The 72,089-nt window shown below is 45.3% G+C and overlaps 4 protein-coding genes across 4 annotated transcripts; 3 read left to right on the top strand and 1 right to left on the bottom strand.

Annotated features, from left to right (window-relative positions):
* Positions 1-46,604: 46,604 nt before the first annotated feature.
* Positions 46,605-48,769, top strand: LOC147867907 (uncharacterized). Its single transcript, XM_087315817.1, has 2 exons — positions 46,605-46,664; positions 47,067-48,769. Exon 2 carries the CDS (start codon positions 47,133-47,135, stop codon positions 48,363-48,365), a length of 1,233 nt encoding a protein of 410 aa, XP_087171943.1. The 5' UTR covers positions 46,605-46,664; positions 47,067-47,132; the 3' UTR covers positions 48,366-48,769.
* Positions 48,770-51,969: 3,200 nt separating this feature from the next.
* On the top strand, positions 51,970-57,583 carry LOC147867906 (anamorsin homolog 2-like). The gene is made up of 9 exons (XM_087315816.1): positions 51,970-52,040; positions 52,405-52,575; positions 52,983-53,137; positions 53,236-53,328; positions 55,465-55,540; positions 55,830-55,949; positions 56,713-56,849; positions 57,004-57,078; positions 57,270-57,583. Exons 2-9 carry the CDS (start codon positions 52,428-52,430, stop codon positions 57,306-57,308), a joined length of 843 nt encoding a protein of 280 aa, XP_087171942.1. The 5' UTR covers positions 51,970-52,040; positions 52,405-52,427; the 3' UTR covers positions 57,309-57,583.
* A 2,431-nt stretch (positions 57,584-60,014) lies between these two features.
* LOC147867905 (uncharacterized) lies at positions 60,015-64,394 on the top strand. The gene is made up of 4 exons (XM_087315815.1): positions 60,015-60,264; positions 60,968-61,189; positions 61,279-61,391; positions 63,828-64,394. Exons 1-4 carry the CDS (start codon positions 60,064-60,066, stop codon positions 64,159-64,161), a joined length of 870 nt encoding a protein of 289 aa, XP_087171941.1. The 5' UTR covers positions 60,015-60,063; the 3' UTR covers positions 64,162-64,394.
* A 762-nt stretch (positions 64,395-65,156) lies between these two features.
* LOC147867904 (uncharacterized) lies at positions 65,157-68,148 on the bottom strand. Its single transcript, XM_087315814.1, has 3 exons — positions 66,941-68,148; positions 66,076-66,420; positions 65,157-65,779 (listed from the first exon to the last, which is right to left on the bottom strand). Exons 1-3 carry the CDS (start codon positions 67,667-67,669, stop codon positions 65,321-65,323), a joined length of 1,533 nt encoding a protein of 510 aa, XP_087171940.1. The 5' UTR covers positions 67,670-68,148; the 3' UTR covers positions 65,157-65,320.
* Positions 68,149-72,089: the final 3,941 nt, after the last annotated feature.

Here is a 72,089-nt window from a genome sequence, read left to right as displayed (position 1 = left end):
CGGTCTGCATAGGACACACCTTCACCGACGGGACGCTCCGAGAGCTCAAAATCGGTGGGGGCGGGTTCTTACTACCGGCGGAGGAAGACCGGTTTCGGAGAATGCTCGGAAGACACAGGAAAGCCTTCGCATTCTCACCGGAAGAGATCGGGTGCGTAGACCCGACAATCGTGGAGCCGATGGTGATATTCACGGTACCGCATGTGCCGTGGAATCTCAAGCCGATTCCGGTACCGAGAGCTCACATCCCGAAGTTGATGGAGCTATTGAGGCAAAAAGTCGATATGGGCATTCTCGAACCGTCAAGTGCCCCATACTCGAACCGATGGTTTACCGTACCAAAGAAAAACGGAACATTGCGCTTCATTCAAGACCTGCAGCCGGTCAACAGAGTGACCATTCGGAACGCCGGAATCGGACCGACCATAGACGAGTTCGCGGAGGCCTTCGCCGGAAGGTCGATTTACTCGGTCGGTGATCTGTACTCGGGGTACGACCAGTTCCAGCTAGCCGTAGAGAGCAGAGACATTACGACGATGCGAACTCCCCTCGGCCTAGTGCGAATGTGTACCCTGCCACAAGGAGGAACCAACTCGGTGGCCCACATGGTGAATGCAATGAACAAGGTACTGAGGGATTGCATCCCGGACATCACCATGCCATTTCTAGACGACATCCCGATCAAGGGGTGCCCGGTGGAAGAGAAGGACGTGACACTCGGGTCGGACGGGTGCCGGCGATTCGTGGCAACACACATCGACGACTGCGAGAAGGTGCTACAAAGGCTAGAGGATGCGAGGCTCACCTTCTCCGGGGAGAAATCGGCCTTCGAGCAATCAGAAATCCTGGTGGTCGGACACCTATGTGGACCATATGGCCGGAAGCCGTCTCCGGCAAAGGTAGAAGCCATCTCCGCGATGAAAACCGACTGTAGCTCGGTTACGGAAGTTCGGAGGTTCCTGGGGGCATGCGCATTCTACCACATATGGATCCCGCATTACGCCCACGTTGCGGAACCGCTATACGGGTTGCTGAAGAAGGGGCGAAAATTCGAGTGGCGGGACGAGCACACGGAGTCGGTCCAGAAGCTAAAGGAAGCTCTTGCGGCAGCACCGGCGCTCCGGAAGGCTATCTACGATAAGGGTACCCCGGTATACATAACGGTGGATACGAGTCCGACCGGGATCGGATGGGTCGTCAACCAAGAAAACGAGGACGGCATTCGGTTCCCGATCCGATTCGGCGCAAAGGTCCTCAGTGAGCGACAGCGAGGGTACGCCCAGGTTAAACGCGAACTCTAGGGTATCGTTTCGGCAGTGAAGGCCGACAAAGACTACCTGATCGGGACAGAAGTGATTATCGAGACGGATTGCCTGCCAATTCTCGGCATGGTTTCCGGATGCGCGACACCGGACCTGGCGATGCTCAGGTGGATAGCGTACATCAAGTCCCTGGACCAGGAAATACGACACATTTCCGGAAAAGACAACGCCATGGCCGACATGCTTTCGAGGGCGAGGTTTGATGACGAGGGCGGCATGGTTTCGGAGGACGAAGAAGTCGGCGTGGACTTCTTCGGAGCAGCGTACATGACGACCGATGGGACGAGTGCACCGGCACTTAACGGCTTCGACGAGAGCAAGTACGACGGCGAGTGGTTGCAGATCGGTGGTTTCTTGAGGACAATGACGCCGGATGCATCATGGACGAGAGACGAGACCAACCGGATCCGGAAGAAAGCATACCGATTCTTTCTCCGGGACGGATACTTATGGAAGCACCCGAAGAAGAGGAACGGTGTCCCGCTCCAAGTGGTGGCGATGAAGGAAGAACAAGAGGAGCTGCTGATGGCCTACCACGATAGCCCTTGGGCTGGACACCGTGGAACGTGGGCCACGTTCGAGAAGATAAAGCGGAAGTACTGGTGGCAGGGACTGTACCGGGACGTGCATCGGTTCGTGACAACTTGCGAGAGCTGTCAGATGCACTCCATAGTCCGACATCGGGACGGGCTTCACCCTACGTACCCTCCGACCATCCACTTCAAATTGATGGTAGATCTGGTGACGATGCCGATGGGAGTAGGACAGATGCGGTATCTGGTCTTGGCTCGAGAAGATCTGACGAACCAGGTGGAAGGCCGAGCCCTTCAGAATAAAACGACCGCGGTCGTATGTCGGTTCCTGATCGAGGACGTGATATGCCGGTACGGGTGCGTCGGGAAGATCGTGGCTGATCACGGGGAGTTGGACGCCGAAGAGGCCGAAGAGCTGTTCGACCGGCTAGGAGTCAAGCTCTCGCTTACCACTGCGTACAATCCGGAGGCGAATGGGAAGGTGGATCGCGGACACGGACCGATCTGTTGGGATTACGGTCCCTTTCGGATGGGATGGTCGGATGTCGGAGATGAATGACGACAAGCCCGGTTGCGGTTTCGGAACCGGATGATGAAGACCCCGACTTCGGAGCCGGATGACGAATGTACCCGGAGAGAGATCCAGATGCGGGGACATATCTGTGAATATGTTTGCCAAGGGCCCTTGAGGCTATAGTTGTAAATAGCCCTAAGTCATATGTGTATAAATATGACTTAGGGCAAACAGTTTTATGTTGCTACTCATTTTTCTGTTTTTCCACTCAAGAGGAGTGAAGAGAGAGCAGCCGTGAGAGAGATAGAGCGTGAGAGAGGGAGAGGTCGACGCCTCTGTGTAATACCGCCGCCTGTGGCGAGGATAGCGAGCTCAAGGTCGTCGCCTTGCAGCTCGCCATTGTATATTTCTCTGTGCATAGTTTTGGTTTGGAGTCTTGCACTCCCGTGGTTTTTCCCGTATAGGGTTTTCCACGTTAATCCCTGTGTTATCGTGTCTTTCTCTGTGTTTCCTATTTTCTGCTGCATTGATTCGTGATTTCTCGGTTGTGGCCGAGCGGTGAAGGTGAATCGGAGCGTTGATTCTCGACAAAGTGGTATCAGAGCGACGGCAGTGCAGAAAATGGAAGGCGGCAGCAGCGGGCAGCCGGGGATGATGGTGCTGAATGCGCAGAATTACGCCGACTGGAAGATCAAGATGGAGGATCTTCTGATTGTTCGGGACCTGTACGAACCGATTGACAGGTCGGAAATACCGAAGGGGGTACTTGAGTCGGAATGGAGGCTTCTGAACCGGAAAGCCGTTGCAACCATTCGGCAATACGTCGACGTGAGCGTTCTACAACATGTGGCGAACGACATCAACGCATATGAGATGTGGCGGAAGCTGTCGGGCCTCTACGAGAGGAAGAATGCGTTGAACCGGACCTCCCTGATGAGGAAGATAGTGAACCTCAAGTACCGGGACGGCGAGAGTATGGTGGAACACGTAAGCACGTTCATGGGATTCGTGAACCAGCTTGCGGCGATCAAGTTCCCGCTGGAGGATGCAATGCAACCCATCATTCTGATGTGTACATTGCCGGAAAGCTGGGAGAACTTGGTGGTGACTCTCAGCACCTCCTGCACGGAAGATAACTTGTCCCTACAAACGGTAAAGACAAGTATTTTGAACGAAGAAGCGCGTCGGAGAGATAAAGAACCGGCCTCCGACTCGAAGGCGCTGCTTACCGAATCGGAACGGGGAAGACAATGGAACCGGAGTCCGCAAAGACGGGAGAAGTCGGGGACCAGGTCGCAGTCAAGAGGAAGACCCACATGCTTCCACTGTGGGAAGCCGGGGCACTTCCGGAAGAATTGTCGGCATTACCGAAAGGACAACGGAGCCGACGACACCGATTCGAAGAAGTCACCGGAGAGAAACGGTGCATACCGGGGAGCCACGGGCCGGAGAGGTCCGGATCGGCGAGGGCAGGACCGGAAAGGAACGACGGCACTCGCGGCAAGTGAGGAAGAAATCATGCTCATCACCGAAGAAGGTGAACTAAACATTGCCGGCGATGAGACGACCTGGGTGGTCGATTCCGGAGCATCGTTCCACCTGACCCCGGAGAGAAGATACTTCTCATCCTACACAGTCGGTGAGCATGGCTGTGTTCGGATGGGAAATGAAGGTACGTGCCGGATTGCCGGCATAGGAGACGTGTGGTTGACAACCTCGACCGGATGCAAAATGCTGCTGAAGGATGTCCGACACGTTCCGGAGGTTCGATTGAACCTGATTTCGGCCGGGAGGCTAGACGATGAAGGCTACACAGGTAGCATCCGGAACGGCGTAATGAAGTTCAGCAAGGGGAGCCTGATAGTGGCTCGGGCCCGGAAAGTCAACACACTGTACCTTATGAATGCCCGGTTGTGTCCGGAAGAGTTGAACGTGGCAGCCGACACTGCCGGTGAGCTGTGGCACAAGAGACTGTGCCACATGAGTGAGAAGGGGATGAAGAGGCTTGCAGAAGACAACCTTATTCCAGTGAAGCGTGTGCACCTGGAGAAGTGCACCGATTGCCTGGCCGGTAAGCAAAACCGAACCTCCTTCCACTCAAGGCCACTGACGAGACGTGGCGCACCATTGGAGTTGGTGCACACCGATGTGTGTCAGGTAGAAACGAAGTCACATGGCGGAGCCCAGTACTTCGTAACATTCATTGATGATCACAGCCGGAAGCTGGGGACGGCACCGTTGAAGACAAAGGACCAAGTGTTGTGCGTCTTCAAAGAACTCCACGCGAGAGTGGAAAGGGAATCCGGCAAGAAGCTGAAAGCGATACGAGCGGATAACGGAGGGGAATACCGGGGGGCAGTTCGCGGAGTACTGTCGCTCGAAGGGAATCCGGCTCGAGTTTACTGTGCCGAAGACGCCGGAACTGAACGGGCTGGCCGAGAGGATGAACCGGACCATAATGGAGAGGGTCCGGAGTATGCTGGCGCATGCGGAATTGCCCAAGGGGTTTTGGGCTGAGGCGATGTCAACGACGACATACGTGATAAACAGATCACCCTCAGTACCTTTGGACGGAGACACGCCGCAGAGAGTGTGGACCGGTAGGGAAGTATCCTACCGGCATCTGAAGGTGTTCGGGTGTCTCGCATACGTGCATGTGGCAAAGGACCGGAGAGGAAAGCTAGATCCAAAGACCCGGCCATGCATATTCCTCGGTTACGGCGACGACGAGTTCGGCTACCGAGTATGGGACCCGGTCGACAAGAAGATATTCAGGAGTCGAGATATCATCTTCATGGAGGACAAGACACTCGCCGACTGGGAGTCGGAGAAGAAGATGAAGAGCTCCAAGTCGACCGGTGAGGATAAACTCTACGAGGAGCAGTCCCGACCGGCAAGGGACCGGTTAACACTCGAAGATCCGGCCGAAGACGGTGAAGAAACAGAACCGGCCGAAGAAGCTGAAAATGATACCGGAACCGGCCCCGATCCCGAAATGGATTCGGATGAAGAAGAATCGGAAGAACCGGTTACCGAAGCTCCGGAACGGAGATATCCTCTAAGAGAGAGAAGGGCTCCCCGGAGATTTCCGGAACCAGAGCACGTGCTGCTAACCGACGAGGGGGAGCCGGAGAGCTTTGAAGAAGCGAAGCATGACACCCATAGCCGCAGGTGGTTAAGTGCTATGCAGGAGGAGATGGATTCCCTGCATGAGAACCACACATATGAACTTGTGGAGTTGCCGAAAGGAAAACGGGCACTCCGTAACAAGTGGGTGTTCAAGCTGGAACCGGGAGATGCCGGAAAACCCCCGAGATACAAAGCCAGGATCATGGTGAAGGGGTTTCAGCAGAAGAAGGGCGTCGACTTCGACGAGATATTTGCCCCGGTAGTGAAGATGACCTCCATCCGGACGGTGCTGAGCATAGCGGCAAGCATGGACCTCGAGGTAGAACAGATGGACGTGAAGACGGCATTCCTTCACGGTGACCTCGAAGAAGAGATCTACATGCAGCAACCGGAAGGATTCGAGAAGAAAGGGAAGGAGCACCTGGTATGCCGGTTGAAGAAGAGCCTCTACGGTTTGAAGCAGGCTCCCCGGCAATGGTACCGGAAGTTCGACTCCTTCATGACAGACGAAGGGTACCACAAAACGCAGTCCGATCACTGCGTGTTTGTGAAGAAGTTCGAAGGAGGAGACTTTCTAATACTCCTCCTGTACGTGGACGACATGTTGATCGTCGGACAGGACCAGGCCAAGATACGGATGCTGAAGAAGGCTCTTCACCGAACCTTCTCAATGAAGGACCTGGGTCCGGCGAGGCAAATACTAGGGATGCACATCATCCGGGACCGGAAGAAGAAGCAGTTGTGGTTGTCACAGGAGAAGTACGTGACAAAGGTGCTTCATCGGTTCAACATGTCGGAAGCAAGACCGGTCGGGTCAACACTCCCGGCAAACTGCAAGCTGTCCAGCAAGCAAAGCCCCAAGACAAAGGCTGAGAAGGAGGACATGATGAAAGTACCATATGCCTCTGCCGTCGGGAGCTTGATGTACGCAATGGTGTGTACCCGACCGGACATAGGATATGCAGTCGGAGTGGTGAGCCGGTACATGAGCAATCCCGGCAAAGAGCATTGGAACGCGGTCAAATGGATACTCCGATACCTGAAGGGCACGGCAAACGTGTGCCTCCGATTCGGCTCCGGTAAGCCCGAACTCGACGGCTTCACCGATTCGGATATGTCGGCTGATGCAGATACCAGCCAGTCCACATCAGGGTATGTGATGACGTATGCAGGGGGAGCTGTTTCATGGCAGTCGAGGCTGCAGAAGACGGTTGCGTTGTCAACCACGGAGGCGGAGTACATGGCGGCTGTTGAAGCCGGCAAGGAAATAATATGGATGAAGGACTTCATTAGAGAGCTCGGTATCCGGCAGCAGGAGTACCGACTCTACTGCGACAGTCAGAGTGCAATCCACCTTGCGAAGAACGCGGCCTATCACTCCCGGACGAAGCACATCCAGCGAAGATATCACTGGATACGGGAAAGGATAGAAGACAAGGAGTTCGTGCTGACGAAGATCCACACGAACGAGAACGGGTCGGATATGCTGACCAAGGTGCTCACACCCGACAAGCTGGAAGCATGCCGGAAGAGGATCGGATTGGAGAGACATCCCATGCCGAAGTGAAGGGGGAGTTTGTTGGGATTACGGTCCCTTTCGGATGGGATGGTCGGATGTCGGAGATGAATGACGACAAGCCCGGTTGCGGTTTCGGAACCGGATGATGAAGACCCCGACTTCGGAGCCGGATGACGAATGTACCCGGAGAGAGATCCGGATGCGGGGACATATCTGTGAATATGTTTGCCAAGGGCCCTTGAGGCTATAGTTGTAAATAGCCCTAAGTCATATGTGTATAAATATGACTTAGGGCAAATAGTTTTATGTTGCTACTCATTTTTCTGTTTTTCCACTCAAGAGGAGTGAAGAGAGAGCAGCCGTGAGAGAGATAGAGCGTGAGAGAGGGAGAGGTCGACGCCTCTGTGTAATACCGCCGCCTGTGGCGAGGATAGCGAGCTCAAGGTCGTCGCCTTGCAGCTCGCCATTGTATATTTCTCTGTGCATAGTTTTGGTTTGGAGTCTTGCACTCCCGTGGTTTTTCCCGTATAGGGTTTTCCACGTTAATCCCTGTGTTATCGTGTCTTTCTCTGTGTTTCCTATTTTCTGCTGCATTGATTCGTGATTTCTCGGTTGTGGCCGAGCGGTGAAGGTGAATCGGAGCGTTGATTCTCGACACGATCGTCAAGGCGTTAGTTCGGGCATGCGGTGGGCAAGTCGGGAACTGGCCGCAGCTGCTGCCTTACGCGTTGTGGGCTGACCAAACTACGCACAGTTCGGTAACCGGATTCATGCCGGCAGAGCTCATGTTTGGGCAGAAGCCGATCATGCCGACGGAACGTACGATCTCCTCATGGGCAACCGTGGACTGGAGAGACGAAATGAGCCGGGAGGAACTGCTAGCGGCGCGTATACGTCAGCTCGAGTGAAGGCCGGAGGACGTGGAGCGGGCTGCGGGAAAGCTTCGGGAAGCAAGGACGAGGAACAAAGCCCGGTTCGACCGAACGCACCGGCTCCGACCGAAGAAGATCGAGGAAGGCGACTGGGTGCTAGTCTACGACAGCAGCCTCAACAACCAGCACTGAGCGACACGGAAGTTCGCAAAAAGGTGGTTCGGGCCTTACGTGGTACAAAGCGCCAACGACAACGGGACGTACCATCTGGCGGAACTCAACGGCACGAGAATGGCGATACTGGTAGCTGGGAAGCGGATCAAAGCGTTCAAGAAGCGTCACGACGACGAGCCGGATCCGGTTAACCTGGACCGGGACGACGAACGATCCGAAACCGAGGAAGAACCGACGGGCGAGGAATGAGGGCTGGACCGGTTTTCTCCGTCCCAACTCAATTTGGTGCATGCCGGTGGATGCGCGGTTAGGTGGGGGTGGATGTCGCGAAGAAAACCGTCCACAAGTGGAATCGGTGCACCGGAGCGTAGGAACCGGCTCTTCGTGCACGTACGCCTTATGTTGTATATAAGAGAGAATTAGGAACATAGAAGATCCTAGGTACGTAGATTCGGTAGGAAGGGAGTTAATGGGAAACGGCTCCTTTCTTGCCTACAAAAGGGGGGAAACGAGGAGGAGGAACGGATCGCGGATAGAGAGGACGAAGTGTTGTCGGGTTGTCGGCCGAAGGCTTCTCTCTCTTCCATACTCTGTAGCTTCTTTCTGTGCAGGTTTTCGGGGAGGCTCGCGCTGCTCTGAGGAATGCCGGAGTGCTTCCAGCAACACCTCCAACCTACTCTTTTCTTTCTGAGCGTTGCGAACAGGCATCGGCATCTGTTCGCCGGCCTGTTCGGTTGTAACCGACTTTGTGCTTCTTGTTGTTTGTCTCTGTTAATATATACATACATACCTTCGTGCCTCTCTGTGTTGGTTTCCCCGCTCACGTCTTCGTGTCGAAGGGCCGTGTCCCTGTGGATCTACGCTCGCACGTAGTGGGTCCCTTCCCTTCTCCTTTCTCTCTTGCTCTTCGGTACAAGACCCCCGAGGTCCCGCCTCATTCCACGCATCCACGAGGAATACCTCGACAACATATTGATTACCGTTCTGTAGTAATTGTTATATCTTACGCGTGTGTAAAGTTAATGCCATATGGCTAAGTAGCCAATTAAGTCGGATTAATCGTTGTGTCTTAAGTTATCTCGCCGTAACACCCCTTTGGTGAAGTGTCTTCCGTAGACACCCTGTGTTAGGCCATTGTCCAGCCCTAAGGAATAACACAGTTTTTGGTGACCATGATTCCTGCACAATCGCAGCGAACAGTGGCAGGAATGGATGACACGACCAATGAACGACCCGGTTACGGAGCGAGCAAGGAGACTTGTTGAACGACTAAGGAAGCGTGAGGCTTTCCAGCAAGCAGTAGAAGAAATCAGAGCGGATCGCTCATTTTCCAAGGTGATCCGGAGAGTGGCCAAAGAGTCACTTCGGTTACCACAAAATGACTACCCGGACAAAGGAAGCAGCCTAAGCAGCCTCCGGGAAGCGGAATCCCTTCTCCAGGCATTGGCAGCGAGCGAAGGCGAATCCGAAGCATTTTCAGCATTTGAATCAAGTTCGGATGGGGAATACAGCGCACAGACGAACTACCGCAGCAATAACAACACCCCAGATGGACTAGAGGACGAGGAGTCAGATACCTTGCCGACACTAGAACCAAAATTGACAAGGCTAGAACCTCTGGCACCGGAAGTCGAGGAGGAGAAGCCTCTGACACTGAAAGAGGAGCAGGAAAGACCTCTAATGGCGACAGAGGACCGGGAAAACCTCCGACACCGAAAGAGGGGGAGGAACCACCACCAACCCGTGTACCGACACCAGACAACGATATGTCGTTCCAATATCCCAAATATCGGGATGATCCGGACGCGGAAGCCCACGTCCATGCGTTTCAACAGACCTGGGAGGCAAACCATGTGTCCCAACGCTTAAATGCAGCCGAAGAGGAATGCTCAAAAAGGGCAGAGTTCGGCATGACCTTGGAGGGACCGGCCGCCAGATGGCACTGAACACAAGATCCCAACACCATCCCACGTTTGAAACATTAAAGACAAAAATTTTGCATTTCTTTCACAAGGAGATGGACCAACGGGAAATGGTAGGCTTATTTTACAGTATCCGGCAGGAACCAACGGAGAACATTCAACAGTTTTGACAGGAACTACATGTTCCCTATGCACAACGCTCGGCCACAACCGAGCTTAGAATCATACACAGAAAAACGGGGAATGAAACGCACGACACGGTGAAGAGAAGAGTACACAGGATGTTAACATGGAAAACCCAAACTAGGGAAAAACCACGGCAGCCCACAGACTGCAAACTATCACTATATTAGAATGTACAATAGTAAGACACCGAAGCAACGACCTCGAGCTTGCTATCTTCGCCATAGGCGGCAGTTACAACAAAGGCAACGACCTCTTCCTCTCTCTCACTCTCTCTGTACACAGTTACGCGCTCTAATCTTGCACCAACAAGAATGACAAAACAACTTATTATTCTAAGTTTGCCCTAAGTCATATTTATACTAATATGAATTTTCGGCTATTTACAAATATAGCCCCGATGGACTCTCAGAAAACATATTTACGAATATGTCCCTTCATCCGGTGAGCACTTCTCACCGGGCCTTCACCATCCGGCTCTTACCAGGTACTCCTCATCCGGTTCTCACCGGGTCTTCCGTAGCTGGGTACTCCTCATCCGAATCTCACCGACACTGCTCTTCTCACTTCCCATCTGGAGGGACCTGTTTCCTAACAAACTCCCCCTTCACTCCGGCATGGGATGTCTTACTAGTCTGATCCGCTTCCGGCATGCTTCCAGCTTGTCGGGTATCAGTACTTTGGTCAGCATATCTGACCCGTTCTCGGCCGTGTGGATCTTCGTCAACGCGAACTCTCGATCTTCTACTCGCTCTCTCTGTGTATGTCATTACATACCCGGATGTAGACCAGCTGGTATCCACATCAGCCGACATGTCTAAATCGGTAAAACCGTCAAGTTGAGGTTTACCAGAGCCGAATCGGAGACACATATTTGAAGTGCCCTTCAAGTACCAGAGTATCCATTTGACCGCGTTCCAGTGCTCCTTGCCGGGATTGCTCATAAACTGGCTCACCACTCCGACCGCATATCCTATATCCGGTCGGGTACACACCATTGCGTACATTAAGCTCTCGACGGCAGAGGCATATGGAACCTTCATCATATGAGCCTTCTCTGCTTTCGTCTTCAGGCTTTGCTTACCGGATAATCTGCAATTTGCCGGGAGTGTCGATCCGATCGGTTTCGCTTCTAACATGTTGAACCGTTGAAGCACCTTTGTCACGTATTTCTCTTGTGACAGCCACATTTGCTTCGTTGGCCGGTTCCGGATGATATGCATCCCCAGCATCTGTCTTTCCAGACCCAAGTCTTTCATCGCGAAAGTTCGATTGAAAGCCTTCTTCAGCATCCCTATTCTGGCTTGGTTCCATCCGACGATCAACATGTCGTCCACGTACAGAAGGAGTATCAAGAAGTCGCCTCCTTCGAACTTCTTCACAAACACGTAGTGATCGGCCTGCATCTTGTGGTACCCTTGATCAGCCATGAAGGAGTCGAACTTCCGGTACCATTGTTGGGAAGCCTGCTTCAGTCCGTACAGGCTCTTCTTCAACTAGCAAACCAGGCGCTCCTTCCCTTTCTCCACGAATCCTTCTGGTTGCTGCATGTAGATCTCCTCTTCGAGGTCACCGTGAAGGAATGTCGTCTTCACGTCCAGCTGCTCTACCTCGAGGTCCATGCTTGCCGCTATACTCAGCACCGTCCGGATGGAGGTTATCTTTACTACCGGGGCAAATATCTCATCGAAGTCCATGCCCTTCTTCTGCTAGAACCCCTTCACCACGATCCTGGCTTTGTATCTCGGGGGTTTGCCGGCATCTCCCGGTTTCAACTTGTACACCCACTTGTTTCAGAGTGCCGGTTTTCCTTTCGGCAACTCCACCAATTCGTACGTATGGTTCTCATGCAGGGAATCCATCTCATTCTGCATGGAACTTAACCATTTGCGGCTGTGGGTGTCATCCTTCGCTTCTTCGAAGCTTTCTGGTTCCCCCTCATCGGTTAGCAGCACATGCTCTGCATCTGGGAATCTCCGGGGGGGCCTTCTCTCTCTGAGAGGATATCTTCGTCTCTAGGTTTCGATAACCGGCTCCTCCATTTGCTCTTCATCCGAATCTGATTCGGGGTATTCGCCGGTTCCGGTTTCAGCTTCCTCTACTTCTTCTTCTGTCGGTTCTGTATCCTCACCGTAACCGGCTGGTTCCTCGAGTGCTAACCGGTCTCTTGCCGGTTGGGCCTGCTCATCGTAGAATCGATCCTTACCGGTCGACTCGGAGTTCATTATCTTCTTCTCTGACTCCCAGTCGGCGAGCATCTTGTCCTACATGAAGATAATATCTCGACTCCGGAATACCTTCTTGTCGACCAGGTCCCACACTCGGTAGTCGAACTCATTGTGGCCGTAACCGAGGAAGATGCATGGCCGGGTCTTTGGATCCAACTTTCCTCTTCGGTCCTTAGCTACATGCACGTACACGAGACACCCGAATACCTTCAGATGCCGGTAGGACACTTCCTTACCGGTCCAGACTCTCTGTGGTGTGTCTCCGTCCAAGGGTACTGAGGGTGATCTGTTTATCACATATGTCGCCGTCGACAGTGCCTCAGCCCAAAACTTCTTGGGTAGTTTTGCATGCGCCAGCATACTCCGGGCCCTCTCCATTACTGTCTAGTTCATCCTCTCGGCCAGCCCGTTTAGTTCCGGCGTCTTCGGCACAGTAAATTCGAGTCGGATTCCCTTCGAGCGACAGTACTCCTCGAACTGCCCCTGGTATTCACCTCTGTTATCTGCTCGAACCGCCTTCAGCTTCCGGCCGGTTTCTCTTTCCACCCTCGCGTGGAGCTCTTTGAAGACGGATAGCACCTGATCCTTCGTCTTCAACAGTGTGGCCCACAGCTTCCGACTGTGGTCATCTATGAACGTCACGAAGTACTGCGATCCTGCATGTGACTTCGTGTCCACTTGACACACATCAGTATGCAACAACTCCAGTGGTGCATTACGTCTCATCGGTGGCCTTGGTCGAAAGGAGGTCCAGTTTTGCTTATCGGCCAGACAATTAGTGCACTTCTCCAAGTGCACATTCTTCACTGGAATGCGGTTGTCGTCTGCAAGCCTCTTCATCCCCTTCTCGCTCATGTGACACAGCCTCTTGTGCCACAGCTCACCGGCAGTGTCGGATGCCACGTTCACTTCCTCCGGACATAACCGGGCATTCATCAAGTACAGCGTGTTTACCTTCCGGGCCCGAGCCACAATCAAGCTCCCTTTGCTGAACTTCATAACACCGTTCTGGATGCTACCCGTGTAGCCCGATCAGTTGATATCAGGTTCAGACGAACCTCCGAAACGTGTTGGACACCTTTTCGATGGACGGACACAAAGGACCAAGCTTACCAAGCACTAAAAGTACTGTTGTCACAAGCACCGGTGGTGCAACCTCCGGATTGACATCACAATCGGGAGCGCGCTCATGCATCTTACAGAACCGAAATGGTACCGGCCAGTGTATTATGCTAGCCGGAAGCTGTCCCAAGCAGAACGTAATTATTCCACAACGGAAAGAGAGGCCTTGGGTATGATCTACAGTGTCACCAAGTTTAGACATTATCTGCTGGGAAGGAAATTTTCCTTTCACGTAGATCTTTCGGCGCTCCTTTACTTGGTGTCCAAAACATCACTCACCAGTAAGTTGGCCCGGTGGACGTTACTATTACAAGAATTTGAGTTCGAGATATTCCACCGACCCGGCATACAACATGCGGTACCAGATTATTTGAGCCGGTTAGATTCCGGCAAAACCAGTGACGGCGTCCAAGATGACTTTCCAGATGCAGAGTTGTTTAGAGTTACAACAGAAATGGCAACGGATGGTACGGTCGCAGAGGAATACAAAGCTACACAGTGCACTCTGGGCCTACCGAACGGCATATAAGACAAGTATCCGCACAACACCGTTTCGCCTAGCATTCGGATTGGAAGCAGTGATGCCGGTAGAGTTCCAGGTACCGAGTTTACGAATACAGATTCGGGAACGCCTAAATGAGAAGGAATCAGAAGCTATCCGGTTAGCCGCGTTGTGCGAATTGGAAGAACACCGGCTAGACAGCATCATGCACCTAGAACTAGAGCAGCGGCGAAGGAAGGCATTCGTGGATCATCACCGGAAAGGGAACGAAAAGATGTTCGGAATCGGTAAGCCGGTACTAGTATTCCAGACCCGGATGGGGAAGATGTCAGGGAAGCTACAGTTTCGATGGACCGGACCATACTGGATTACGTGTGAGTTCAACGGTTCCTACCAATTAGGGACACTCGTCGGCGAGGTTCTGGGTAAATGGGTCAATGGGTTCCGACTCAAACAATACAATGGACCCATGCCAAGAAACCCATTTGAACAAGTAAAGGTCGACACAGAACCGGACACCGGTAAGTCAGAAGAGACGGCAACACGTTTAGCAATCAGTAAGCGCGAAGCCGGTAAGAGGGAGCACGAGCCGGCAAACAACAAGAACGATGTGACGGCAAGCAGTCCAGCAGCCGGCAACTCCCACAATCCGGATAAGGGTCCAGTGGGACCGGATGCGAATTAACCAAACCATTTTTATCAAAAAAATAAAAATAAAAAATCAAATCAAATCAAATCAAATCAAAGTAAATCATGCAAGGGCGAGGGGTGAACGGACACATGCAAGAACAAGGAGTGAACAAGCACTTTGAAAAGGTACGTAGTGGGCTATTAATAGGATATTAAACCGCCGCCACATGGCACGTCATTCTATTTTAGTACACGACGTGCACACGTGCGAGTCAAAAAAAAAAAAAAAAGGCGGCAACATGCAACAAGAAACCTTCACATTTCGCGAACCAAGGAGCACAAACGAGCACAAGCGATTGAAGATCAGCAAACGCGAGCCCACACACACAGCCTCCTCAAACACACCCCTCACCAGCGCTCATCGACCTCGAAGAAGCCATGGACTGCCAAGCACTCTCTGAAGCAGCCAAGAAGTGGCTAAGGCAACACGGGTTTGAAGGTTTCCTCACAATCATGGAGGCTCCACCGCACCGGGAGGCGGAGAAGATAGTAAAGGAGATCAACACGGAACTAATCACGGAGGAGGCCACCCATGCTTTGATTGGCCTTCCGGAGGGGGGCATCTTCACTATCGACAACCCTACCCCTGCACAGCTCCGAAAATATTTTGGGGAATACTCTCTGGCCAGCAAGGCCTACCGGACACAGGGCGACGAAGATCCACTATTCCGAGAGATTGCCCGTGTGCTCCATGAATTTGGACATGTATACCCTCGACCCCCGTGCATGCCTCAGAACCGGGCTGGCTTAATCATAGCAACATATGAAGGCGTGAAGGTGGACTGGCTGGTACTGATTGCGGATGGCCTCTGTGCGGCCATCGACTCTGTCAGAGGCAAGGAGGGTCGGAAGATATGGACGGCAATGGCGCAATGGCTTACCCTATTGGCCCCACCTATCGAGCCCGTCAAGACCACGAAGCGAGGAAGAACAACCGAAGGCACCTCGAAAACGGCCTCGAAACGGCAGCAGTTGTTGGCTTCTAAGGCAACCAAAGGGAAGGCGGCCGATACAGACCAGGCGGCAAAGGAGCGCGCCAATAGGAAGCGGCAGGCGGAAACGTAGGACGAGCCACCGGCACGGCCGATCAAGATCAGGCTTCACCGACCGGTTCAACAAGCGTCGGACCCCTTGGCAACAAAAATCAACATCGGGACTCAGGAGGAGGAAGCGGAGGAGGAACCGTTAGAGCACCTCCGAACAGGCCGGGAAGCGTTCGAACCCAAAGAAGGATGGAACGCATGTACCCCACACTGAGCAGCCCGCACCAAGGATGGAACCAGAACCGGTCACAGAGCTCCCTGCACAACAAACTCTACCAGCGGGTCAGGATACGGCAAGGCCCGAAATGCAAGCGCCGGAAGTACAATCGTCTATCCCACCAGCAGGGCAAGCGCAATCAAAGGCGAAGCGGCCAACGGAGCCGGAATCGGAACGGCAAAGTGGTCACCAACCAGAGACAAAGTTGCAGCTCGACGCAACCAGACAAAACCGACCACTGGCCGGCGACACCAACAGCCAACCCTCCGGGCAGACGCAACAACAGGGCACCGATAGCCAATGGCTCCGGTGGATTGGAGAACAGATTGCCGGAGTGGTACACTACATAGAGGCGGAAGAGAAAGCGCAGATGGACCGGTTGCTCGTCACAACCGGAGAACTAGAGACGGCCCGGTCAAGGATCCGGAGCTTAGAACAAGACTTGGACCTGGCCACAAAAGAATTGGCCAAAATGGCCTTAACCGGACCACTGATCCAAGCACTAGTGACTCCGGTAGATGTACAGAATAAAGAAACATTGGCACTTGTACATAGCAATAAGACCCCGAAGACGGAACCAGTCCCGAAGATAGTGGCGGCGCAAGCAAAAGAGCTTGCTGAATTGAGAGATGAATTGGCCGCACAGGAAGCATTACGCACCCGAGAGGGGGACTTGAAGAAAGCGGCAAAAGAAGAGCAAAGAAAGACTGCTGAGAACCTCCGTCGGGCAGAAGAGAATCTGCGGAAAGGACATCAGGCATATGACCGGCTGAAGGAGGAGAAAGAGAAGGCGCTGCAAGAAAAGGATAAGCTGCGATGGATGGCGGAAACAGAGATCGAAAGACTTAAAGAAGAACTCCGTCAACAGAAGGATCGGGAAGACCACGCTCGTCGGCAACTCAACCAAAAGCTGAATCAGAAGACCGATGATTTTGAGCACCTGCACCAAGACTACAAGCACCTAGATACGGAGCATTAGAAACAGCATGAGAAGATGGTAGAGCTCTGGTAGGAGGTGCATCGAGCTGAGACGGCGCTAGCAGAGGAACGGGTTGAAAGAACCACGCTATTGGAGGAAGCCGCGCAAGAACGTATGGAGCTCCATAAGCAGCATTATGAAGAGAAAGAAAGAGCGACAATGGTATTGCAGAGGTTGCAGAACACCTATCAAAACCAATTGTCACATTACAAGGAGCAGGAGGCGAATACGGTGGCGTTGATCAAGCAATTGAAGGACGAACGGCAAGCCGTGGAGGACAAATCAAAGATGGGATTGGAGAGGATCCAGTTCATCGTTTAGGCATGGAGGAACAAGACAAAATGCTTGATTGACGAAAGCTCCGCGCAATGGTGGGACAAATGGGCAAAACACACAGCCGAGCTCCAGTTGCTAAGGGCGGACACGGAAAACCGGCAGAAGGATGGCGACGACTGCTACATACTAACAATGGAGGACTTCACTGCCGTAAGAGATGAGTTAGCCGAAGATTTTGTAACTCTGGCAGAGGAATAGTCAGCAGTGGTCCGGCAATTGGTAGCACATCTAGACGATGATGGACTGGATGCTCAAATCCAGTTTGAAAGTTATGAGCGGACCAGGCTACGGGGAGAAGAAGCAAAGCAGGCGGCGACCGTCAACCTCAGCGATGAGGAGCCATCACCGAAGCAAGGACCGGACGGAGACAAGGCTAGGGCGAGTCAACCGGAGTCAAATCCAGCAGAGCAACTAACTGAGGAATCACCGCCACAACCGCCGGTACCGGGAGTCGAACAAACGACATCTAAGGAGCAATAGTCGGAGGAGCCAGAGCCACTGCAACATCACCCACAACAACAACAACAGAGTTCCGAAGAACCATTGGATACCCTGGAGCAAAGTATTCTGGATATTTTGGACGAAGGCTAAGGGCCAGATAGTGGGATTCGACGTACAAGATACTGTCCCACGGGCGTGCCATGTGTTACCCGGTCGGCAAAGGAGTTAAAGACCAAAATGTGAAAGGGATTGTTATTCAGAATCTATTTTAATTAAGTAGAATAGATTATAATTAAGTAGTGAACGGACGGACCGGAATCGGTATGCCGATTCGGATCCAGACCGGTTCCGAACAGGTGCCGGTTGGCAACGTTTTGTACGCAGCACCGATGACCTATATAAAGGCCCGATTACAATGTAAAACTTTAACGGAGAATTAATGTAAGCTTCTTGTTTTATCTTCACATATTGATTATCGTTCTGTATTAATTGTTATATCTTACACATGTGTAAAGTTAATGCCATATGGCTAAGTAGCCAATTAAGTCGGATTAATCGTTGTGTCTTAAGTTATCTCGCCGTAACACCCCTTTGGTGAAGTGTCTTTCGTAGACACCTTGTGTTAGGCCATTGTCCGGCCCTAAGGAATAACATGCACTCGGTCATTCCGAACTTGTAGAGTAAGTTGAGAACGTAGTGTCGTTGAGAGATCAATATCCCGACTAGTGTTCGAATTACTTTTATGCTAAGAAAGTAATAGATCTCATGCCGGTCTTCATTTCGAATCTGTCAGATAGGAGGGATTTGACCTTAATGATCCTGGCTAGATCCTTTCCTCCAATTACTAGATCATCCACGTAAATCATAATGACAATCGGGTTGTGTGGTTCGTTTCAGATGTACATGGAGTTGTGCGATTTCGACATTCGAATGCCGATTTGGTGAAGATATTGAGTGATTTTTAGTACAAAGACGTTGGATCTAGTTCACCGATCTTTTTGGTGGCCCCATATGCGACGTTTTGTCGACGACTACGTTTGGACCTGTGATGCTTGCTGCCGAGCAAAGATGCCACGACATCATCTATATGGCTTGTTGGAACCCTTACCGATTCCAAGTAAGTCGTGGTAGTCTATTTGTCTTGATTTTATCATAGATCTACCAGTCTCAAAGGGTTTCGATGCTATCTTAACCGTCGTTGATCTATATACTAAGATGGCACATTTTGTGCCATGTACTAAGGCCATCACTAGTGAGGAAACCGCCGCCCTTGTCATGCGTGAGGTATTTCGGCATTATGGCCTCCCAGACAGTATAATCAGTGACCGAGGACCTCAATTCGTCTCCAAATTTTGGAAGCATCTCTTCAAGATGCTCAAGGTCTCTTGTAACCTCTCTTCCGACTACCATCCCCAAACCGATGGGTAGGCGGAACGAACAAATCAAACGCTGGAACAATACCTCTGGTGGTTTCTAAGTTATTAGTAGGACGATTGGGCTGATATTCTCCACTTTGTGGAGTTTGATTATAATAACGCTATTCACTCCTCAAATCGGGTCTCCCAATTTTACGCTTATACTGGTTCTCATCCTCGCTAGTCTGTGGTCGACACCCCGGAGCTACCTACCAATCTTCATGCCGAGGATCATTTGGAGAGGCTACGCAAGATCCAGATGGATCTCTCTACTCATCTTCGTCATGCTCAACACACAAACTTATGTGGATCGTCATCGACTTCCCTCCTCTTTTGCCATCGGAGATCGAGTATGGCTCTTATGTCGTCACATCAAGACTACTCGACCGTGCGACAAGTTGGATTATCGACGACTCGGTCCTTTCCGTATTACCAGTTAAGGTTAATGATGTCACATTCCGCCTTGATCTTCCTCCGCATCTTCAGATACATCCAGTCTTCCATAGTTCTCTTCTTGAACCTTATAAAGCAAACATTATTCCCGATTGTGTTACACCGCCGCCGCCCCCCCTTGAGTTAGACGCCCGCCCAGAGTATGAAGTTGTTGCCATCCTCGACTCCAAATTTGTTCGCAGCAAACTTTATTATTTGGTCAATTGACTTGGCTATAATCCGAGTGAATGTACTTGGGAACCCGTCGAGCATGTCGCCAATGCTCGGGATCTTCTTGCTGATTTCCACCGACAGTATCCGGACAAACCCGGTCCTCAATCAGCGTTGACTCGTTACACTCGTCGTCTTAAGGGGGGGATAATGTCATTATATGACAAGTCTTAAGGGGGGGATAGTGTCATTATATGGCAAGACTTGAACCCATGACCTTATGTTATATGGGTTGAGCTCTTGACCATTATACCATCTATTGTAATACGTAGGATATTATTTTAAGTTTTATTATAGGAAATTAATTATATTGGTTCAACGCCAGTCTTAAGCCTCATAGACATTTTGTACTTACTCTTCATATAATATATCATCTGTTATCATCATCTCTCTCTCTCTCTCCTCTTCTCTCTCCCTCTCTTGGGAGTCTTGCGTCGTCCCGTCCTCTTAGTACTAATAGTAATTCCCTTCTCCAGTTCTAATTCTCTCTTTGTTTTAGTACTATTCTTAACAGTACAATTTCGGCAGGTTCTTCTCATTCATCATTGCCCGTGCAACCTCTACGATGTGCCGATTCTTCCGTTTGGCTACAACATTTTGCTGAGGTGTATGGCAACACGAAAATTCTCGTTGTATTCCTTCCTTTCGGAGATATGCCGTAAACTCGTCCGAGAAATATTTTTTGCCTCCATCCGATCAAAGGCATCGTACGTGCCGACCCGTGGCTTTTTTGACTTCGTTTTTGAACCTTTGGAAGTGGGAGAGCACTTCGCTCTTCTCTTCATCGGAAAGATCCACGTGTAGCGGGAGTAGTCGTTGATGAATGTTATGTAGTATTGGCATCCACCGAATGTTACTGTCGGGGTTGGTCCCCACACATTTGAATGTACTACATCCAGGATCCCTTTTCTCACATTCCTCTCTGTTGAGCGGCAAGCTCAACTGGAGCCGAATCGGCTGGATAAGCCTGAGTCGGTGAGCGAGACGGATCGGTAAGCCGGCGAGCAACCGAGACGGTGAGCTAGGGAGCCGGTTAGCCGGATCCAATCGGTAACCAGAAGCCTAGTATTAGTTTAGACTACTAGGCAGTTATAGTCTCGTAGTAAGTGTCAGATGCTCATGTGAGCATTGAAGTATGCGGTACTCTTGTCAGTCCCACGAGGACTTGTATAAATAGTGCTACTGAGCATAGTTGTAAATACACATAGAGTGTTTTATTGTTTTGAATATAGCTTTTACGTTCTACTCTCTCTGTCTCTCCCATGTACTCTGTGTATTCTCTGCTTTCTCTGTTTTCTAACGCTTCTGCAAGTAATCGTTTACACTCTCTTTCGGGAATGGATGTTGACGTTGTTTTCCGAACTGGCATGCCTCACATATGCTCGTAATCTCCTTCTTAGTAAATGTCGGGAGTCCAATCACGACTCCTTTTGATTGCATGTTCTGGAGCTTTTGAAGATTGATGTGGACGATTCTCTTGTGCCACAGTTTTAACTCGGTTTCGACTTTAAGACCTTTCGCGAACATAGCCGATTTCATCTCTTCTAATTCGAGGATGAACATTCGGCCTTCTCAGCGACCATGCACTATGATTTGATCGTCCTTTTCGATGAAGCACCCTTCATTATTGAATCGTACTTGCATACCTTGTTCGACGATCTAGCTAACCGAGACTAGGTTTTTCATGATGGTTGGGACATGCAAGACGTTCTTGAGGTAGGTGTGTTTGCCGTCATTTCCGAATGGAACATTTCCGACATGCTGAATTGGGTGAATCGTATCATCTCTGGTTTCTACATACTCGGGTCAATCAGGCTTTCGTAATTCCCGGAACCAATCTTCATGGGACGTCATGTGATTGGATGCTCCCGAGTCGACAAACCATATGCTATCTGAAGAAGAGGTGCTAGTCGAGGCTTGTGCCATTATCGAATGTGCTTCATGCCTCATTAAGAACATCCTGCCACGATCGTCGTAGTCGGAATTTGAAGCGTAGTTTGTGAGTTGTCGGTTAGTCGAAGCCGAGTTTTGTACCTTTTTTCAGCACTCCTCTTCATAGTGGCCATGTTTTCCACAGTACCCGCATTCGATCGGGTTGTTACGATTGCTCGGTACGGCAAGGTGGCTCCCCCTTCTGCCAAACTCTCTAGGATTGTTTCTGTCCTCTTCCCATTGATGGAAGTTACGCTCTTGGGTCGGCTGACTCTATCGGCTTTGTCCGAGCAAACCTTTGTTTCCACGGTCGTATCCTCTTCCTTCTATCATCCGACTGTGAGTAGAGCATCTAATGTCGAATACAAGTGTATAATGGACGTATTCACACTATCCCTTTGTATAGCTCAAGTTTGGGTCATTTGTGTAATTAGCATAAATGGTAGTTGCCCTAAGTCGGTCACTATATAAAGTGACCTAGTAACCTTTTTGTAAGGTTGTTTTGTATTATTGTTTCTATTGAATGAAAGAGTTCTTTTGTGCCTCCTCTCTCTCTCTCTCTCTGTGCACGATCTTGGAAACTGTCATACGCAGGTACTCAACCCCAATCGAATGCTACTTGATCTTCCGCGACACGGCCTTGTCTTCAACATTTGGTATCAGAGCGAGGTTCCTCAACCCGCTGTCGGCCGTCGTCTCAGCCTGCACAGCATTCGGTTCTTCGCTTCATCACAGCCTGCACAGTATTCGGCCTTTCGCTTCATCCTAGTCGTCATTCGAAGAAACAGAGAAGAAAGTAGGCAAACACAAGCTTGAATCTCGCTGCGTTAGATCATCACTCGGAGTAAGCCGGTCGGCTGTACTCTACTTCCTTGATCGTAACTGCTTGAGGTGGGCTTCCTGCACAACGACGACTTCAAGGACAACCCCAGTTCGTGTTTCATTCGATTGGACAATAATCGGAAGGACCAGTCGGTTCCATTGCTCTCACCGTTGCAGTCAACCGAAACCGAATCGGCTTGAAGTACTGTCGGATCGTTAAATCTAGGTTCAACTCGACTAAGACAGTTGTCGGTAGTCAATCCGAACCAAATCCCCGACTCTCCGTAATCAACATCACTTGTGTCCAACTTCAGCTAGAACGACTCTGAGTGGGCCAAACCGCTGCACTTCACCAAAGTTCGTAGCCGACTTAGGACAGAGTCATGACATCAACATCCGGCTCGTCAGAAATGAGTCTACGAAAGTTCGATGGATCGAACTTCAACTTCTGGAAGGAGCAAATGCAGGACTATCTCATAGTCAAGGGGCAAATCGATCCCATCGAAAATGAAGCACTTCCAGAAGGATACAAACCAATTGAGTGGCAGAAGCTGGACAGAATCGTCCGCGCCACGATTCGGATGCACCTATCGGAATCGGTATACTTTACGGTGCAATCGTGTACGACAGCATTCGAACTGTGGAAAACACTGTCGGACACCTACGAAAAGAAGGTCGCTGCAACGAAGATGTTTCTGATCCGGCGCCTCTACAACTTGCGGATGAAAGAATCAGACTCGGTTCAAGCACATCTCAATGAGTACGAAAGCATAAGCTCCCAAATCTCATCTCAGGGGACGGCAATCGAGGATGAACTCAGAGCAATGATACTCATGAGCAGCCTTCCCTCATCATGGGAAACTTTCGTCACAACCGTGTGCAACGCGTCAACCACGGCTGTTAAATACTCCGAAGTCACGAGCGCAATCCTGACCGAAGCAGCTCGGAGAAAGTCTTTCGCCAAAGACTCAACAGACGACGCTTATGTAGTACAAGGTTCGACAGACCGATCGAACATACGAGGAAGAGACTCCTCACGGTAGCCGAACAATCAGCGAAGACGGAGCCAGTCACGGGATAATCGAATCTGCAACTATTGCAAGAAACCCGGACACATCAAAGCCGACTGCCGCGCACTCAAGAACAAGAACGACAAGTCTCAGAAATCAGACAAGAAGAGTGGCCGGCATGAGGAGATCAACTACGTCAGCTTCTCAGCGGATGTGCTACCAAACGACCCGAATATACTATCAATCGAAAATCCAGTCGGATCAGAATTTCTGCTCACGACTGAAGAATCGAGCACATGGCTCTTAGATTCGGGCGCGTCATTTCACGTGACTCCTCATCGATCCCAATTTCGGCAATATACGATCCGTCACTCCGACTCAGTTCGAGTCGGCAAACTCGCAACACTGTGACATCATTGGAATCGGCACAGTAGAGCTCAACCTTGCAGGTGGCTCTACACTTGTACTTCACAATGTCCGACATGTACCCGAGCTCTCAAGGCCATTGATCTCAGTCGGACAACTAGATGAAGACGGCATTCGTGCCGGTTTTTCTTCGGGAGGGTGGACACTCCACAGGGGGAACCTCCTGCTTGCTAGAGGACCCAAGATACACTCACTGTATCCGTTACATGTTACGCTCAGAGAGGGTAACCTGTTTTTGGTGGATATTCTTGTGTCATCACTATGGCACAGAAGATTAGGACACCTCAGCAAGGCCGGCATTACGCACCTATCTAGAGCCGGATACATCCCTAAACTCTCCTTCTCGGACCATCAATTCTGCGAACATTGCCAGTATGGCAAACAAGCAGCCGCATCACACCCGACATCAGCACCAAGAGAAACGAGACCTCTCGATTTAGTCCACTCGGACGTCTGTGGCCCAATGCCGCATCAGTCTCTCGGCGGTGCCTCTTACTTCGTCAGTTTTATTGACGATTCGACTCAAAAGGTGTGGGCTTATCCAATTCGCACCAAAGATCGTGTCTTCTCGATCTTCTCCGATTGGCTCGCTATGGTAGAAAATCAAACTGACCGAAAACTGAAATGCTTTCGGACCGACAATGGGGGAGAGTTCAAATCAGAAGAATTCGTCAAATTCTGCTGACAACGCGGCATCCGACGTGAATTTACGGCACCACACAGTCCGGAGCAAAACGGGATTGCAGAACGCATGAATCGGACAATCCAAGAACGGATAGTTTCCATGCTCCAACACTCCGGACTGTCGGATGGCTTCTGGGCAGAGGCTCTACTCACGGCAGTACACATAATCAATATGTCGCCAAGCAGACCTCTAGGACTTCAAATTCCTCAGGAACTATGGATCGGCAGTAAGCCGAATTACGACAAGCTGAGGATTTTCGGATGCGAGGCGTACGCCCTTATTCCGAAAGATGATCGCCGAAAACTTGCACCTCGGTCCAGGAAATGCATTTTCCTTGGATATGGATCAGACGGCGAAATGGGATACCGACTCTGGGACCCCGAACGCAGACAAATCGTTCGAAGTTCGGACGTTGTGTTCAACGAGTCGGCTATGAATCCATCAGTCGAAACACCGATCGAAGTCCAAAGGGTAACATTTTCCGATGTGCCGACCCTTCAAGAAGGCCCCGCTCTTAACACACGGTCAGCTTCACGGGTAGCTGAACCTTCCACTACCGACTCGGACAACTCTGACTCGGCACAGCAGAATAATTCGCTTTCGGACCATCCGACCTCGATACCCGATACGACCAGTCCAATCATACCTCGACGATCCGAGAGACTGTCGCAACCTCCGGAGAGGTATTCTCCTGGAATTTTCTTCACCGACGCCGGCGAACCGACGTCTTACGAAGAAGCATCAACATCTGTCGATTCAGCCACCTGGCATCTGGCGATGGAGTCGGAAATGCACTCCATTCGGGCAAACAAGACTTGGGATCTGGTCGAATTACCTAAGAATCGACGTGCTCTTCCTTGCAAGTGGGTTTATCGACTAAAAGAGACGTCTGATTCGACCACCCCAAAGTACAAGGCCAGATTAGTTGCGAAGGGCTTCCGACAAGAATATGGCGTCGACTTCGACAAGATTTTTTCACCAGTGGTGAAAATGACAACCCTTCGTTTTCTACTCGGCGTAGTGGCAGCCGACAACTTGGAGCTGATTCAGCTAGATGTCAAAACAGCCTTCCTCCATGGTGATCTTGAAGAGGAAATTTATATGGAGCAGCCAAAAGGCTTCGTGGCAACTGGCCAAGAACATCTAGTCTGCCGACTCAGGAAGAGTCTATACGGCCTCAAACAGGCACCGCGACAATGGTACAAGAAGTTCGACGACTTCATCCAATCGATCGGCTTCTCAAAAAGCGATGAGGACCATTGTCTTTTTACCAACACAGCTCAAGATGGATCACCCATCTTCCTCATCATCTACGTGGACGACATGCTAATTTCTGGACGCCACGCGGGCGAACTTGCCGATCTCATTCGGCAATTGCGGTTGAAGTTTGCCATGAAGGACCTCGGTCCGGCACGACACATACTTGGCATGAAGATTAGTCGGCATCGCGATAAACGACATCTTTTTTTGTCTCAGACCGACTATATCGGACGTGTCTTGGAACGCTTCAACATGCAATCAGCCAAATCTGCTTCAACCCCGCTCCCCATGAATCTTCGGCTCTCTCAGCGAGACTGCCCGACATCCGGTCCGGAGGGGGAAGATATGAAGTCGGTACCGTATGCACCGGCAGTCGGCTCCCTTATGTACCTGATGGTCGCGACACGGCCTGATATTTCTCATGCCGTAGAAGTCGTTAGCAGATTTATGCACAATCCTGGCCGATCGCATTGGAACGCAGTCAAGCATGTGTTCAAATATCTGGTTGGCACAAAAGACCACGGCATTCTTTTCGGTCCGAACTCAACCTCAGGCGTAGTCGGTTACACCGACTCAGACTTCGCCGGCTGTATAGACAGTCGAAAATCAACAACTGGATACTGCTTCAAATTCGGCAATGGAGCAATATCGTGGAAGTCGAAACTTCAGGAGTGCACAGCGACCTCAACGACCGAAGCAGAATATGTAGCTGCGTCCGACGCTGCAAAAGAAGCTTTGTGGCTCGGCTGGCTGGCGCACACGTTTCGACAAGTCGACCATGACTCGGCCCCAGTTGTCTATAGCGACAATCAAGGTGTTGTTGCCTTGTCGAAAAATCCGGTTCACCACAACGCCTCCAAACATATCGACGTTCGATATCACTTCGTTCGGGACTGCGTCATTTCAGGGAAAATCGGTCTAGAGAAAATATCCACAACCGACAATGTCGCAGATGGAATGACCAAGTGTCTTTCGGCAGACCGCTTTCGGTCCCTTCGGCATCAGATGGGCGTAACGACAAACCAGTCCGGTTAGAGCCGGACACAGCACAGGATGGTTTCGGACAACCGACATCAGTTCCTTAATGATTGGCTTCAACTCTTCCGACCAGACCAGTTCGGTCTTCTGCCTTCAGACCCTGCCGACTCGAACAAAAACTGATATGTCCGAGAACCTAGGTTTATACCTGTAATCTTAGATAACCCATGTATACGCCCATTACGGGGGATTGTCGAATACAAGTGTATAATGGACGTATTCACACTATCCCTTTGTATAGCTCAAGTTTGTGTTAAACAACAGTGCTCGGCCACAACCGAGGGATAGGACCAACTCACAGAAAAACGGGAAATACAAAATGCACCGTTCAGTAGAGAGAAGAGTACACAGGATGTTTTACGTGGAAAACCCTAAATGGGAAAAACCACGGGAGTCCTCAAACTCCAACTATCACTATGAACAGAGATGTACAATGGTGAAGCCACAAGGCAACAACCTTGAGCTCACTGTCTTCGCCACAGGCGGCGGTAATACACAGAGGCGTCGACCTCTTCCTTTCTCTCCCTCTCTCTCTCTCTCTCGGCTGCTCTCTTCACTTCGCTCCCTCTGAGTGAAAACAGAAAATGAGCAACAACAACCTAAACTGTTTGCCCTAAGTCATATTTATACACATATGACTTTCGGGCTATTTACAAATATAGTCTCCGCATCCGGATCTCTCTCCGGGTACTTCGTCATCCGGCTCCGTAACCGGGGTCTTCATCATCCGGCTCCGTAACCGGGTCTTCGTCATCCGGCTCCGTAGCCGGGGTCTTCATCATCCGGCTCCGTAACCGGGTCTTCGTCATCCGGCTCCGTAGCCGGGGTCTTCATCATCCGGCTCCGTAACCGGGTCTTCGTCATCCGGCTCCGTAGCCGGGGTCTTCATCATCCGGCTCCGTAACCGGGTCTGCCGTCATTCTTCTCCGGACATCTCATCCGGAGGGACCGAAAATCCCAACAAACTCCCCCTTCACTTCGGCATGGGATGTCTCTCCAATCCGATCCTCTTCCGGCATGCTTCCAGCTTGTCGGGTGTAAGTACCTTGGTCAGCATATCCGACCCGTTCTCGTCCGTGTGGATCTTCGTCAGCACGAACTCCTTGTCCTCTATCCTTTCCCGGATCCAGTGGTATCTACGCTGGATGTGCTTCGTCTGGGAGTGATAGGCCGCATTCTTCGCAAGGTGGATGGCACTCTGACTGTCGCAGTAGAGTCGGTACTCCTCCTGCCGGATACGGAGCTCTCTAATGAAGTCCTTCATCCATATTATTTCCTTGCCGGCTTCAACAGCCGCCATGTACTCCGCCTCCGTGGTTGACAACGCGACCGTTGTCGTGAAGAAAACCGTCCCTAAGCGGAATCGGCGCACCGGGGCGTAGGAACCGGTTCTTCACACGCGCACGCTCCAAGTTGTACATAGAATCGAATTAGGAGGATAATCGGGAGGAACGGGCCCTAACACGAGTGAAGACAAAGACCGCGCGAACAGTCTTTTCGGTCACGCGCGCGAACTGTACGAGTCGGCGGCGTAACTACGCGGATGCGTGCAGAACGGAGGAGATCCCTGACAAAAGGGACAGGGAATAAAGCTGACAGGAAGGCCTGCTCAACGGCCTATATAAGGAGCAGGAAAGAGCTGTTGCAGATATCTCGCACGGGGAGGACGAAGTGCTGCCGAACCGATTTCGGGGCTTCTCTCTCACTCCCGCTTTCTCTGTCTTCTGCTCCATCGCGTACCTGTGCAGGTTTCGAGGAGGCTTGTGCTGTTCCGTGGAACGCCCCGAGTGCGTCCTGCAGCACCTCCGACCTGTTTTCCCCCTTTCTGTGCGTCGCGACATACAGGGGTCGGCATCTGTTCGCCGCCCTGTTCGTTTTCGTTAGTATCTATTTCGTGCCCCACCGTGGGTTGTAATACTGTAGTCTGTTATTTTCTTGCTTTCAGAAGTAGATATCTTTCGTTGTTGCGTCCATCTGCGTCGGCGTTTATTTGTGATCTCTGTTTGTTGGGCCGTGTCCCGGTGCAATCTTCGGTTCTGTGTAATCGGGTCTATCTCTCTTACTTCTCTCTCTCTTGCTCTTCGGTCCGAGACCCCCGTGGTCCCTCCTCCTTTCTGCACGCAAGGGCGTAGCAACCCCCACATCTTGGTGAACCCGACGTGAAAGAGGCGGCAGAAGAGCAGAAGATGAGGGGGTCGGATCTTGCAGAGGCCATGGCTTCGGCCGTGGATCGGATTGTAAACGCGCGCGAGGGCACAGGTGCCCTCGACAGAGCTATTGAGGCGGTCGTCGGCACGATCGGCCGGTTCGATGGGAGGGATGCCACGAAGTATCTAGCGTCCTACGGTGCGGAGATGTTGATGCGGGACATTCCGGAAGAAAGGCGTCTTGCCGGATTTCCCCGAGTCGCAATGCCGGGCATCCATGCGGAGGTGCTCGAGGTGCGGACGGAGAGCCGTACCTGGGAGGAGTTCGAAGGTCGGCTCCTAGAGAAATACGGGCTGGACGACGCGCTCCGGCTTTCGAAGCGAAGGTTCATGGAATGGGTGGAGTCCCCGGGGAAGGGAAGAAACGCTTCGGCACTCCTCCGGGAGTTCGAGGAAAACTTTGCGCGCCTTTCGGCGCTCGACAGAACCATCCTGGACACGAGCCGGGTCTTGCTGTTTGTCAAGTCGGTCGACGAACGGGATCGGGAGCACGTGGACCTCTTGCTGGAAACCGAAGACGGGCTCACTACCGACTGGGCGGCTGTCAGGAAGGTCTGTGGCCGTTTCGACAAACGGCGAGAATGGGCGGATAACGGTGCGACCGGGTCGGGCTCGGTCGCAGCAAGGAAGTTCGAACCAGCGCCACAGGTGCGAAAGGAAGAGACCCGAGAGTGGTTGGATACCGGTTCGGCTTCGACCGGCGTAGTCAGAGGCTCAACCGGAGGAGCGGCGCTGGAGGAATTGACGAAGGCGATAAAGGGCCTCCAAATCGCGCAGGCCCGAAGGGAAGGGGGCGAACCGGCTCGTGACCGACGGCCGGCGGCAGGAAACAGGTGCATGTGGTGCGATGAAGTCGGCCACATTCGGAAGGACTGCGGCGACTTCGCGGAGGCGCTGAGGAACAGGGTGGTGTACCTGTGGGAAGGACGGGTGCATGCCAGCGACACCCGAAGGGCCCTGAGCCGAAACGACGGAAAGGGTGGTATGAAAAGGTTGATGGAAGAGGCGGCGGCCCGACACGCGGAAACCGTCCACTACTCGGCGTCGGCCGGCATTCGAGTCGGGGGCGGCGAGGCCCGAAGGGAAAGCAAAGCCGGATTCTGGCCGACGATGCTGGAAGGCCTTGCCGGTGCAAGGCTTAAAGGGGAGGAATCGGACCGTGCGGAGAAACGGGTACGGGAGATGACCGGGTGGAGCGACCCGGTCGAGGAAAGGACGGGCTTCGTGGAAGCCGCTTGCCAGAACTACGAGGCTCTGGTAGAAGAGAAGCGGGTGGGGAGACCGGGGACGACCGGGCCCTCACAACGATACGAGACCCGGTCCGGGCCACGACGGGACGAAGCCGGCGGGGCCGGTACGCAAGATAAACCCCAGAAGGGCGGGTACCGTCTGGGGACGGAGATAGAAAGGACCACAGACTTACGAAAGGTCCTGGAGGAACGGATCCTCGACAGCAAGGTGGAGCTGTCGTTACGAGAGGTGCTGGGAATCGCCAAGAAGGAGTTCCACGACTCCATCGTGGACTTGGTGAAACGGAAGAGGCTGTCGACGGAGACAGAACCGGAAAGACCGGTGGAAGTGCGGACGACGCACCTAGACGACATGGCGCTGGGAGACGAGTGGGCGGAAAGCCACTATTCGAGACCACACTGGGCCCGAGCGACCACGGAAACCCCGGTGAAGATCGGCGATGTCCAGGAACCGGTGATAGCTTTGGTGGACCACGGATCGGAGATCAATTTGATGTCCATGGACTTCTATAAGAAGGGCAAATGGCCGATCAACACCAAGCACGGGTGGAAAATAAGGGCAGCAACGCGCGCCACCGAGGAACTGCACGGGGCCTGTCTGAATGTGCGAGTCAAGATCGGCGACGTTGAGATTGACCAGCACTTCTTCGTGCAGGAGACGTCTTCGCATCCGGTCATTCTGGGAGAGCCGTACATCACGGCGGCGCGAATGGAGACCAAAGTGCTGGACAATGGTTCGGCCTACGCAAGGGTCAAAAGCCAAGACGGGCGCCATTCGGTCCAGTTTCTGACGGTACGGCCGAACCACGAACGTAACCGCGATTCCCTCGGTTCCGAAAACCGAGAGGATTTTTAGAGAGGACTGCCAAGGCGTGGGGCCGCGACAGTCCGGATGCTCGGGAAAAACCCCACATCTGTACGATAAAACCTTGTACCATAGGTAGGGAATTTTTGTTCTCCGACAGCGGAGCGTGTACGATAGTCGGCATCGGCGGCCGAGAGAAGACAAAGGCGGAGGGGAGACTTCGAGCGTGCGGAGTTCTCGGCCCTGACGAGGAAATCAACGGAGCCGTGGAGGCGGTCTCATTCGACGACACCTTGGGAATGCTGGGAAAGGTAGTCGAAGAAGGCCTTAACGAAGACCGGACGATACCGGTGTGTTCCGAGGAGATGTACGGAGTCATCGCGGACTTCGGTCGAGGGCTCGAGTCAGTTCGGACGGCCCACGCAAGCACCAAGTACAAGACTGTGGACCGGAAGGTAAGGCCAGTCGCGGCACCCCTACCGGAGGACAGCGCATCGAGAATCAAAGGGGTTGCATCGGACCCTAGTCTACGAGATCCGGCCTGCATAGGACACACCTTCACCGACGAGACGCTCCGAGAGCTCAAAATTGGTGGGGGCGGGTTCCTACTGCCGGCGGAGGAAGACCGGTTTCGGAGAATGCTCGGAAGGCACGGGAAAGGCTTCGCATTCTCGCCGGAGGAAATCGGGTGCGTCGACCCGACGATCGTGGAGCCGATGGTGATATTCACGGTACCGCATGTACCATGGAATCTCAAGCCAATCCCGGTTCCGAGAGCTCACATCCCGAAGTTGATGGAGCTGCTGAGGCAGAAAGTTGATATGGGAATTCTCGAGCCGTCGAGCGCCCCATATTCGAATCGATGGTTTACCGTACCGAAGAAAAACGGTTCGTTGCGCTTCATCCATGACCTGCAGCCGGTCAATCGAGTGACCATTCGGAACGCAGGGATCGGACCGACCATAGACGAGTTCGCGGAGGCCTTCGCCGGAAGGTCAATTTACTCGGTCGGGGATCTATACTCAGGGTACGACCAGTTCCAGCTAGCCGTGGAGAGCAGAGACATTACGACGATGCGAACTCCCCTCGGCCTAGTTCGGATGTGTACACTGCCGCAAGGAGGGACCAACTCGGTGGCCCACATGGTGAATGCGATGAACAAGGTTCTGAGGGACTGTATCCCGGACATCACCATGCCGTTTCTGGACGACATCCCGATCAAGGGATGCCCGGTGGAAGAAAAGGACGAGACGATCGGGCCGGACGGATGCCGGCGATTCGTGGCAACGCACATCGACGACTGCGAGAAGGTGCTGCAAAGGCTAGAGGATGCGAGACTCACCTTCTCCGGGGAGAAGTCGGCCTTCGGGCAGTCAGAAATCATGGTGGTCGGACACTTATGTGGGCCGTATGGCCGGAAACCGTCTCCGGCAAAGGTAGAAGCCATCTCCGCGATGAAGCCCGACTGCAGCTCGGTCACGGAAGTACGAAGATTCCTGGGGGCATGCGCATTCTACCACATATGGATCCCGCATTACGCCCACGTTGCGGAGCCGCTATACGGATTGTTGAGGAAAGGGCGAAGATTCGAATGGCTAGACAAGCACGCGGAGTCGGTCCGGAAGCTGAAGGAGGCCCTTTCGGCAGCACCGGCGCTCCGAAAGGCTGTCTACGGGAAGGGCACCCCAGTGTACATAACGGTTGACACGAGTCCGACCGGAATCGGGTGGGTCGTCAACCAAGAAGACGGGGACGGCAATCGGTTTCCAATCCGATTCGGCGCGAAGGTCCTCAGCGAACGGCAGCGAGGATACGCCCAGGTTAAACGCGAACTCTGGGGTATCGTTTCGGCGGTGAAGGCCGACAAGGACTATCTGATCGGGACGGAGGTAATCATAGAGACGGATTGCATGCCGATTCTCGGCATGGTTTCCGGATGCGCGACGCCGGACCTGGCAATGCTCAGGTGGATAGCGTACATCAAGTCCCTAGACCCGGTAATACGGCACATTTCCGGGAAAGACAACGCCATGGCCGACATGCTTTCAAGGGCGAGATTCGAGGACGAGGGCGGCATGGTCTCGGAGGACGAAGAGGTCGGCGTGGACTTCTTCGAGACTGCGTATGTAACAACCGGCGGGACAAGCACTCCGGCGCTTAACGACTTCGACGCGAGCAAGTATGACGGGGAGTGGCTGCAGATCGGTGGGTTTTTGAAGACAATGACGCCCGATGCGTCATGGACGAAGGACGAGGCCAACCGGATCCGGAGGAAAGCGTACCGGTTCTTTCTCCGGGATGGCTACCTATGGAAGCACCCGAAGAAGAGGGACGGCGCTCCGCTCCGGGTGGTGGCGATGAAGGAAGAACAGGAGGAGCTGCTGACGGCCTACCACGACAGCCCTTGGGCTGGACACCGTGGGACATGGGCTACGTTTGAGAAACTGAAGGGGAAGTATTGGTGGCCGGGGCAGTACCGGGACGTGCATCGGTTCGTGACAACTTGCGAGAGCTGTCAGATGCACTCCATAGTCCAACATCGGGACGAGCTTCACCCCACGTACCCTCCGACCATCCACTTCAAATGGATGGTAGATCTGGTGACGATGCCAATGGGGGTAGGACAGATGCGGTACCTGGTCCTAGCACGGGAGGATCTGACGAACCAGGTGGAAGGCCGGGCCCTTCCGAACAAAACGACCACGGCCGTATGCCGGTTCCTAATCGAGGACGTGATATGCCGGTACGGGTGCGTCGGGAAGATCGTGGCTGATCGAGGGGAGTTGGACACCGAAGAAGCCGCGGAGCTGTTCGACCGGCTCGGAGTTAAGCTCTCGCTCACCACTGCGTACAATCCGGAGGCGAATGGGAAGGTGGAGCGCGGACACGGGCCGATCGTCAAGGCGTTGGTTCGGGCATGCGGAGGCCAAGTCGGTAACTGGCCGCGGCTGCTACCTTATGCTTTGTGGGCAGACCGGACCACGCACAGTTCGGTAACCGGGTACATGCCGACGGAGCTCATGTTCGGCCAGAAGCCTATCATGCCAATGGAACGGACGATCCCCTCATGGGCAACGGTCGATTGGAGGGACGAGATGAGCCGGGAGGAGTTGTTGGCCGCGCGTATACGACAACTCGAGCGGAGACCGGAGGACGTGGAACTGGCTACGAAGAGGCTCCGGGTGGCGAGGGCAAAGAACAAAGCCAGGTTCGACCGAACGCACCGGCTCCGACCGAAGAAAATCGAAGAAGGTGACTGGGTGCTCGTCTACGACAGCAGCCTCGACAACCAGCACCGAGCCACACGGAAGTTCGCACGAAGGTGGTTTGGGCCTTACGCGGTACGGAGCGCCAATGGCAACGGGACATATCACCTGGCGGAACTCGACGGCACGAGAATGGCGATACCGGTTGCAGGGAAGCGGATCAAAGCGTTCAAGAAGCGACACGACGACGAGCCCGACCCGGCTCTCCTGGTCGGCAGTGACGAACGATCCGAAAACGAGGAAGAACCGACGGGCGAGGAATGAAGACGGGCCGGTTTTCTCCGTCCCAACTCTCTTGGCGCATACCGGAGGATGCGCGGTTAGGTGGGGGCGGATGTCGTGAAGAAAACCGTCCCTAAGCGGAATCGGCGCACCGGGGCGTAGGAACCGGTTCTTCACACGCGCACGCTCCAAGTTGTACATAGAATCGAATTAGGAGGATAATCGGGAGGAACGGGCCCTAACACGAGTGAAGACAAAGACCGCGCGAACAGTCTTTTCGGTCACGCGCGCGAACTGTACGAGTCGGCGGCGTAACTACGCGGATGCGTGCAGAACGGAGGAGATCCCTGACAAAAGGGACAGGGAATAAAGCTGACAGGAAGGCCTGCTCAACGGCCTATATAAGGAGCAGGAAAGAGCTGTTGCAGATATCTCGCACGGGGAGGACGAAGTGCTGCCGAACCGATTTCGGGGCTTCTCTCTCACTCCCGCTTTCTCTGTCTTCTGCTCCATCGCGTACCTGTGCAGGTTTCGAGGAGGCTTGTGCTGTTCCGTGGAACGCCCCGAGTGCGTCCTGCAGCACCTCCGACCTGTTTTCCCCCTTTCTGTGCGTCGCGACATACAGGGGTCGGCATCTGTTCGCCGCCCTGTTCGTTTTCGTTAGTATCTATTTCGTGCCCCACCGTGGGTTGTAATACTGTAGTCTGTTATTTTCTTGCTTTCAGAAGTAGATATCTTTCGTTGTTGCGTCCATCTGCGTCGGCGTTTATTTGTGATCTCTGTTTGTTGGGCCGTGTCCCGGTGCAATCTTCGGTTCTGTGTAATCGGGTCTATCTCTCTTACTTCTCTCTCTCTTGCTCTTCGGTCCGAGACCCCCGTGGTCCCTCCTCCTTTCTGCACGCAAGGGCGTAGCAACCCCCACACCGTCTTCTGCAACCTCGACTGCCACGAAACGGCTCCCCCTGCATATGTCATTACATACCCAGATGTAGACCGGCTGGTATCCGCATCAGCCGACATATCCGAATCGGTAAATCCATCGAGTTCGGGTTTACCGGAGCCGAATCGGAGGCACATGTTCGAAGTGCCCTTTAAGTATCGGAGTATCCATTTGACCGCGTTCCAGTGCTCCTTGCCGGGATTACTCATATACCGGCTCACCACTCCAACTGCATATCCTATGTCCGGTCTTGTACACACCATTGCGTACATCAAGCTCCCGATGGCAGAGGCATATGGTACTTTCAACATGCCCTCCTTCTCAGCCTTTGTCTTGGGGCTTTGCTTGCTGGACAGCTTGCAGCTTGCAGTTTGCCGGGAGTGTTGACCCGACCGGTCTTGCTTCCGACATGTTGAACCGGTGAAGCACCTTTGTCACGTACTTCTCCTGTGACAGCCACAACTGCTTCTTCTTCCGGTCCCGGATGATGTGCATCCCTAGTATTTGCCTCGCCGGACCCAGGTCCTTCATTGAGAAGGTTCGGTGAAGAGCCTTCTTCAGCATCCGTATCTTGACCTGGTCTCGTCCGACGATCAACATGTCGTCCACGTACAGGAGGAGTATTAGAAAGTCTCCTCCTTCGAACTTCTTCACAAACACGCAGTGATCGGACTGCGTTTTGTGGTACCCTTCATCTGTCATGAAGGAGTCGAACTTCCGGTACCATTGCCGGGGAGCCTGCTTCAGACCGTAAAGGCTCTTCTTCAACCGGCATACCAGGTGCTCCTTCCCTTTCTTCTCGAATCCTTCCGGTTGCTGCATGTAGATCTCTTCTTCGAGGTCACCGTGAAGGAATGCCGTCTTCACGTCCATCTGTTCTACCTCGAGGTCCATGCTTGCCGCTATGCTCAGCACCGTCCGGATGGAGGTCATCTTCACTACCGGGGCAAATATCTCGTCGAAGTCGACGCCCTTCTTCTGCTGGAACCCCTTCACCACGATCCTGGCTTTGTATCTCGGGGGGTTTCCGGCATCTCCCGGTTTCAGCTTGAACACCCACTTGTTTCGAAGTGCCCGCTTTCCTTTCGGCAACTCCACAAGTTCATATGTGTGGTTCTCATGCAGGGAATCCATCTCCTCCTGCATGGCACTTAACCACCTGCGGCTATGAGTGTCGTGCTTCGCTTCTTCAAAGCTCTCCGGCTCCCCCTCGTCGGTTAGCAGCACGTGCTCTGGTTCCGGAAATCTCCGGGGGGCCCTTCTCTCTCTTAGAGGATATCTCCGTTCCGGAGCTTCGGTAACCGTCTCCTCCATTTCCTCTTCATCCAAATCCATTTCGGGATCGGGGCCGGTTCCGGTATCAGTTTCATCTTCCTCGGCCGGTTCTGTTTCTTCACCGTCTTCGGCCGGATCCTCGAGTGCTAACCGGTCCCTTTCCGGTCGGGACTGCTCCTCGTAGAGTTGATTCTCACCGGTCGACTTGGAGCTCTTCATCTTCTTCTCCGACTCCCAGTCGGCGAGTGTCTTGTCCTCCATGAAGATGATATCTCGACTCCTGAATATCTTCTTGTCGACCGGGTCCCATACTCGGTAGCCGAACTCGTCGTCGCCGTAACCGAGGAATATGCATGGTCGGGTCTTTGGATCTAGCTTTCCTCTCCGGTCCTTTGCCACATGCACGTATGCGAGACACCCGAACACCTTCAGATGCCGGTAGGATACTTCCCTACCGGTCCACACTCTCTGCGGCGTGTCTCCGTCCAAAGGTACTGAGGGTGATCTGTTTATCACGTATGTCGCCGTCGACATTGCCTCAGCCCAAAACCCCTTGGGTAATTTCGCATGCGCCAGCATACTCCGGACCCTCTCCATTATGGTCCGGTTCATCCTCTCGGCCAGCCCGTTCAGTTCCGGCGTCTTCGGCACAGTAAACTCGAGCCGGATTCCCTTCGAGCGACAGTACTCCGCGAACTGCCCCCGGTATTCTCCTCCGTTATCCGCTCGTATCGCTTTCAGCTCCTTGCCGGATTCCCTTTCCACTCTCGTGTGGAGTTCTTTGAAGACGGACAATACTTGGTCCTTTGTCTTCAACGGTGCCGTCCACAACTTCCGGCTATGGTCATCTATGAATGTCACGAAGTACTGGGCTCCGCCATGTGACTTCGTTTCTACTTGACACACGTCAGTGTGCACCAGCTCCAATGGTGCGCTACGTCTCGTCGGTGGCCTTGAGTGGAAGGAGGTCCGGTTTTGCTTACCGGCCAGACAGTCGGTGCACTTCTCCAGGTGCACATGCTTCACTGGAATAAGGTTGTCTTCTGCAAGCCTCTTCATCCCCTTCTCACTCATGTGGCACAGTCTCTTGTGCCACAGCTCACCGGCAGTGTCGGCTGCCACATTCAACTCCTCCGGACATAGCCGGGAATTCATCAGGTACTGCGTGTTGACTTTCCGGGCCCGAGCCACTATCAGGCTCCCCTTGCTGAACTTCATGACACCGTTCCGGATGCTACCCGTGTAGCCTTCATCGTCTAGCCTCCCGGCCGAAATCAGGTTCAATCGAACCTCCGGAACGTGTCGAACATCCTTCAGCAGCATCTTGCATCCGGTTGATGTCATCAGCCACACGTCTCCTATGCCGGCAATCCGGCATGTACCTTCATTTCCCATCCGGACACAGCCGTGCTCACCGGCTATGTAGGATGAGAAGTATTTCTTCTCCGGGGTCAGGTGGAACGACGCTCCGGAATCGACCACCCAGGTCATCTCTTCACCGGCAAGGTTCAGCTCCCTCTCTTCGGTAATGAGCATTATCTTTTCTTCACTTGCCGCGAGTGCCGTCGTTCCTTTCCGGTCCTGCCCTCGCCGATCCGGACCTCTCCGGTCCGTGGCTCCCCGGTATGCACCGTTTCTCTCCGGTGACTTCTTCGAATCGGTGTCGTCGGCTCCGTTGTCCTTTCGGTAATGCCGACAATTCTTCCGGAAGTGCCCCGGCTTCCCACAGTGGAAGCATGTGGGTCTTCCTCTTGACTGCGACCGGGTCCCCGACTTCTCCCGTCTTTGCGGACTCCGGTTCCATTGTCTTCCCCGTTCCGATTCGGTAAGCAGCGCCTTCGAGTCGGAGGCCGGTTCTTTATCTCTCCGACGCGCTTCTTCGTTCAGAATACTTGTCTTTACCGTTTGTAGGGACAAGTTATCTTCCGTGCAGGAGGTGCTGAGAGTCACCACCAAGTTCTCCCAACTTTCCGGCAATGTACACATCAGGATGATGGCTTGCATTGCATCCTCCAACGGGAACTTGATCGCCGCAAGCTGGTTCACGAATCCCATGAACGTGCTTACGTGTTCCACCATATTCTCGTCGTCCCGGTACTTGAGGTTCACTATCTTCCTCATCAGGGAGGTCCGGTTCAACGCATTCTTCCTCTCGTAGAGGCCCGACAGCTTCTTCCACATCTCATATGCGTTGGTGTCGTTCGCCACATGTTGCAGGACACTTACATCTACATATTGTCGGATCGTCGCTACGGCTTTCCGGTTCAGGAGCTTCCATTCCGACTCTATTACCCCCTTGGGTATCTCGGCATTGTCGATCGGTTCGTACAGGTCTCGGACGATGAGAAGGTCTTCCATCTTTATCTTCCAGTCGGCGTAGTTCTGTGAGTTCAACACCATCATGCCCGGAGACCCACTACCGCCGCCTTCCATTTTCTGTGTTAACCGTGCTCTGATACCACTCTGTTAAACAACAGTGCTCGGCCACAACCGAGGGATAGGACCAACTCACAGAAAAACGGGAAATACAAAATGCACCGTTCAGTAGAGAGAAGAGTACACAGGATGTTTTACGTGGAAAACCGTAAATGGGAAAAACCACGGGAGTCCTCAAACTCCAACTATCACTATGAACAGAGATGTACAATGGTGAAGCCACAAGGCAACAACCTTGAGCTCACTGTCTTCGCCACAGGCGTCGGTAATACACAGAGGCGTCGACCTCTTCCTTTCTCTCCCTCTCTCTCTCTCTCTCGGCTGCTCTCTTCACTTCGCTCCCTCTGAGTGAAAACAGAAAATGAGCAACAACAACCTAAACTGTTTGCCCTAAGTCATATTTATACACATATGACTTTCGGGCTATTTACAAATATAGTCTCCGCATCCGGATCTCTCTCCGGGTACTTCGTCATCCGGCTCCGTAACCGGGGTCTTCATCATCCGGCTCCGTAACCGGGTCTTCGTCATCCGGCTCCGTAGCCGGGGTCTTCATCATCCGGCTCCGTAACCGGGTCTTCGTCATCCGGCTCCGTAGCCGGGGTCTTCATCATCCGGCTCCGTAACCGGGTCTTCGTCATCCGGCTCCGTAGCCGGGGTCTTCATCATCCGGCTCCGTAACCGGGTCTGCCGTCATTCTTCTCCGGACATCTCATCCGGAGGGACCGAAAATCCCAACAGTTTGGGCCATTTGTGTAATTAGCATAAATGGTAGTTGCCCTAAGTCGGTCACTATATAAAGTGACCTAGTAACCTTTTTGTAAGGTTGTTTTGTATTATTGTTTCTATTGAATGAAAGAGTTCTTTTGTGCCTCCTCTCTCTCTCTCTCTCTCTGTGCACGATCTTGGAAACTGTCATACGCAGGTACTCAACCCCAATCGAATGCTACTTGATCTTCCGCGACACGGCCTTGTCTTCAACATCTAACCATTAGACGCATTATTCCTTTGCCGAACATGATTTTCTTCGATCAACAGAATCGATTGAAGGTCGAAAAAGGAAGGAGGGTTCTCCCTCGCAAGAATGGCTAATCTAATTGTGCCGAATCGAGGTGCCACGCCGCCCAGGCATATTTGCATCATTTCTTCATCGTCGATTACGACATTAATCAAACCGAGGGCATCGCACAACTCCTTGATCTTCAAGGTATAGCCGGTGATCGACATGTCTCTCTATTGCATGTTGTTTAGATCCTGTCAAGTTGTAGCTTTCGTGCAACCGTATTGGCCGCAAAAATCTTCTTGAGATTTCCCCAAGCTTCTTTCACTGTTTTCGAATCTCGAATATAGCCTAGCATGTGGTCATGAACGCATGACGCAAGGCAGTACAACACACGGCTCGTGGCCTGCTCCCACGCTAGGTAGTCGGCGTGTGTTGGGTTGGGTTGCGTTTCATGAGCTCCCTCGATGTAGCTCTAGTAACCTTGTCTGACAAGGTATTGATGCATCTTGTACTCCCAAGGTGCGAAGTTTGTTCTATCGAGCTTCTCGGTAGGAAGAGTGATTCCCATCTGGGTGTTCATTGTCGAACTTCTTCTACTCTTGATGCAAGCTATGCAAAAGTCATTGTTGCAGCAATCAGTTGGGTCTCTGCTAGCTTGAGCACGACACACGTGAAGGCGATGGGCTTGGATCAAGCTACCACATGCTCTGATACCATGTAAAGAATCAAGAGTGATTTTGTACACCGGAAGGACTCTGTGTGTGTGTGTGTGTGTGTGTGTGTGTGTGTGTGTGTGTGTGTGTGTGTGTGTGTGTGTGTGTGTGTGTGCACGTGAGACAAGAGAGAGAATGAGAGAGAGAACTATAACAAGAAACTGTATATTACATCCAACAGTTACTAAGTTACAAAAAGGTTGGTTTAAGTACCAAGTAGGCTAGGGCAAGTGCCCTTTCAACTATTTACAAAACTAGCATGGTATGTCCATGGGCTAGTGTGCCCTAGTGTGAAACCTATCTCTATGGGAAGTTGAGTTCGACTCTCAACACGCCCCTTCAAACACAACTTCCATCTGTCGAAAAGTTGTTTCGGTTCGGTCTTCGGAGTCTGGCTTTCAGCTTTCGTAATCCTTGAACTGGATTGTTCGGCTTTTCGGCTTCGTGCCATCATGCTCTGACTAGTCTGGTCGGCTTCGATCAACTAACTGTTACTGTAGACAACTGGAGCCGGCTTCGAAAAATCTGGTCGATATGTTTGGAGGCATTCTAAACAACTAGTCTGGTCAGCTTCGAAAAATCCGGTTCATCAGAACACCTCCAAGCATATCGACGTTTGATATCACTTTGTTCGGGACTACGTCATCTCAAGGAAAAACGGCCTTGAAAAGATATCTACAGCCGAAAATGTCGCAAATGGGATGACCAAATGTCTTTCAGCGGATCGATTCTGATCCCTACAACATCAGATGGGCATAACTAAGAATCAGTCTGATTAAGCCCGACACTCAGGATGTTTTTCAAACAATCGACTTCGACAGCTCGAATCTCAGTCTTTGTTTTCCCAATCTTGGCCAATTCAGCCTTCTATTTTTCAAAGTTCATGGACTCGAACAAAGTTTTTTATTTGTTCGAAAAACCATGTATCAATCTAGATTGTACATTTATTTCGATTTACAGATTTTTGATGTATATGTCCATTACGGGGGAGTGTTGAATGCAAGTCTCTAATGAATGTATTCACATCGCCTCCCTTTGTACACACTACGTTTAGGCTATTTATGTAAATAGTGAGAAGGGCAATTGCCCTAAGTTAGTCAGTATATAAACTGACTTTGTAACCTAGCTTTCTAGCGGTTACAAATATAGTTCATCGTGTGCCTAACATCTCTCTCTCTTGTGTTCTTGTTAATCTTCCTTCTTGATTCTGTTTCTAGTTGCCATCAATCTTCTTCATTGCATCTATTAACAATCTCCTCACAGAAGAGTGTTAAGATTGTTCTGCACCTAGACGGTCGCGTTCTCAACACACGCAGACAAGCCACTAGCTCGAACCACATGTTTAGCATCACCTCACCGAATGGAAGCTTTTGCCGCTAAAAAACAAACTTGCAAAGTCTAGTCCAAAGGTGGCAAATCGATAAGCATGCCCCCATAAGCCATATCTCCTCAAAAAATTTAGAGTTTGTACCTATCACCCCAACACATTGGAACACGATGCCACCTTGCACTATAAAACCATGTCCCTGTGGGTTTAACTATTCTGCCCAGCCTTCTCCTTTTAATGTGAAACCCTGTATGGAACCTCACACAACTTTCCCATCCACACTGCAAGTTGCCAAGATTATGAGGCTTGTACACCAAATGTTAATCACCTCTATACAATTGTAGAAATAGTGAGGGATTGATTCCAAAGCATGTCCACATAGCTGACAACCAGCCTCACCACCACGAGAACCCAACCACTTCCCTACAGGTACCACCTTATGGCTAAGAAGCCACAACCAAACCTTTATTTTTTCTGGCGTATCCAATGTTCGTAGTCTCCCCCAAAATTACTTCGAAAAGTCATATGATATGCCTTATCCTTCCAACTATTGCTAGTCTATACAACACCCACCGATTTGGAGCCAATGATTTGCCTTCCTAGCTTAGTATTTGTATTTAAAACACTTTTTCAGTTTGGTTGTACCCGGTTTTTGCCACCATACCTCCAATGGATCCCACTCCAAATCACATAGGGGCTTATTCTCAAAAAGCCATAGTTTACAATCATAGATTGACATATTCGAATTCGTGGGGGTTCCCATTCGAATGCAAATGAATACGTATACGAATGCATGGTCAAGTATTCGTTTAACCCAAAAAAATAAAAATAAAAAGAGTACAAGAACTCCCTCCTTTTTTAGTTTCCTAGGATAAAAAAAAGGACTTGACAATAAAAAGAGACATTAAAAGAGGGACTATAAAAAGGGACATTAAAAGAGGGACTTGAAAGTTGACACTAATAATTTTATATAATAAACATAGATTGACATATTCGCATTCGTGGTGTTTCCCATTCGAATGCAAACGAATACGAATACGAATGGTTAGTCAAGTATTCGTTTAACCCCCCCCCCCCCCCCCAAAAAAAAAAAAAAAGAACTTAACAATAAATAGGGATAATGAAAGAGGGACTTTTGGGACTTGACACTACTAAAAATTTATAATAAATGTATAGTCGTTTTATTTTTAATAAATAAATAAAATAAAATAAAGGCTGATTAATTTCTCACTTTTTATTTCCTCAAAATTTATGGATATTTTTATCTTGACATTAAAAATGGTACTTCAAACTAATTATATCTTCAAAGTTCATACTAATAGTAATCATATTTGTATAATAAATATAAAAATATTCATTTTAAAAAAATTAATTAATTAAAATAAGTTTCATAAACTCTCTGACACTATAATCTATTAATGAATAATTGTTTTTTTTGGTGAAATACATTTATTTAAATAAATAAATAATTTTTTATATTTATTTTACAAAACGAATGGTTTTTTAATATTCTTGGGGCCATTTTGTATTCTCGAATATTGAGAATATTGCGCATGGAGAATAACACGAATATCACGCATGTGTCAATCTATGATAATAAATATAAAAGTATTCGTTTTATTTTTAATAAATAAATAAAACTAAATAAAAGGTCATTAATTCCTCACTTTTTATTCTCTCAAAATTTATGGATATTTTTATTTTGACATTAAAAATTGAAGTTCACACTAGTCATATTTCTATAATAAATACACAAATATTCGTTTTTTTAAAAAATTAATTAATTAAGATAAAGGTTCATAAACTTCCCCATTTTTTATTTGACACTATAAAGGAGAGTTAATACTAATCATATGTTTATAATCTATTAATGAATTATTGTTCTTTTTTTAGTGAATTAAATTAATTTAAATATAAATATAAAAATTTTATATATTTATTTTATAAAACGAATGGTTTTATAATATTCTTGGGGTCATTTTGTATTCTCGAAGATTGAGAATATCACGCATGGAGAATATGGCAAATATCATGTATGTGTCAATCTATGTTTACAATCATGATCAAGTTTCCTAGGGCCCAGGTTCAATTTCCACCTCTTACCCTACAACACTACCAACCATCGTCCATCGTCCATCAATGCACTTAGGTTGCCCCACAAACGATCCTCGTTAGATGTGCACCTATTGCGGATAATTTGTGCGTCACCCTCACCTACAAACCAACTCAACCAAACTCCCTCTTCTGCATTCGGCTTATCTAATCCATCAACTACGTTATTTATCAGTTGGCTTGTCACCTTTGCTAACCTTCCATTAAACCTAATGTTACTAGCCTGACCATCCCACGTTTGCATGTTGAAAACCTCCCAATCTCTTATCGACGTAACATTGTACTCTAACATACACCCCAGGGCAAGTATTTTTTCTATCTAAGCATCATACCGTCTTCACTTCTAATCCTAAGATTCCAAAACAACGATTGTCATAGTCATTCATCTAACGATTTTAGTTGCATTAAGACCTGTAAACCTTCTCTTAGAATTGACCATACCTTCATTATGGCGCATGAACCACCCTATCCTCCATGCCAATCAGTTCTTTCGACTTAAAAACTGGACTAAACAATCACCATGTATTTGCCTCCCAAGGATCGCCATTCTTTAGGCACCAAAGGTTAACTCTATTCCCAAGGAGCACCTTCCACAATTTTGGTCTAGCATGTAGACTTCACTACGACCACCCTACCTGCAAGGGAAAGCTTTTACTTATGCCCATTGTCGAAGCTTTTTTCTAATTTTGTCTTTCACTTGCTAGAGTTGTTTATTTTTAGGTGTCTCAACTCCCACCAAAAAGCTTAATACAAAATTAGTTTCGTCAATCAACGGGTAGATCATTTCTATTTATTGTTGATATTAATTTAATAACCAAATTAGCATTTGTTTAACACCAATCTAGGAGTGATGCTTAATTAAGAACAAACACAACAAAGCTCATGATTATTTAAATCATTCTCATAGTAATTTGTGTTCGGAAGTGTGTAGAGTTTATTGCACTAATTTGGTTATTTACAAGCACTCATCAAAAGTAGAACACATTAATCCAAATTTGTATGGGATTGAGGTGATTTCTATTCGATATATTCTAAAATCTTAAAAATTGTGATCACATTAAGTTGACAAATGTACAATTAATCAACCACCACAAAGATCGCATTTTGAAAATAGTGTAACGAGTTAAATAAAGACAATTAGCTTCAACTACTTTGTTACATCCATCAATTATTAAGATGTTTAAAAATGAGCAATTCTTCTTTTGAATTACATTATAAAAAAATCAATAAACCATTTAAGTGGAGTGAAGGGAGACGTTAGGGACAACAATGGTGCTTGATTTTAATGTTGGTTTCTTCATACCACCCTTCTATTCTATGGAACAACAACGAATCTAAAGAGTGGTGTGTGCGGCGTGCACGTGTGTTCATGAACACATTTGCATCTACCAACCTAAGAAAACAAAAGTTGGTGAATGTATATATATGTATAATAATGTGGTTATAGAAATAAGGATAAGATTGATGTTACCTCTACCTTAAGAAAGGTGAAATCCAAGAATTCTAGCTATTTTTATTTCACTAAATTATAACAAACGTTGCTATAACATTTCCACAATTTGTCTTTCCACATTGTAGATTCTATTGTTTTGAGCACGTAGAAAACTATATTGAAACAATGTACTCCAAATCAAGAGGATGAAGCCAAGCAACTAACGTATGGGTCTATCGGAAATGTTGTGTAAGGTCCACATAAAAAAGATTGTTTTCTTAAAGTTGAAGGACCCACCCTTTAATTTTCACAGGGGCCATATGAGAAGTGTACAGATTTGATGGTGATTTCCATATATTAGATTATCTTCATGCCCACACAAAAACTTGGGGTGCAAAGTTCAAATACGCAAAAAACACGAAAAATATTAAAAGAACCTAAACATGCATACGATTATATCACATGAAATCATGTACTAAGGTATAGCTTGCAAACTGGGTTTCAAGTAGATTGTAGGTGGGCCATGGTTAGGTTGTGATGAAAGTTCCTTTCTTTTTCAAGTCATCCCTTGTAGGCTCTTCTTGCAAATCAAGCTACGAATTTGTGTATTCCACATTCATACATTTGTATCACATTAATCTTACATTCTATGCATAATCATATAACATTAACATACAACGCATGGGTTTGTTATACAAGGTATGACCATATCTATATATAGTAAACATGAATGAGGTTTATTCAGTATATGTATTCCATCTACTATCATATTTTCACTTCGAAGAGACAAATTTTCTTTGTTGAAATATAGTCACAAAAATGTTTTATGTATGGATATAATAAATCCATGTATACTAAATTATGTTGTATGCATGTATTATACTCAATCAATTGATTAATAGATAATAAACACATGCATATGTTGGACTATTGTATACATAATAAACTTTGGACAGTGATGTGCATATATTGGATTAATAAGCATGATCATACCTATGCACAATGAACATGTGAACCATATGTATACATGTGCATTTGATGCCTTACATGCCTTGATCATATCTATTCCTAATAAACATGTCCATTTGTTGATATATATAGTAAGCATGGGCAGAGGACATATTCATTGCTATTAAATACAACAAAACTTTGGATACCTTATTTATAATGGATTTTAAGGAGCTTATACATAGTATTGCCAATGCTCCTAAGCTACAACTATCTTCCAATGCCCTCTTCATCATAATCACAATCTTTGTTGTTCCATCATTGGCGTTGTCACCATATCTTCTCCTTACCATGTTTTGGGCATTGAAAGATTGCCTCGCAAACTTCTTCACAAGCTCTCCTTTCTATTATTTCATTCTCAATTTCCTCATTCTCACATTAGTCTTCACATCGGGCATTCTTGATGAACAAGGAGAGGAAAAAGAAATGAACTTACAAGATGAAAGAGAACACTCAGATGATGACAATGACGACAAGCGTCATCATCATAACAATTGCAACACAACAAGCTCTCATATGATGGCTAACGAAAAGATTACTCTTGATCAAGTTTATGAAACGACACGAGGGGTATTCACTCCATTAAAGGATAATGACGTTGGAGAGACAACGAGTTTAATGTTCATCGAAGATGTGATCATAAACAATAGTGAGAGACCAAAGAAATCTTCAAATGAAGATAATGTAGTAGAGACTTATAGTATGAAACCAACATGTCCATGTAAAACTACCCATGTTTCATTAACTATATGTGCATTAGGAACTAATATCCAAGGATCCGAGTTTGAGCTTTCTCATTCTCTCTCATCACATGAAGATAGTCTCATAACATATGATTGTGATTGCCAAAATCAACAAGGTTATATTTCAGAAGTTCATCATGGAATTGATTCATCACTTGTTACCTTTGTTATGGAATATGATCAATTAGAAAACCCACTCAATATTTGTGTGGAATCATCATCATCATTGGAGATCACAATGAAGGATGAAGGCCTCCAAATGATTCCAAATGATGACAACGAAGGCTCATCAGGTGACATTAATGTTGGTGTTGGTGTTGGCGTTGGTGTTGATATTGATATTAGTAGTGATGCAAATGTTTATGACAACGAACGAGATGGGATGAACATTTCAACACTAAAAAACAAGAATGATCACAATGAGCTTGTCAAATATTACAACAATGACTATGTCAACCAAGTCCATGAGTCATCAAACAAGAATGACATGAGAGGGATGATATTATATGAAGATGATGTCCAATCACGTGTGATTAGCATTGAGGAGGAGAATTATGACATGAGCACAGAGGAGCTAAATGAGAGAGTGAGCGCTTTTATTACCAACTTTCGTAAAAAGCTCATGACATCATCATTGAAGGACAATTAGTCAACACTCTTCATCATAAACAAATAATTAAAAACCAATTTATCTTTATTCAATTTTCTAGCTACATAATTTACAACTTCTTTAATCTAATATGTATCTTGGAGCAAAGCTTTATTTCTAGGTAAACTTCTAGTCTATTTTCTTGGAACTAGGGCAACATGTCCTTGTTGCTTCATAACTTCCCAAGGGATAACATCCTTTTGTGGGTGCATTTGTTATATTTGTAAGTCTGCATTCTTTAGTAGAAGCCTTTATATGGGTGATAGTATATATATATATGTAATCTTAAATTCTTTAATCAACCATGTTGATATATTGTATTGTTATGGGGAACTCAAGAGTTTATTAGAGTAGGTCTTATGAATCATAAGCTAGTACCAAATCCATTTGAGTTAGGCACAAAACCAATTTATTCAAGTAACCAATACAATGGTAGTTACTTTTCCTCAATAATCTTGATGAATCTCCTATAATCCACACAAATGTTGCAATTTCTTCTCGTTTGTGTGTGGAGACATCTTCCACATGAGTTTAACCTTTCTTCTATGGGGATGTTATGCTTTGATACTATGTGTTCTAGCAACAACTCTTGTTTATGTAAATTTGGCTTTTGATTGGGTTTTAACAATAATTGGTATTCTCACCTTCAAGTAGAGTTGCAACATAAATCATTGACGAAGGATTCTATTGGACCTTTTCTAAGGTCGGAAACAAAGTTGTGACCAAGAAATGAAGGCACTTGCAAGTCCAAATGACATGTACTTGTAAATGAAAGTATCAAACACTTTAGCAAAACTTGTCTTATATTGGTCACGTGGGGCAACTGTTAATTGGCTATAACCATAAAAAACATTTATGAATGTTGTAGATGTACAATCCTTTCCTGCTACCCATTCCAAGTGTTCTAAGGCATTAAGTAGTTATCTTGAATAGTGGTGTCAGTTTTTTAGGTATGAAGACTATAAGGGACGCCCAAGCAATGCACTCTATAGGATAACCTACGACAATCTCAAGCATCTTCTCAATTTCATCTGTGACTTTGTGTTCATTGCAAGTGTTCATCCATCTAGGCCTTTGGCAAATTGGGACGATATCTTCTTACACATGGATGCCATGTGTGACAAATTCAAGAAGTACTCCTTTCATATATTTGTAGCTCCACACAATTACATCCTCAAACTTTTTTTGAGGAATGCCAATAACTAAACTTGCTCTCGTGGGGATAAATCTATTGCTATGAAAATAGGTTTATGGTTACTTTCATCGGACCATTAGAAGGCCATTCATGTTTGTTCAATTAAAAATATGTCTTTAGAGTTCCTTGTGAAGTAAACTGTAGAAATAAGGAATGACTTAGAAGTCCTCAACATTTTCAAATAGGGCTCATGGTAGGACCATAGAAAGGTGCATACAATAGAAAGTAACTTATTTGAGGCTAGCTTGGGCCCTTTGTTACCATGGTAAACACCGAAAGACCCTCACAAACCAAAAGTTTTTGTAGAGGATTTCACATATCAAGAGCATCACAAGGAGGCCCCTATTCTTTGTTAGTTCAACTTGACTTTGCTCAACATCAAGAATTGTTTCGAGTAGATACTGCTTTCCCTTACCTTATCCAAACTATGTACATTTGGAATACTTGAGTTTTGATGAGATTGGAAGTTTTTGAAAAATGAAAGATGGTTCAGATATTTTGGAAGCACAAAGAAGGCGCGGAAGCGTCTAGAAAAGTCAAAGGAGATGAGAACCTCATGGGATGTCGTCAACCTAGAAGTAGTGAAAAGCTTTAGAAGGAAAAATGTGTAGTCATTATCCCAAAGGAATCATATAAGGGAATATATAATATATGCAAACAACTCCCAAACAACCAAGTGACCTTCGCAACACAAACCAAAAGTTTTTGTAGAGGATTTCACATATCAAGAGCATCACAAGGAGACCCCTATTCTTTGTTAGTTCAACTTGACTTTGCTCAACATCAAGAATTGTTTCGAGTAGATACTGCTTTCCCTTACCTTATCCAAACTATGTACATTTGGAATACTTGAGTTTTGATGAGATTGGAAGTTTTTGAAAAATGAAAGATGGTTCAGATCTTTTGGAAGCACAAAGAAGGCGTGGAAGCGTCTAGAAAAGTCAAAGGAGATGAGAACCTCATGGGATGTCGTCAACCTAGAAGTAGTGAAAAGCTTTAGAAGGAAAAATGTGTAGTCATTATCCCAAAGGAATCATATAAGGGAATATATAATATATGCAAACAACTCCCAAACAACCAAGTGACCTTCGCAACACAAACCAAAAGTTTTTGTAGAGGATTTCACATATCAAGAGCATCACAAGGAGACCCCTATTCTTTGTTAGTTCAACTTGACTTTGCTCAACATCAAGAATTGTTTCGAGTAGATACTGCTTTCCCTTACCTTATCCAAACTATGTACATTTGGAATACTTGAGTTTTGATGAGATTGGAAGTTTTTGAAAAATGAAAGATGGTTCAGATCTTTTGGAAGCACAAAGAAGGCGTGGAAGCGTCTAGAAAAGTCAAAGGAGATGAGAACCTCATGGGATGTCGTCAACCTAGAAGTAGTGAAAAGCTTTAGAAGGAAAAATGTGTAGTCATTATCCCAAAGGAATCATATAAGGGAATATATAATATATGCAAACAACTCCCAAACAACCAAGTGACCTTCGCAACACAAACCAAAAGTTTTTGTAGAGGATTTCACATATCAAGAGCATCACAAGGAGACCCCTATTCTTTGTTAGTTCAACTTGACTTTGCTCAACATCAAGAATTGTTTCGAGTAGATACTGCTTTCCCTTACCTTATCCAAACTATGTACATTTGGAATACTTGAGTTTTGATGAGATTGGAAGTTTTTGAAAAATGAAAGATGGTTCAGATCTTTTGGAAGCACAAAGAAGGCGTGGAAGCGTCTAGAAAAGTCAAAGGAGATGAGAACCTCATGGGATGTCGTCAACCTAGAAGTAGTGAAAAGCTTTAGAAGGAAAAATGTATAGTCACTATCCCAAAGGAATCATATAAGGGAATATATAATATATGCAAACAACTCCCAAACAACCAAGTGACCTTCGCAACATGCCTTCCTTATTTGTGAATGTCCTAGAAAATTATAATCAACTAATGCTAATCTTTTTTACTCCAAGTAAAAAGCATAAAACATAGATTTGAGAGCATTCTAGTCCTACATCGACCAAGTATGAGAATGAAGGCACAATCCCATAAAAGTTCCCTATATGAATGGGAAATCCGATTGTCTATACCGCCCAATATGAAGTTCAATCATCACTTTGGAGGCTGTTGAGGGTGCGGCCTAGGCTTTATTTAATTAAATCTAGCGGCCAGATGTAGCGAGGCTACGACATGTAAATTTCTTGCAACAAAATCATTCACTCTCTCAGAGATTGATTGATAGATTCTTCGCAAAAAGGCCTCCCCCAAAGAGATTGGATGAACATGGAAATGTAGAAAGATTTTGTGAAGGGAGGGATGGGGGGCTATTTTTGTAGTTTTCAAGAAGTAGAGGTATAGCTTCACAAATTAGAGCTATCGCGTTATTATACCATCATCATATATAAAGGAAGGAATTTGCAGGAAGGAGACAATTTTGAAGCTCGGTTCGTGCTCATCGAACGAAGCAGCTTCTGGCCCGTGTAAGTAGTAAACTGTGCTTGACGTTGTTCCTCGAAATTAGGGTTTGTAAGACCAAATATGAATAAGACCCTTTTGTCATTTTAACGATTCTGCTTTCCGATCAATCGGTCAATTAGGGCTCGCGATTCTTTGTTTTTCGTTTTTCCCCCTCATAACTGATCATGATGATGGCGATGCGCTGTTTCTACGTCTCTTTTTCTTTCCTTTCCTCTTATAACATTTTTCTCCGGGGTTTTCTTTTTTTACGTTTTTCTAGACAAAATCCGCTGAAAAGAGTTTTGAAAAATTCCACGGTTTTAGAATATCCGATTGGTTGTTAGGTTTTATTAACAGTGGTTCTGTTTTTATGGCTTTTGCTTTCAGATTTCTGATAGAATTTGCACATTATGGATTCGAAACCTACCACTGCCGTTGCTATCATCACAAATGAGGTCATTCTTCCGGCTCAGGTTGTTTTGTGGACTTTGGACGTATTTAAAGACATGATCGCTGGTGGAAAATGTGTCAATATTGTCACGCAAGCATCCAACATAGGTTTGTCTCCCACATCTTCTTCTTTTTCTATTTTCTATTTTTATGTTCGCAGCATTTTTTTCTAACATATTGTTAGGACAAAATCTTGAAATCTGTATTAGAGGATAGATGTTACATTCTACCGAGCAAACATCTTTCTAATGATATGTGACACTCTAAAGTAATTTTTAGTGATCTGTGATAGTTCTAAAATCATTTGCAGTGATTTGTAATAACTCTAAACGAATTTGTAGTGATGTGATGGTTCTAAAGAAAATTTTAGTGATATATGGTAGTTCCGAACTATTTTTAATGGCATATCTGATAGTTCTTGGGATATTTAGAATTATATGAGATGCTTCCAAAACGATTCTCACACAGTGATGTACTGATATGGCCCTCTGTAATTTCTTCATTCTACATGGCAGGCGATTTGAAGCTTGGGCAATCATCATTAGATTTAGTTGTATCATTCTCTCAAATCATCGGATACCATTCAGAAATGCTACTTTCTGATCTAGCAAAGGTTTTGAAGCCAGGAGGAGTCTTAGTGGTGCATGAACCAGAAATCAAAGATGTCCAAGTGAGACAAAAGATAATAAAAAATCCTAATTTTGATGCAGTTTATTTCTTTTTATAAATATAATTTCCAATAACATGATTTCTTATGATATAATGCAGAATAAAGAGAAGGTGGATCGAAATCTCCTCCTAACAGGTTATATAGACACACAGCTATTGGCACATATAGAAAATGGAGACAACTTTGCCATGGTATTGTTCACATTCTTGGTTTATTGTTCACGTATTAAATAAGGATCAGAAGCACCCAGTGTTTTGTGATACATATGAGATTTTCTTTGCTTGTGCCTTTCAATTTAGTCAGTAATAAAGAGGATTGAAGATAATTTATATCATACCACTGTGGTGATAATTTAAACTCTGAACTGAATCATTTGTGTGTAAATAAGATGAGAATCAATTCAATAGTCAGTGCTAGATATACCTACATTTGGCTATTCATATATCTGTGATGATTGTAGTTGTTCGTTCTTTTTTGGATGTGTTGGTTCTTGCAAAAAGATTAGCGTATTAATGCATGTAGAGTTTCTGGAAATTAGGATTTAATTTCTATGGTATACTCCCTGTTCCAGCCAAGAGTTTGTTAGGAACTAGATTGTTAGAAGTTAGTTTTGGAGCTGATTTCCTATTTAAATTCATCCTATTGACAAAATCATTTAAAAGTGAGCACTAGAATCTTTTCCAATGCATCGATATCATGCATGAATATCATGTTATGCCTGTAAAAGAGAAAATTTCCAATATTTTTGGGCTCAGAATAATCTAATGTTTTTTCGACCAGCATGGTTCAATCCAAGTGGGGGAGTGCTGACTGAACATTTTTCTTGACTCCATGTGGTTTTTCTAACCTGTTTATCATGTGTTGAGGTGCTAGGTTACTTTTTATGCTAATTTTTGTATACCCAGATATATGTCATCTAGTACACCTAGCTATTTCATATGTCCAGGACTGGCTCATGGCATCGTCTCAACTACCTTTTCTGCTCTCATGAAAATTATGCTATGATTCTGCTCTTTCTTGTGATACTAATGCACAAGATCTCTTAGTGTAACAATCGTATTCACTGTATATATAATCCATGCTACAGTTCTCAACTCTAGAATCTGACTCTCCAGTAGCTTGGTTGTTGTCATACTCTGTCAATCTACTAAGTTTTCTGAACTGCACTGTAGTGCTGTAGAACTTTAGAATGAGTGAGGTTACTGTAATAATCCAAATTTTCGTCAGTGCATGTCAATGTACTGTCACATGGTTTGGAGATTGTTTATTGGTTCAATGCAACCCTTCCTTAATTCTCTATGGAAGCCATAAGAGTTCCTTAAAGAGACAATGAATCCTTCCACACCAGTTTGATTCACCATTTCTGCCAAGCCACATCCATAAAACGTATCCAGCTATTTAGCCATGTTTCAGATTGAGCTTTTGTTGAAACCAACTAGGAACTGAAACAGATGCCATCTTCAAGCCTATATACCACCACATATGCCATTTATATAACTTATATGTTTCTTTGTTTTATGTATATATAAAAGTTTCGACCAATGTGATGTAGTTTGTTTTAATGTAATGTATTAATAGGAACATGTGGAAACCTGGTCCATAGTACTACAGCAACAGCAAGCCTTGTTGTGCACACAATTGCACAACACACTGTTAAGAAGACTTGTTTTTTGTATGCTCATATATAACAACCTTGGACTGTTTTCTGCATATGGGGCTAAAAAGGAATAGGAAAAGTTGTCTCCCCGTTCTTATAAGTGTAGTTTGATCGATCACATTTATACTAACCTCATTCGTGCATTTATCTCCTTGCAATCCACCTTTCCTACCCTAACCCCCTTAATGCATACTTATTTTTAGCTAGTTGTACCACAAGCTTCTCTCCCTTGGCCCCTTAGGTCCACGATCTTTTTTTGTAAGTCACCTTTGATTAACTCAACAAATCCAACACCTTTAGCTTCTTGTCACCCTTGTCATTGAGAGTTATAGGCCATTATATCCTGCTTCCCTCACTCTTAAAAGAAGTTAATATATCTTTCTTTCTCTACTTTCTGTGCATGTGTAATGATGTGCTAAAAGCTCAATCTTTTACACACTCGGTTTTTGAATTTGTTTGAATTATTTTCAATTAATTGATTGATTGGTTCATGTCTATATACCAGTATGCATAGTATATATGGTTTGAGAAAGTTCTATTTTGATAGCTTCTACAGTGTGGATCCATCTCCTCTAGAGAATGTTAATATAAGTTGGTCATATGATTATTGGGGACTTGCTCATTCAAAGATCCTACCTAATTTTTAGTTTTTACTTTCTTTGTTGTCCAGATAAGAGCTGTAAAACCAACTTGGGGAGCTGGAGCTTCTTTTACCTTAAAAAAGAAAGTAAATGCAACTGTTCAAGGTATAATGTTTATTAATAATTCATATTATGTGTATTGATTTCGTTAGAAGAAATCCATGAATATTTTTAGGTTTGTTTGTATGTGATCATGGCATTGCAAGGATTTATGTATGAGGTTAATATATTTGGAATCCTTTCAATGATTGTTCATGGATTACATGTGTTTCCTGCATTTTTTGCACGAGAACAGGTGCATTATTTGTGTGCATATAATGAATGCCTATTCATGCATAATGTAACATCCTCACATCTTTTGAATATCTTGATTGTGATGGTCCTGGTTCTCCAGAGTCTAGAAAGGCCGGTCCAGTGAAGCTGCCTACATTTGAGGTCGATGATGAATTTGATTTAATTGATGAAGATTCACTACTTACAGAGGAGGATCTGAAGAGACCTGAACTGCCAAAAGGTAATCATTTCTTTCAGGGATTTCTGCATATAAATTTGACTATTTTTTATTTACAACGGAAATATCAATTGAAAAGAAAATGGTTCTTTAAACCTAAATCTAAGCACTCAAGCAATGAGGGGGATTTTCTAAATTTGGATTTTGTATCTCTGAAAGAGACATAAAATGAAGAACTTGATGATATGATCCTAGAATTTCTTGATTATTGTCTCCAAAATGCTACAAATTCCAGATTTTGAGACTGCTCTTTTTCATTCCTTTGCTAATTGTGGGAAACTAATCTTAACTTTACAAGTAGTTAAAGATTAGTCTGTTTTAAAAAAGTAACAATGATTATTTCATCTATTAGATTGAAAAGTCTCATTCTTTTTTTCTTGATATTTACGGAGTATGGTTTAATCATGTAGAATCTGTTCGAATATTCTCAAAGTGACTAGAAATTAGAATTTAAATATCAAGCAATGGTTTTGCAGAAGTTAAAAGCAGCATTTTGGGAATTACATTAAACCAGATCCACAGTTTTGATAATTTCCCCGAACAGTTATGATGATGGTATTTGTCCGAAAAAGCCATTGATCATAAGACATCATATTTGCAAGGCATTTCAGCATTCTTGTTATTGAAAGACCATTTTTTTGCTTTTTCTAGTAGTGATGACCATCATTTTTGGCCCTTCTATGATTTTACTAAGTATAACCCAAGAACTATAATTTTTCAAGATAATGCTTAATGACTATCTTTTTCAACTCTGTCGAGAATACAGTCGATGATTGTGAAGTGGGGAAATCCGGAAAGAAAGCATGCAAGAATTGCACATGTGGTCGTGCAGAAATGGAAAGCTCAGTCACAATATCCTTGACTGAAGAACAGATTGATAATTTCAAATCAGCATGTGGCAATGTAAGATTGTTTTTATTTTTGTGTTAGCTGGAAGAGATTTTTTATTGTATGTTAATCTAATAAGTAACATGGGTTTATAACAAACCTTTAGTTGGGTTGTTTATTAAACTTGGATATATAATCTGGGTTTTATTATATTTTATCTTTCTTTCAGTGTGGCCTCGGAGATGCTTTTCGATGCAGTACTTGTCCATATAAAGGAATGCCGGCATTTAAACCTGGAGAAAAGGTCTACATATTTCATATTTTCATGATTTTTAAACTTAATATAAGTTTTCGCTTTAGTTTATTTTGATTCATGAAAAGCTTTGCTTGTATGAACCGTTTTTACCTAATATAAATTTCTTCAAACCCTCTTTTGATTTCTGAAGAGCTTGATTGCGTGGATTCCTGATAAATTGTTTTTGGGTGTTTTTGTAGGTCACGCTCTCTGGAATGCTTCTCAAAGCTGATGTTTGATAATAATAAAAGCATAGATGGTTATGGAACTTCACTAACACTAACTATTCTATAATATGAGGTCTTTATATTCTACTCGACACTATTTTTAGTACTTCATTGTATATGATATGATGGGTGAATGAAATTGAATGAAGGATCAGAAAGTTTTTGGTATTTAAGGACAAAAACCTAAATCTCACACGGGATCAAACTTCATAGCAAATAGAATTTTTGCTAAAGTCTCACGAATGTGGAAATAAAAGTTTAAACTTAATAGTATTATTGTGTTTATAGATGTTGCTTTCCTCCTTGAGCATGAGCTTTGATTGATGGCAAGATGGCAAATTTGAGAGTTTGCTTTATTTTATCAGCATGTGTTGTGCTGTGTAGCTTTCTTTGAGATTCAAGTTTTGCTCTATTTTTATCATCTGTTGAATTTATTGTAATGATCAATCAAACAATATCGATACGACACACTACCTTCTGGAGAGAGAATTGAGTGTTTTGTGAAATATTTCAAAGATGTTCTGGATGGATGAAAAGTAATAATCAATGGTAAGTGAAACTTTGTTATGCGGTTTCTTATGTTGCACCTCAGATTTATGTTGATTCATTGTAAAGAATACCTTTTTATCGGCAGTGATAGTAAAATCATGGGTATGTTAAATTTGATTCTCTAAACGTCAGACCAAGTGGACTTCATAACTTCATGGTAGTTCTGTGAAATAGGCAAATTCATACGCCAAAAAGCATTGTTTTAAGGTCCTTGTTTTTAATTGGCTTTAGACAGACAGTTTATGAAATTTATTATTCTCTAACATTGAAGCGTCAAGAACTAACACACCCCAATATCTCAAATTTAGGCATTGTATCAGATTGTACAAATAATGTTTGTGGATCAGTAAATTGACAACTCTTGTTTTTTTTTATATAGTCTCCTGCAATATTTCTTTGTGCCAAATTAAGCTGTAAATAATCAGAACTCAAAAGAGCTCAAATGAAGCTCTCCCTTTTCTTGTTCATAGTCTCTGAAAGTGCAAGGCCAACCCTCAAAAAACCATAATCATTAATGCGTAGTCTCTCATGCTCAACGTTTGTTCTTGAATCTTGATACATGACATTGAATTATCTAAAAGTTTAAAGGGCAGGAAGATAAGAATGTTCATAACTAGATAAAAAGCCTTAACCTACAAATGAGGTAATCCAATGTCATTAACTAAACCTCTTTTGTTGATTCCCACCTTGCTATGCCTTAACCTAAGATGACATGCATTTCAAGTGGTAAACCATCTCTACATAAGCTTAAGGCTTTTACAATATGTAAACATCTTTAATTACGTTTTGTATCGAAGTGTTAAGGTTTAGCATGTATCAGACACTTATTATTTGGCTTTACTACTAAGGGAAGCAACACGATAATGTTTCACTAATAAGTAAATCCAAAATCAACTAATGATAATTTAAGGTCAGACTTTATGTATTTGAACCTTACTATTAAGGGAAGCAACACGATAATGTTTCACTAATAAGTAAATCCAAAATCAACTAATGATAATTTAAGGTCAGACTTTACGTATTTGAATCTTCTTCCTTTGCTATAAGGTTAAGAAAAATGCAATATAGAAGAAGAATCCAGATTTTTAAACTTGTTGCCTTACATGTATCTGTGTAATATGGGTAAGGAAAATTATGTATAGGAAATTCCACACATATCCATAAAAGGCTTTTACATAATCTGAAAAACATATTTAAGGATTGAGATGTATTTTAATCATCTTGCTATGTGATTAAGTTAAAGACAAAAGCAGACAAGGAATTAAATAGATATAATAAGTAGAAGGCCTTTACCTTAGTTCAAGGTATGAACCTTTTTCTCTTGGTTTTCTTGTAAATTATACAGTTTATCTTTGGTAGACTTGTTGTGTTAATCTCTCTTCTCTCTCTCTCTCTCTCTCTCTCTCTCTCTCTCTCTCTCTCTCTCTCACACACACACACACACATAACATAGATACTCAATTTATCTAACATGTGTAAAATTGCCATCTAGTTCTCAAAATCTTTACATATATGGGTGTTGTCACACTTTCCAATTACCCTTTCCTTGAGTACAAAACTCATGCTTTTCTTTCATCTTGAGCAACTTTGTGCTAAGCAAAAATGTGCTTTGTGGGCCATGGCTACTAAATATGTGAGGAATTTTGAAAGATATGCTTATTTTTTCCACCCTTTTATTATATATAACCTTACAAAAAGATATAAGAAGGTTCTATCCGATGCAAGGAGCGAAATGCGTGATACATAGAAAGGTCGAGACACGAGAAACGTTCCTCGTTGTCTCTTCGAACGGACAGCATGGGGAGGTCAATCGGCGACTACACAGGGAGGAGGAGGACAAGCAAGGAATTAAAGAAGAACAAAGGGGGGTTAGTAAGTGTATTGTCAGAGACCGGTGCGATGGGCAATATGTGAGAGGGGAGAGTCTTATGTTGTGTGTTCTCCACCCTTGTGCAAAAGGAGGCCGCGAAAAGCTAGCTCTCCGGATAAAGATCATAAAGGATTAGAAAAACCCCAAGGGCATTCTTGTAGAATAGAAAAATTCTCAGGGGCATCTTGTGCCAAAATAAAGAAAATGCCCAGGGGCATTCCTGAGAAATAACAAAACGAAGGTTTGGGCCGATTTGTGTGAGAGCCGATGTTTCCTGAGTTCCTAGAACACACACAGGCAGAGACACACAGAGGGAGAGGGAGAGAGAGAGAGAGAGAGAGAGAGAGAATGGGTCTTTGTTCTCCAATCAAGGTCATGGGTGTGGTGGGTGCAGGTCAGATGGGGAGTGGAATAGCTCAGATCGCTGCTGTTATGGCTCATGACATTCATGTTCTCATGACTGATATCGATCAGGTCTCCCTCTCCAGAGGGCTCCATGCCATCTCCTCATCCCTATCTCGCTCTGTCAAGAAAGGATCTCTCTCCCAGGTAACCCTAACTCCATTCTTGGTTCACTACAGTTCTTCAAGTGTATATAGTACATTTTTTGTGTTTTCCTTTGGTTTTAAATAAAAGTAAAATTAGACCTTGTTTTAAGTGCTCCTCGAAAAAGAGCAAAAAAATACTGACCTTTAGGCAATCGCAAGGAAATGGTAATTGTCTTTATATAGCTTCATTTTCTAGTATCTAATAGTAAAGAAATTGTCTTTTGACATTGATTAGCTTTCATAAGAAGAAAAATTAACAGTGTGCTATTCAATTTATATGAAAGCTAATGTCTTTGTTCAAGTTTATTCTCGACTTTCAGTATTAAAACCAGGAGATTGGTTTTCTTTGATTGTTCTGAAGATTAAGATTGCATTCATTGTATAAGGTTGAATCTATGTGAAATCGGAAAATAGAAGTCGTGATAAGGTCTTCATTTAAGCATTAAAAGTAAAATAACGTTAATAAATTAAAAGACATTTTTTTTATTGATTTTACAAGCATTTCAAAAGATAAAATATAACATGTTTTGTCATAGTCTCACGTACCATAAAAGTAGGACATAATAGAGACAATTTCTCTTTGTCTATTCTCTTAAAATCCTTAATACTCATGGTTAGGAATTATTTGTGAAGCATACATGAATGATAAGCCTTAAAGGGTCATATTTATTGCCAGGAATAATGAATGCTTTTGCATAGTGCAGGAACAGATGGATGAATCACTTGCACGCATAAAGGCTACAACCTCTATGGAAGAATTAAATGCTGCAGATTTTGTTATTGAAGCTGTTTCGGAGAATGAAGAGCTGAAAAGGAAAATATTTACACAGTTAGATAAGATTGTGAAGCCTTCGGCGATTTTAGCATCGAATACGAGCTCCATTTCAATCACTCGGCTATCATCTGCGACGTCACGACCCAATCAGGCATGTAATGCTTGAAACCAAAGTCATTGCGTGTAAAGAAATTTCACTATGTTTTCTTCTTCTAACTATTTCTATATATCATTATTCAGGTTATTGGCATGCACTTCATGAATCCCCCCCCAGTAATGAAGCTTGTAGAAGTTGTGAGAGGTTTGGCTACAGATGACTCTGTTGTAGAAACTACCAAAGATCTAGCTGAAAGGTCTGTTTCATAATTTCATAACATAGTTTAATATGTATGGTGTGTGTTAAAAAAGCTGACATAGTTTCACCATCTAGAATAATTCTGAATAAAATTACACATGCAAATGCACACAAGGGGCTTGAACAACTCACTTCCAAAAGTGAGTCGTGAAACCAACAAATTAGGCATCAATCTGAGGTTGGGAAACCCCCAGCTCATGTCATCATAGAAGGTTGAAGACTGTCATGTCATTATTTCTACAATTTTCTAGAAATTTCCACAAAGCTTATGTCCTTGAGATCTTCTATCTCTCTGGCAATGAGTTTCATGAGCGATTGCTCTCTATGCTTCACTTTCCAGGCACAAAGATAATGAAATTCTCAAATATTGTCATGATTTAGAGATTTGGAGTACTTTCTGTGTATGTTATTAATATGGATAGTGTAGATTCAGGGCTCATACCATTAACATGAGGTTGAATTCTTGACCTGAAACTCTTCATCAATCTCGAGTAGCACTGGCAACTCCTGCCGAAAAGAAGTATGGCAAGATTCTGAAAGTGTCCAATAATACATGATAATTATTCGTGAATGGTGGTAGTTAAAGGTTGTAGGTTAGGATTCAACCAACTAATAATCCTTAGAGAAACCAGTTTCCAATGCTTGCACAATGTAGATATCTATTTACTTTGTTTAAGGGGATCATAAACTTTAAGATCTTCACTCTACTTGAGCTCCTCTGACTTTTGTGACTAATCCTCCAATATTTGGCAAACTTGATGGCATAATAATATGCCTTGAGTTTTGTTACACGCAGAACCTTAATATATTATTGAAGGTCAAATTATGGCCTATTCCACGTAATGTCCATGAACTTCTCTCATTTCTAGGATTTGTTGGTTATTCTAAATTGACTTAAAACCATACTAAGCTTTTAAAAGGTCAGACACCTAAGATTGTTAAACCAATAATTTGGAATGATTAACTTGATAATAATTTAAACATTCTTAAGGAACTTGTTTGCCTTGCTCCTACACTCATTCTTCCTGACCTATCAAAACCCTTTGAGGTTGAAACCGAAGCTAGCAATTATACGATGGGTGTTGCTTTTTATCTAGATGGCAACCCTTTGCATTTGAATGTAAAAACTTAAAACCTACTGAATGTTGATTTTCGGTTAAAGAAAAGGATTTGTTTGTGATCAGATATTACTTATTTGGAAATTGGTTTATGGTTACAACTGATCACCCATCCTTGAAATATTGTTGTGATCAACAAGATCTATTTGGTCACAAAGTGCAAGTATAAAATGAGTACCTAACCTCAATACGTGGGAGACAAACATCTCCATCAGAAAGTTGTGAGACATCAGTGGTATGTCAAGGTTGTCGCTACAATAACATACTATCTTAGGAAATATTCAGTGGTACAGGATGTTGATGGTGTTTAAGATTCGTCTCAATTTCTTCGCTCAAACTTAATTTAGGATCTTAAACACCATAGGCATCCCCTACCACCAAATAGTGCCTAATGTCATACTTGGACGCAATCAACACACTGCTATTGCAGCAATAGCCTTATTGCACCACCAGTGTCTCTCTTTTATTGAGGTTAGCTACTCATTTTATACTTGCACGCAGGTCCTCAGGTCACCGCATGTTGCCACGTATCATGACCTTATGTGAGTTGTCACAACTCCTCATATTTGGGCACAATCAACACTGTGCTATTGCAACAAGAGCCTTATTGCACCACCAATGTCTCTCTTTTATTGAGGTTAGCTACTCATTTTATATTTGCACGCAGGTCCTCAGGTCACTGCATGTTGCCACATATCATGACCTTATGTGAGTTGTCGCAACTCCTCGTATACCCTTAAAACCATTAGAAGTTTACCCTTAAATACTATGTTAAGGTTTTGCACTTAATATTACTCCTCATATAAAAAATGGTAGTCTTGCAATGAAAATATAGAAAAGTTGCCTCTTTCTCCCAAATGGCATCATCAATAGTTCAATTCATCCATTTTAAATCTCAGTGTGATCTGGAACATAGATTTTAAATTTTTGAATTTTTGGTTCCGGCACATACTGGTTTATATTTGGCATCAGCTCTATCACTGATACTGATATTTTCAACAGACCCTGATATCAATCCACTGAACAGAACTTCATTAATACTGATACTCTTGTGCACCATATTTTAACATTATATATATTAATTTTGGCTATGTCCAAGTTGGCAACTGCATGAATAATCCATTGGAGGATTTAATGAAAATACTTACCAAATTAGGTTTAGTTGATCTGGGTTTTTCCAAGCAGCCAAATTCCCCATCTACTTCTTTCCCTATGCATGTTCTTCAATATCCTGTAAACATATAGGAGGATAGGAAAACAAACAATAAACTAAGAGCTCCAAGGTGCCAAATACAATTATTGACGTATGTTGGCAGGTTTGGGAAGACTGTGAGCTTTTCAAAAGATTATCCTGGCTTCATTGTCAATCGCATTCTCATGCCTATGATCAATGAGGCATTTTATGCACTAATGGAAGGAGTGGGCACAGCTGATGACATTGATAGTGGTATGAGGCTAGGAACTAACCAACCAATGGGACCCCTTACGCTCGCAGACTTCATTGGCCTTGATACTTGTCTTTCAATTATGCGTGTTCTACATCAAGGCCTGGGTGATGGTAAGTATCGACCCTGTCCATTGCTTGTTCACTATGTGGATGCCGGCTGGCTTGGCAAGAAATCTGGTCGCGGTGTTTACTCATATGTTTGATGGTGATAGTTCATTGAGTTCTAAAGTGAACCTTGTTAATATTTAAGTAAAATAAACCTAACATAGCACGGAATTTTCAGTAACATGTAATAGGTTGATTACAGTAATATGATAACTAATGTAGGTCGTGACTAATGTTAGTTCCAATACAATGGGACATTCCATCTTTTCTATTTTTGTGTCCTTTGACATTGGTGGATATCTGTTACTCAAAAATAATGCTTGGATGTTAACATGTGTATCAATATGGCTTAAACAGATTTTAGCAGATTGTGCACTTTAATGGAATTTTGTGCCAATTAGAAATTGAACTAGCTATGCATATCATAAGGTGTTGCCTGGACTGAAATTAGAAAGTGGGCTGTTAATTGAATCTTCCTATTGGTATATGAAATTAGAGTGCCTTCTCTTTTAGAATTAAAAGACAATTCTATAATGCTATGAAATCAAAGAGAGAGGGGGCAGAGTTTTGTAATCTAAGGCCCAAGTTTCCACAAAAGTGCTCCATACAGTTGATGACAATAATCTTTTATCATTTTGGATGTCAAGGATCCAAGGACCAATTGCATCATGGATGATAATATTAAACATTTGTAGTTTATATGAATCACAAGGTTATCAATGACAGACAGACAGCATTTGATGGTGTGGGAATCAAGCATATGATAAGGAACAAATGCATAGAGCATGGTGAGACTAGTTCAGGTATGGCTATGTTTTTATATTTTTGCAATGTACTCCAAACCTCTGCAAATCGAGCAAGCAAACCATGCATTCTATCATTATTCTCTAGTATGGTTTCTAAGAACTACTGAATCAACGACAAGCAGTAAGCAGTTTCAATATGTTCTGGATCAAATTACTTCCATCTCAGCTGTATCTTCTCCTCGAATACATTGTCCTATCAGAATACATATCAATAAGTGTCCTTGTTGAGATACAAAACCCCACACCCTGTGAAAAAGTATAATGTTGACACAAAACCTTACTCATCATAAAATTAGTAAAAGATTAGTGTTACTTTGCTGAGTTAAAAACAATATCTTGGTTGAGTAGATTTTAGCACTGCTCTGGGAAAAATATACAATGCACTCTTGCAAGTGTTTGCCACCATCCATCATAGTCAATTCATAATGACCCTGATAGTATAGTTCAGTTTTTAACAGACAAGGTCACATGACAAGTGCATAAGAAGCACAGCAGCCTCTTCTTCATCTTTTGCAAAAACTCTTTTCATGGTTAGATGCTCTTCACCAGGACCTAAGTTCTTAAACCTTGACTGCATGCACCCATATATCTTCTTCAATGAGGCTGGTCCAGATGAAACTTTCCAGGCATTGGGGGTATCTCTTAACAAGTCAACTTGATCTCTTTTTATCACCAGTTGATGCCACTTGCTTTTCTTCTGATGCCGAGAAACATCAGAAGCAAAAGGCTTGAGACCCACCTCTTGTGTGAGAAAAGTATTATTATTTTGCTTTCTCTTTAAAGGTCTTGAAAGATACTTGGAAGGAGAAGGTGATGAATTTCTGAGCAATGGAACCGCAAGGTCTGGGTCATTATGCCCTGGAAAAGATCGATACTTCTTGAACCGAATGCCACATGCATTGCATAGAGACTGCAATAAAAAATGACATTAAAGCATCATTACTCATGTATTGAGAATACATATTTATTTGACTGCCCTGACAAACATGTTAAGGAGTTGCCATTCCTATGTTACATTGAGCTTTCCACAAACAACATATATTATTAAAAACAAAAATATAATTTCCACAAGATCAAAGATATGGAAAGAAACCTAACAATATCACCTAACTTGGGACATCAATCAAGCAACTCTACAATGAATGAAAAAGAAAGAATTATATAGAACAAAAAGAGATCATGTAAAGCCAGTAGATCCACACATACCTTGGGGCCCTGTGGTCCACTTCTCCACATAGGAGTCTTTGTGGTCCCACACAATGAACAAGCTTTAAGTACAAGTTGAGTAGATCCACGAGGAGAGACCTCAATTCGGCTACCATTTGAGCTGCTATTCCTACTCTTCCATTTACCAAGATTATCCGGAGCAATTGGTCTTGCTTCGATCTTCCTTAGAGAAGGGCAAGAATCTGCACGATTGAGGTTCTCCCTACTTGACACACCCATATGATTTTCGTGAATTACTTCATAGCCAGAAGACCTACGAGGATGTATCCCTGACTCTCTTATATCCAGTCTTGCTGCAGAGGCCACATTTTCCCCTTCATTAAGCTGAATTAAAAAAAGAAAAACATTTAGAACAAGAAACTGAGCTTATAAACGAGTGAAAAGATGCTAATTTTGAAAAAAGCTCCTCTATAAATTGGGCACCACATTGCCCACATCTCTTAAAGTCCAAACACAGGGACAATGTATGCTGATGTTCACAATAACAATCCACAAAAAACACAAAGAAACAAAGAAGTAATAAGAATCCCCTGTTCTTACAGTGGCAACATTTAAATCAAGAACCTGCACGCACATCAAAATCTTGGAACCCAAAGGTGAAGATAAGCTTGAATACGCAAAAACACAAAAATAAACAATTTAGAGTTGAACATATATATAGTATGGGGTAATGTTTTTATCAAAATGAAGATAATTTTAACACAAAAAAGGCATACAAACTTACAAACAAACCACAATCACAATAGAAGGAAAAAAACAATTTCAATTTCAAAACATAAAAAACAACAAAATACCAGCCCAAAAGAATTCTGGGTGACTAGACAACAACAGAGGCTTGACTAACCTTTGAAACGAGAATTTTCACATCAGAGGAAGGAGTAACGATAGGTACAGTTTCTTGTATTTTATGTTGAATTATACTATCTCTGTATCCATTGATAGAGGTCAAATTACTCTCTAAAGTTGGGCCAGGAGGGGACCCATCACCGACATAAACTTCTTCATGATTTGTATCATTCATCGAAGCAATTTCAACAGTAGATAATAGATTCATTGATGGCGTTTGTGCTGGAGAAGAATAAGAAGAAGAGGAAGAAGAGAATGATGCATTTAAGACTTGGGCTTCTGAAGATGAATCCTCTTGTAGAATAGCTTTCTCACACTCTTTCGACGACAATGAAGAAGGCCTTTGACAGAGAGAACGGGAAATCCCTCTTGAGAAATTCGAAGAAGAAGAATGCGTTAATCCTGTAGATGGAGATTCACCAAAGCCAGAGCTTGATGCTGTTAGATGGGTGTTCACGTGAGTAGTTGTTATGTGAGTGGGGGAACACCTCTGTGAAACATCCAGTAATTTCATTGATGAAGATGATGATGATGTTGGTGATGTTGATGAAGATACTCTGTTTCCATATATCGGTGAAGAAGAGGATGATGAAGAAGAAACTATAACACTGTTTTTGTTTCCCTGATCACAGGACTGGTTTTCCTTCTGTGTTTGCATAAGCCAGAACTTCTTGATATGTCCATGACCACAAACCCTAGATAAGTGGTGAGCAGGAGCTTGCAACATTGTTCCAAAAAAGAACTAGAAGCCTAAATTTTGCAATCCTAACAGTGGGTTTGAGCTAGAGCTTATTTGATGCAGACGGAGCGTGGTTGTGTGTGTATGGGATATTATGCTGGAGGATTAAGGAGGTGAATAAGCTTCAGAAGCCATGTACACACTGAGGATGAAGCGGAGGAGACCATCTTCCAGTAGATCTGCTGAGAACGACTCAGAGAAAAGAAGGGGGAAATGTGGCCAGAGAAGGAAGAAATAGGATGAGAAAAAGGGGGAAATGCAGGGGAGAATTGAAGGAGTGAACTAGATCGGAGAAGAAAGAGGAGGAAGGGAAGACAATATGCAGAAAAGGATTAAAAGTTACGAGCTAAATCAGAGAAAGACGAATTAGGGTTAGGGTTAGGGTTAGCAGAGATGGAGCTCAAATAGAGAGAGAGAGAGAGAGAGAGAGAGAGAGAGGATAAGGGAGAGAAGAGAGACGGGAGATATGCGGAATGAAAAGCTCACGACATTAAAAATTAGGGCAAACATAAAGATGAAGGAAATTAGAGGGCTTTTTTAGTAGTGCCGCCAAATCTAGCGGCATGCCATGCCTGCCGTCCGATCTTCTCTGTGAGCTTTATGCCAACCTCCTCCGTTGGATCTCCTTTCTAGGGTTTAGTAAGCCCCTCAAAAAAAAAAAAAGCAGAGGCATTTCCCTGCTTCATCATGACCGTCCAAATGATTATCTGCTTCCTTGCATCTCAACCGTTCGTTCGCTCGCTCATTCACATTACTCTCTTTCTCTGCGCCCTCCCCCCCTCATCTCATCTGCGCCGTCCAATCTCATCATCACATCCGGACCGCTCGTCCCATTCCTCTCTGACCCATCGTGGCTGTCCAATAATTGCGATCACATCTCAACCGTCCGTTCGTTCGTTCATACTCATCTCCCCAGGGATGATGTCCAATTCCCATCTCCTTCCTACCTATCTCTCTCTCTCGCTCTTATTTGGTTTCTTATCGTTCTATTTGTCTTTGGTCTCTCGTGAAGTTAAGAATATCTATATACATATTTGCCTCCCATACCTCGTCATGACCACCTGTGCTCTAGACCATTCATCACTCTCGGCTCGAACCCATATGATCATTCATTCATCTCATTCCGATTGTTTCGACCTCGCTTAGGGTCTGCTATTTCTCATTTCTCAAACAAGTGAATTAGTTATGACTTGAAATATGTCTACCTTCCTTCTCCCACACATTCATCATGACTCCATTTATTATTTGCTTTAACCGCAAAGCCCTAATCTCTAATGATTTTTGCTTTGCGATAATCCTATGATGATTTACTAACTAAACAAAAAGGTTTTTACTCTTTCACACCCATTGTTTATAACACGTCTTGACAACACTTCGCTTTGGCTTTTTTTATTGTCTCTCTACCAGATACCCATAAAATTATATAAATGCCTCTCGATAAACTAAACATCTTCCATACAAATGTCAATAGATGATATTCAGTTAATAAGAAACACGTCTCCTACTCTCACTCCATCGATCCCAACTTGTTAATACATATATCACCCTCCTCTGCACCTAATTGTTACAGTAGAACATGTGTGGTGTATGTGTATTTCCATATCCTAGTCTTTTACATGTGTGGTATATGTGTATGTCCATATTCTAGTCTTTTTGTTTACTATCCATTTCAGTTGCTTATGGGACAATTAGGAGGTTGTATCTTATTTTTCTTAAGGAGGTTTGTAATATTTTTACATCCATTGGTTTACATATTATGGCTCTAAAATACTAAATACATGAGTAGACGTGTTTCTTGCAAAAAAAATGTGGAAAATTTTATGATGATAAAATATGTTGCAATAAAATGTTCCTCTTGAAAATGTTATTCTGCATAAACTTATCTTGGCATACATGTACGTAGGTTTTAACAATTATGAGATTTGTCAACTCGCCACATAAAATGTGCATTTGTGGACTAAAGAACACAAACTATTTGTCGTAAAGAAGTATATCATAACAAACTTTTCGTGCTACCAAAGCAAGGTAGTAAGTGCATTTTGACATGGCAATTGGTTTTTGGTTACATCATTGTCCAATCTTCATTAACAAACAAACATCAGAGGCAACCTGATTTGTTTGGCTACCCGATTTCAAGGCAAGTAAGTAATATTTGAATGTAATCTATTGAAAATAAAACAAATTTGGTCATGTATGAGTTTCGCTTCCAATATTATAAGAATATTAAATAGAAAAGAGATGGAAGGGGATATGGGAACTTCAAGTTTTAACTACAAATCAATCATTTTACCTATAAAACCAAAGCCAAAACCCCCTATGTATTAATAAAATTCACTCATTTTAGATTCCATATCTCTTGTGCTCAAAAAACTATTCTATTTTTCGTATGACTTTTATCTTCTATCTTATGGTACCTTTTCCAATAGCCGTTAAAGGTACACGTGAGGAGTATTGTATCCCAACCGGTGGATGTTATGTGGACCCTAGCATTATGCTTAGTATGTGCCCTTGATTGTAACATATTTGTTTTGCCAATGAATCTTACATTGTTTCATTTTTTCCTCCTATTTTATTTCGTTGTGCATGTATGCATAACTTTGCCCTCGTCATATTCTTCTCACATATGAATTTAAAGAAGATCAACATTTAGTTCGCCATTGTAAGGATGTCTAAAGTGGTCACAGTAAAATATATACATATAGTAATGGAAGCATTAAGTTCCTCTACGTTATACTGGTTAAAAAGCAATGCATATCCTTCAAATAACAAACCAATCCTCAAGTATTCCCAACAATGACCATTAACATGACGGCCTTGGAAATTGTTGTGAATATAGTCCATGTAGATTGAGTAAGTGGGCAATGTCGAGAACATGAAAGTAGACGATATGGAAAATATGTCGATATTATCTCACCTAAAAAGTTATTGAAGAAGTAGCTTGATTTGCATAAAAGCTACCAATAAACAAGGTGTCCACAATAATGACTTATAAAGAGTCGAGACCATGCAATTAGTTATTCTATTTGCAACAAATTATCATTGGATATCATTGTCAAAACACTGTTAACAATCATTGAGGTAGAAAAACATAGTAATAATTTCTAGACATGACTAAAATTTAATATATGCAAATAGCATAGCTCATTTACATGCATGTATATCCATGTGGATTGCTTCTTTAACAAACGCAAAGTATGTCTTTTCATTCAAAGCTTTGTTCTTTTTCCTATTGAGTATTTGCATAAACGAGTTGTCTTCTTGCATTGGCACTAATGCATCTACATGAAAATTTTCACCATGTGTCATGGAAAGTTTTAGAAAATGCAAGAAAAACAATCAAGACATTTCTCTTAAAATAACTCGTTTTTCTCGCTCAACGGAGAATGTTAATATATATATATAGTGCTAAATATCATAGTTTTTTACAATAAATTGTCATTTCCACACCATTACTTTGACTCGAGATGCTATAACACTGAATAATGACCATTCATATGTTTACACGATGAGTTCCTTTAACATGGTTGTATTGCTCTAGTCAAAGTGTTCCATAAAGATCCTCAAAGGTTACAAATTCAAGAGATGTCAACTCATCGAGGTCTCCACAATCAAGAACCAAATTTACTTTTTTATGATGTTAACTCAACTTCCAAAAGGAATCATGATGGTATACTATTTTATAGTGTTAACCTAATGAGTTTTTTGGAAATATGAACAAATTAATGAAAAAAGGATTGGATGTATGAATTGAATAATAAGCTCAATACTTAGAAAAAAAAGGAACTCTTGGGATAAAATCACAAAGTTGGGTCTTAACCGGAGGTGGATTCATGTATGTATGCGTAAAACTTCTAAGAGGTGAATATCTTGCATATTTTTCACATACATTTCTAGTATGTTGTAATATAATGAGAAATCACAGCAGACACAACCCATTCATGCACATGCATGCATAATTCAAAAGTAACACCTTCTTCATAACATGCATGTTTCTTCTATTAGATTTTGGATAAATATGATTTTGATCATTTAAATTAGCATTCATCAATTTGTATAGCACATTTGGATGGAGACTTTGAGGTTGATGTTCTTGTTTTATGAGTCAAAATGTATGGGTGTAGTGCCTCCATCCATCAACACCCCTCAAATATAAAGGAAGGCATCATATATACACTCAAACTACATGAATCAAATCACTATAGTTAGACAATATGTAATCAAATAAACTACAATTAGACTTGGGAAGGAATAATGCACTCTAGCCTTCATGCATCAACACCCTCCAATATAAAGGAAGGCTTTACTTTTATCCACTTAATCATATATACACTCAATCTACATGACTAAAAACAAATAGTTAGACAACATGCAATCAAATCAAGGACAATTAGACTTGGGAATGAATAAT

Source organism: Azolla caroliniana, unplaced genomic scaffold (genome assembly GCF_043228905.1).
Source record: "Azolla caroliniana isolate FFs.n. ecotype wild unplaced genomic scaffold, voAzoCaro1.0.p SCAF_2, whole genome shotgun sequence".
Lineage (NCBI taxonomy): Eukaryota > Viridiplantae > Streptophyta > Polypodiopsida > Salviniales > Salviniaceae > Azolla > Azolla caroliniana.
Note: the sequence above shows the minus strand (reverse complement) of the source record. Positions and strands in the feature narration are given on the sequence as shown.

Coding starts and splice junctions, on each gene's coding strand:
- LOC147867907 (XM_087315817.1), top strand. CDS start 47,133: ATGGATTTTAAGGAGCTTATACATAGTATTGCCAATGCTCCTAAGCTA.
- LOC147867906 (XM_087315816.1), top strand. CDS start 52,428: ATGGATTCGAAACCTACCACTGCCGTTGCTATCATCACAAATGAGGTC. Junction 53,329..55,464: donor ATGGAGACAACTTTGCCATG/GTATTGTTCACA, acceptor TTTGTTGTCCAG/ATAAGAGCTGTAAAACCAAC. Junction 55,541..55,829: donor AGTAAATGCAACTGTTCAAG/GTATAATGTTTA, acceptor CTGGTTCTCCAG/AGTCTAGAAAGGCCGGTCCA.
- LOC147867905 (XM_087315815.1), top strand. CDS start 60,064: ATGGGTCTTTGTTCTCCAATCAAGGTCATGGGTGTGGTGGGTGCAGGT. Junction 60,265..60,967: donor AGAAAGGATCTCTCTCCCAG/GTAACCCTAACT, acceptor TGCATAGTGCAG/GAACAGATGGATGAATCACT. Junction 61,190..61,278: donor CGACGTCACGACCCAATCAG/GCATGTAATGCT, acceptor ATCATTATTCAG/GTTATTGGCATGCACTTCAT.
- LOC147867904 (XM_087315814.1), bottom strand. CDS start 67,669: ATGTTGCAAGCTCCTGCTCACCACTTATCTAGGGTTTGTGGTCATGGA. Junction 66,421..66,940: donor TGAAAATTCTCGTTTCAAAG/GTTAGTCAAGCC, acceptor TTTTTAATTCAG/CTTAATGAAGGGGAAAATGT. Junction 65,780..66,075: donor GTGGACCACAGGGCCCCAAG/GTATGTGTGGAT, acceptor TTTTTATTGCAG/TCTCTATGCAATGCATGTGG.